This window comes from Vanessa tameamea, chromosome 23 (genome assembly GCF_037043105.1).
Source record: "Vanessa tameamea isolate UH-Manoa-2023 chromosome 23, ilVanTame1 primary haplotype, whole genome shotgun sequence".
NCBI classification, from domain to species: Eukaryota; Metazoa; Arthropoda; class Insecta; order Lepidoptera; family Nymphalidae; genus Vanessa; species Vanessa tameamea.
In genome coordinates, this window is record NC_087331.1 from 5,221,990 (window position 1) to 5,290,626 (window position 68,637).

The 68,637-nt window shown below is 33.2% G+C and overlaps 2 protein-coding genes across 2 annotated transcripts; both read right to left on the reverse strand.

Moving 5' to 3' along the window:
* Window positions 1–15,039: 15,039 nt before the first annotated feature.
* LOC135193957 (uncharacterized) lies at window positions 15,040–50,237 on the reverse strand. The gene is made up of 7 exons (XM_064218575.1): window positions 50,119–50,237; window positions 49,510–49,741; window positions 48,083–48,225; window positions 46,591–46,732; window positions 43,960–44,086; window positions 41,693–41,833; window positions 15,040–15,162 (listed from the first exon to the last, which is right to left on the reverse strand). The coding sequence occupies exons 1-7, from the start codon at window positions 50,174–50,176 to the stop codon at window positions 15,040–15,042; spliced, it is 966 nt and encodes a 321-aa protein (XP_064074645.1). The 5' UTR covers window positions 50,177–50,237.
* Window positions 50,238–65,253: 15,016 nt separating this feature from the next.
* On the reverse strand, window positions 65,254–67,325 carry LOC135193958 (UDP-glycosyltransferase UGT5-like). Its single transcript, XM_064218576.1, has 4 exons — window positions 67,289–67,325; window positions 66,971–67,162; window positions 66,461–66,680; window positions 65,254–65,485 (listed from the first exon to the last, which is right to left on the reverse strand). The coding sequence occupies exons 1-4, from the start codon at window positions 67,323–67,325 to the stop codon at window positions 65,254–65,256; spliced, it is 681 nt and encodes a 226-aa protein (XP_064074646.1).
* Between the last annotated feature and the right edge of the window lie 1,312 nt (window positions 67,326–68,637).

Here is a 68,637-nt window from a genome sequence, read left to right on the forward strand (position 1 = left end):
ATGTAAGGAGAATTTCATACAAAATTAATGTAAATTACTTGACACAGTTTTGATTTTTTTTTATTAAAAAGTAAGGGTTTATCATTAAATAGTAATAGCCGAAATTGTACACATATAATAAAATATACTTAGTTAGTGTATTAATGATCTTTGCAATTATAAAACAAATATATGTTACTTATAAGTCAATTAAAAAATAGATCATTATGATTTTTTGAATACACTGTAGTACAATTTTCTGCTCAGTTTATCTAACAACCTGATAATTTGTTTTACGCGGTATTGCATAAGTGGTAGGCCCAGAAGAGAGAAGCAAAAAGTTTATGAAATTTAGGAATACCTGAAAAAGTATATCTTTTTTTATTAATTATTATTTTGTATGTAGGCGATCGAGCAAATAGGTTACCTGGTAAGTGATCACCACCGCCCGTAGACATTGGCACCGTTAGAAATATTACCTATTCCATACATTGCCCATGCGCCACAAATCTTTGGAATTAAGATTAGTCACCTTTTTCACCTATTTAATTAGTCACCTATTTAAACTTCACTCGCCCTTTAAGCCGCAACACAGACCATCCTAGAGCACAGCCTCAAGACATCTATACATAAACGCGACATCAGAGTCGCCGAGGCTGTGCTCTCTCTGATCAAGCACGGAGCAGGGCCCGCTGGATTGTAGTAATTAGGATTAAAAAAAAAAAAAAAACTACTATATACAGTATTTTTATATATTATCATATATTATTATGGATTATTTATATGTTATTTAAAAAAAAAAAAAAAAGAAAGTGTCAGTGTGGGCCACGTCTTCCAAGAAGACGACAAGCTCGAAGTCCAGCGAAGATCTGCTGATGTTCAGTAAAAATGTACAAAAACGCCAAAATTTATGAAAATAAAATGTAAAAAAGAGCTAGTGGATGTTGTAAATTAAATAAAAAAAAAAAAAGCCGCAACACAATGACACTAGAAATTACTGTTTGATGGTAGAATATCTGATGCGTCCTTGGTAACTACCCACATGGGCTTGCACAGAGCCCGAACACAAAGTACATTATTAACGATGATTAGGAATTTCGGTCAAAAAAATCTAAAAAAAAAAGATGGAATTTTCGGACAAATTCCTTTCTTTGTTTCATCAACACATTTCCTCTCGCTAGATTTACGCAAGTGGCATTCTCAATGTCTATAGAATACTAACACAAAGAATATAAAAATATTTAAGTACTATATTCTTTAAGAGCTCACGTAATCATAATATTGGTCTACTTCGTTGGGATCGATTTGTTTATTAATAACTATATCTATATATCCAACAACGAATGTGAAAAATAAATGTCATTCTGAAGTTCAGAAGTAGCGAAAGAAAAACATTACGCCTTTAATGAAGGTCGTGATGATATTATTAAGTTCTGTTTTTCTTCTTTTGTCTCCACAACTAATATAGTTCAATGTCATGTAATTTTCGCTTGACTTTGACTTCATTCGAATATCAAATTACTATTGACAGAAATAGACGAGAATAATCGTTACGTGTTGATTTTACATTCATATAAAATACTAGCCGTTGCCCGCGGCTTTGCGTGCGTGGAAATTGATTATATTACATAATAATTTAAAATATTACGTTAATTTAAGACCTCATTTGTGGTTTTACTTTCGTAGGTTAGATACACCAGACTGCTTACAGAGCTCACTCTCGAAGAGACTATTTAGAACTGTCTGTGCAAAAAACAGTCTTCTCTTATATCTACTCCGGCCATTTTAGAACTTTGACCTTGTGCTTTATTAATTGTCATGATGAAGCATACTTTAAGCGCGAACTGTACTCTCTTGAAATTAAAGGGGTATTCTGATGGTATCAAAGATATTCGTGGAATATACACTGTTTTTCGTTTAGTACATCCAGTGATAACTGTAACCTATGACATTACGATAGAGAACCCTTACTATTAGTCTGGTGCCGTTGCATAATTTTTGAGGTCCTAAATTCCTTAGTAACATTATTGGTGCGCCAATCTCCTAATATAAAAAATGACGGGCTTCATACGACCTGTATACGAAATTTCAACCCCTATTTCAACCCTTATGGATAGAATATCCAGAAACTCTTAAATACATATCTACTAATTTCTTATCAGTAGCCCAAAAATAAAGATTAATGCTTATAACTTCAAAAATTATGGATTTCCAGACTAACCTACAGAAGAAATATCAACCCCTAGGAGTGGAATGTGCAGGAACACTTAAATACATATCTACTCATTTCTAATTAGTATCCCAAAAACAAAGTTTCGTTTTTCTAACATAAAATCTAACGGACTTCCATACAAATTTTCAACCCTTATTTTACCCTTTTAGGGGTAGAACATGCAGAAACGCTTCAATACGTATCTACACATTTTCAACCATTATCCTAAAAATTAAGTTTCGTGTTTCTAACTTAAAAAATAAAGTACTTCCATACTAACTTTCAACCCTTATTTCACCCCCTTTGGGGTACAATATCCAGAAGCGCTTAAATACTTAACAACTAATTTTTTTATCAAGATCTCAAAAATAAAGTTTCATGTTTCTACCTTTAAAAATAACTGACTTCCATACTAACTTTCAACCGTTATTTTATCCCTTTAGGGGTAGAATATCCAGAAATTCTTAAATATGAATTTTTAATCAGTATTTCAAAAGTAAAGCTTCATGTTTCTACCTTAAAAAATGACGGACTTCTATACTAACTTTTAATCCTTATTTCACCCCCTTAGGGGTAGAATATGTAGAAAGGCTTAAATATATATCTACTGATTTCTAATCAGTATCCCAAAAATAATGTTTCATGTTTCTAGCTTAAAAAATGTCGAACTTCCAGACTAAACTAAATACGAAATGGCTACATTTATTTCACTCCTTCGGGCTAAAATATCCAGAAACGCTTAAATACGTATCTACTTATTTTTAATCAGTATCCTAAAAATAAAGTTTCATGTTTCCAAAATAAAAAAATGATGGTATTCTCTACAAACTTTCAATCCTTAGATCTCCCCTTTAGGGGTAAAATATCCAGAAGCGGTTAAATACGTATCTACTCATTTTTAAACAGTATCTCAAAAATGTAGTTGCATGTTTCTAATTTAAAAAATGACGGACTTCTGTACAAACGTGCAGTCCCTATTTCACCCCTTTAGAGGTTGAAATTCAAAAATTCATTTCTTAGTGGGTGTCTACTTAATAAAAATAATATAAATAACAAGTTTGGACTAGTAACAGTCGCTTGCTTTATTAAAATATTATCTGCTTAGTTAGGTACTTAAAACAATGTAGGTAGGCCCTTATAAAAACTATGCTTACATTTTTGCTCTTTACTATCAAAAGCAAATAAATTTTCGTAAAAGCAGATAATTAGGACCCCCATTAAAATCTTATGGAGCCCCATTTTTTATTCACGCTTACGTAGACCCTCAGCAAGTCTCCCGTGGATCCCTGGGGGTCCAACTGGACCACTTTGAGAATCACTGCACTAGACTAATATAAGAATTGTAGTAACAAACACGAATGTGTTGTAATAACGGCAATATAATATTAAAAAAATTTTAAAATCCGGTATTTATCTTTGCTATCTTACAAAACTATATAAGAAATAAGTGTTGCTTATACAAAAAACTTATACAGGTTGTTTATTTTATATCCACGCTGAAGGATAGTTTTGGGATATGCCATAAATGCTTGCAAACGATATTTTCCACCAAATATGGCCAGATGGCTATCGTAAATATATAAGTAATAGGACAACAGGGCAGTTTACTTAATACCTTTTGGTATTCGTTTGATAAAATAAACGTATTTTGCATGTCTTTGCTCTTTCAAATACATATGTTTCTAAGAGCTGGTGTTCCACGGTGATAAAAAGATCAACTGATATTGAGTCATCTTTGACGATGAATTTAGGCACGTGCATGTGTATACTTCATAATGATCGGTCGAATAGTTAATACGTTATAGCGTAACTCATCATCCTCCTGCCCTTATCTCAATTTTACTTGGGGTCGGCGCAGCATGTCTTCTTCTTCCATACTTCTCTGTCGGACGTCATCCCACAAGTAACATTCTTTCTAGCCATATCGTCTTTCACACAATCCATCCATCGTTTCTTGGGTCGTCCCCTACCTCTATATCCATCTACATCCTTTCTCACAACATGGTTCTCATTCCTCCGCATAACATGCCCATACCAAGACAGCCGGTTTCCAGATAGCTTCTCGGTTACCGGTGCCACTTTCAAACTTCCCCTTATGTACTCATTCCTTACTCTATCCATTCGCGTAACACTACACATTATACGTTATAGCGTAACTAACAAACAATAATACACAGCCGTCCTTTTGAATTTTTAATATTAGTTTGGATTACTTACAATCTTGTACCAATTAAAAGGTGTAGGATATATTTGTCCCTTGTGTTGTTGATATATCAAACGACAAAATAAATAACTACCGGACCTTTACTACTAGCAAAGTATTTACATTAGCAGCCTGTAAATTTCCCACTGCTGGGCTAAGGCCTCCTCTTCCTTTGAGGAGAAGGTTAGGAGCTTATTCCACTACGCTGCTCCAATGCGGGTTGGTAGTATACACATGTGGAAGAATTTCATTTACACATTAGCACATGAAAATTTAGTGGTGCTTGCATGGGTTTGAACCCGAAATCATCGGTTAAGATGCACGCGTTCTAACCACTGAGCCATCTCGGCTCAGTTGTTATTTTGAGTTAAATCACCGTTCACAATCTTTCGACAGTTCACAATCTCGCGAGGTAGATTATAATCTAACGGTATTTACAATTTTACGGTGACACATATTATGAGTAAAATTCTTAAAGTATAGTGTCTTCTGAGCTAATCTTTGAAAAAAGCCGCAGAGATCATTTCATCTAGTTGTTTTGATGGTGGTAGGTAAATGTAACTCGCCATATTGTTGTGATTTAATTCTTGCTTTTTCGAGTCGTTGGATGAAACCAATAGCTCTAAAATTATAACACCATTTAAATAAAAGAGAAATATGTGATACTGATCGAGTTTTAATTGAAGCGATTTCTTAGAATATGCTGTATTTTAAAATTTATTACACGTCACGGCTACTGGACTAAGGTTTGTAACTATTCTTTTGTGGAGACGGTTTGGAGTTTATGCCAGTACGCCTTGGTTTGATGAATATGACAGAATTTGATTAAGTTTATGTATTAAAAAAATATATTTAAGACAAATACGTCATACGTCACTGGAGTCATTTAATTAAAATTATATGTAAAACAAATATTTTATTTTAATTAAAATCGAAAATAATACAAAAAGAAAAAAAAAAACGTTCCCTTTAAATTAAATATCATAAAACTTTTTATTCGTTTTTACCTTACGAAATAAAACCGTCCTTCAAAGTTCAAGACAATGGGTCTCTACTGTAGACCGTATTTACACTAAATTAGTAGTCAGGCAGCTTCTCGAGGGGAAAGCGGCCGCAGTTGGTAGGTTTACCCTGATGCGAACCCCGGAAAATATTAACGGAACCCTGCCAAGGTGGTAGGGATTGAGACGAGTCTCTATCCTCCACTGAAGACAGCTACACCCAATAAGTATGCCACATTAAGCACATTATGTCAGAACGATTCCGTAGCCCCTCCAAGCCGTGCAGAAAATGTCCATCGTCGAGGATTTAGTGGGTAAAAATTCCACTTAACTAAGATCCCTTTAAAGAACTTTCCAGAGTTTCTTTTCGCTATATAAAAAAATAAATAAAGTGCAACTGCGTGTTTTAACTTTTTGTTAATAAAAATGGGCTATAAACAACTTAAATAGTAGAATTTATCAAACGTTATGGCCGAGATGGCCCAGTGGTTAGAACGCGTGCATCTTAACCGATGATTGTAGGTTCAATTCAAACCCAGGCAAGCTCCACTGAATTTTCATATGCTTAATTTGTGTTTATAATTCATTTCGTGCTCGGCGGTGAAGGAAAACATCGTGAGGAAACCTGCATGTGTCTAATATCAACGAAATTCTGCCACATGTGTATCCACCAACCCGCATTGGAGCTGCGTGGTGGAATATGCCCCAAGCCTTATCCTCAAAGGGAGAGGAGGCCTTAGCCCAGCAGTGGGAAAATTACAGGCTGTTAATGTTATGTATGTTATGCAATCAATGTTAGATATTTAATAAAACAACAGTCATTATTACACATCAATCCTTTTATAAAGATATATTTTTAGGAGTGGCGTTGTTCTCGTAATCATTTTTCCCCGTAAACTCACAAGGGTCGGCGTATAAAAACCATTCAAAAATAACATTGACATTAGTCAGTCCTCGTTCCGCTTTTACATCGATTCTCTTAAAACAGTTCTATTTTATATTTCTCCGTTTTTATCTCTGAAATCTTTCTAGAAATATTCAACTGAGACTTATCAGCTGTAATTTTAGTTGACGATCTATACAGAAATATATTTTAGAAACGTCTGAGAGAATCTTTAAGTATCGACTGTCCAAATCAGTAGCAAGTCGTACTACAGGAGTTTTTTACACTAAAATTCAAGTATATAATAAACACAATAAAATTCCATCTGTAAGGTGTTTTTAAACAGATGATTCGTAAAATGTTTATTGGAGGACAAAAGCCAAATAAACAACATTTTACATCGAATTAACGCGATACCGTTGGTCAATTTGATCAGAACTTAAATAGTCTAAGACATTAATTATGTATTTGCGAAAAAATGGCGTTTTTTAACGTTGACGATGCTATTATTTAAACTTCGGAAGTAAAATTAAAGTACGTATAAGTATTTGACGACCTGTAGTTGTAGTAGTTGTTTACAATATAGGTGAGTTATTAGTCAATCGCACGGAATATGTTAATCTAAGTTTTGTCTTTGCATTCTTTATTTGATTGAAATAGGCAGAGGTTGATAAAAAAATGTCCAATAATATTTAGCGGTGTATAGAATTTTACAAGAAATCTTCATTAACTTACAATTAATTACCTTAAAAAACATAATTTTTACCATAGGTGACAACATATGGCCACTAAGCACGGCTAAGCTCCTATTTTAAGGACAAAATTATAATATTTATGTAGCTTACCTTATACGTGGTTCTAATGTTGCTTTTTAATGAGCTGGTTTGTCATATACCTTAACGCTGCGGTTATACCGCTATGGTTATATACGAATATAGGTTCGTGTTCCGCCCTCGTGCGCCTCACTACCCGCTGTCGTCGAGGCTGCGGCCTAAGTCTCGAGAGCTACGTTACACGTTATGTCACTTTGTGAAACTACCCAGACACTATGAATGTTTCATCTCTGTGATGTTAACTGTAATGGGTTCATGTTTATATATATAATATATTTTTTTAATCAATTTAAATTAAGAATACTGTAATTGAAAATTATGTTGTAAAGTTTTTTTTTTAATTGACTCAAAGAAAGCAAACTAGAGGATCGTTCATTTTATATTTAGTGACAACCTTCGCAGAGACGGCTCTTCTAGAATCTTCAAACATCCTTGTTAATCCTCTGCCAAACTAGAAATTTAAAAACAAGGGTTTCTACTCAATTACAAGTAACTTATGACTAATAATAGTGCTATAAATTTCTAATATTTATATTAAAATTGAGTCCATCCGAAAGGAAAAATAAATTGATTTAGGAGTTCGTTTATATATCTAAACTAGTAAACTTTAGTGCAGGATCTGGTGGCTGGATTTGGTTTATTTACCAATCCACCTACCACGACATAAAAAAACAATATATATTTAATATTATAATATATATGTATACATATATATATACATATGAATATTAACATCATTCGGTCATATACGTATACTTAAACAACACGTGGTCATTTGTAGAATAACTATTTTAAATTTTTATTTGCGTATAGTTTTATAAATAGTTGTTTAAAATACGCGTGACATACGTACGACTTGACATGACTTTACATGACTAACAATAAGGGTACCTTGTTTGACTACAAAACTCAGTACGTAAATAAATGAAATCAGAGTCAACAGTAAATAGATAAAGGTAAGTCACGTGACAAGAACAGAAACCCCGTTCATTTGAAAAGGGTCAGAGACAATACATGCGATTAATCGCTTTGATACTAAATACACTATTTTTAGGAATTAGAAGCGGTTTTATTAAAAAAAAATATATTTCACTAAAAAAAAAACATACAAAAGATAGAAATTAAAATCACATTTTAAATAATTAACTTGATTAGTACTAAATATTACAAGATTTCAAAATTAACAATAAGCAAATCGTATAAATGACAAAAAAAAAAAAAATAACAAATCGGAATTTTAAAGTTATAACAAAGTAAACAAACAACACGTTCGTTCAGCACAACGACCCAAAACAAAAGTGAACCTGAGTAGACCACGCTGCCCGTTTTTATAGGGTATCGGCAGTTTTTTTTTTTTTTTTTGTTAATTAATGCAGTTGTCATCTAATACGGCCTCTCCTGACATCCTGACGTCCCCGTCAGGCTCCCTATCCTCTGAAGGTGTGGGAACCAATCTCGGCGGAGATCTCGTTTGTTCAGTGTGGGAAGAGGATTGTCCAGACTCATCCAATTGTCGATTTGTATTTAAACTGTCGTCTTCGGTTGAGTCTGAAACACACATAATTTTCTCATTTTACAAACACAGAAAACATAAAAAAGTCTGTAATTAAAGAACATTTCGGCTTATGGACAATGCACTGTTCATAAGTCAAAAGTTCAACCCCAACAAGTAAGAAAACAGTAAAGCTAAGAATAGAAATATGCACTGAGCACTTACAAGGCAACGGCACAGTTTAAACTACCCAAGCCTCTCAGTGACTCCTCGGTATGGATCCCTACCGAAAAGCTTTCACATTGGGGGAAAAAGAGGTTGTACTCCCCCAATGACTCTCCGTGTAACGGAAAGATTTCACACCAGGGGAAAAGAGTATAAGATACTCCCCTGATGACTTTTCGCGAAAAGCTTTCACAAGGTACCTCTAAGGTACATAAGACAAGGTATCTCAAAAAGAACAGATACATAAAAGTAAGTGCACACCTTCAAAAAATGCAGCGCATGTCTCAGGGGTCCATTCGCCCTTCCAAGGGACCATATATTGTGCTGCCGCAAATGTTGTTTTTCCATACGATCCAGCAAGTAATTTAAGTTCATATCGGTCATTACACAACACGTCGACAACCTTATAAGGACCCCGCATACCAGGGTCTAACTTGCCCTGGGACTGAGTATATTTAATGACGAAAACGAGATCTTCTTTCTGAAATACACGCGGAGGCCTTCGATCTTTATTAATGACAGCATCTTGTTGTGATTGATTTTTCTGTAGCCGTTCGGCCGTCCTCTGCCTAAGTATTTCTCGCCTTGATTCCCGGTTAGAGGATTCTGGATTCATAGCGATCTCTCGCACTAGTGTCCGAATTGCAGGAGTCGCACTTTCATGGCCAATCAGGAGAGAAAGAGCAGACGTCTGGGTAGTCTTCTGCTTTGTTAAATTCAAAATAAGCTGCAACTGCCACAGTTCTTCGGCCCACTCAGTTTTTCTGTAATTGGCTGCAATACGGAGCATGTTAAGAACGGTACGAATGTAACGTTCTACTTGCCCGTTAGCGTGGTGCATTTCTGGAGTTATACGATGAAGTCTTACACCCAGAAGCTGCATCCAAGATTTGAAATTCGCGGACTCGAACATACGTCCCCTGTCCGATACTACTAAGCTCGGTGTACCAAACAAAGACATGACACTTTTGAATACACGTTTCAATTCATCTACATCTTGCCGTACAATAGGTGTCAACAGACAATACTTAGTAAATGCATCGACCACAAGCATGACAAACTTATAGCCCTTTGACACTGGAAGAGGTCCCAAAACATCAACATGTAAGGTCTCGAAAGGGATATTAGATTTATCCCAAGATGTAATAGGTTGTAAGGGCGCACGTGGTACACGCTTGTGGGCTATGCATGTCAAACAATGAGACGTATACTTATTTACAAATCTTCTAAGGCCAGGAAACCAAAAATGTCTTAATATAAGATCGATTACCTTGTCTGCACTAATATGACTATGTTCATCGTGGAAGATGCGCAGGAGACTCAATCGATGACCCTTCGGTATATAACAAAGGAGCCTTGGCTCTTCTCCCACTGGAATAAAACGGTAATATAATAAATCATTATGTTTTTCATACCTTGTTGGGTCTAGTTGTCCTTGTTCTAGAGCCTGGATCATAGTTTGAGTCTCCTCATCACCTGCTTGAGCAATCTGAGCCCAATTACGTGGGCGTTCAATGTTATTAACAACGCAAGGATTACGACTTAAGTAATCCGCGTGTGGCATCATGGTGCCCTTTCGATAAGACATAGTGAAATTAAAATCTTGGAGGTAAATCCACCATCTTGCCACACGCGGTAACAAATCTCTTTTGTTTTGAGTCGCTTTCAAGGCATTACAATCTGTGATGACCTGAAATTGTATTCCTATCAAATAATGTCTAAAATTTTTAAGAGCCTTTACGACAGCAAGAGTTTCTAATTCATAAGAATGGTATTTCGGCTCAGCACCCCTGGTAACTTGACTATAATAAGCTACAACACGCCGATTACCATCCTTATGAATCTGTTGCAAAATAGCACCGTACCCATGACTACTTGCATCGGTATGTACTTCAGTAGGCAAACTGGGATCAAAAATAGCAAGTACCGGTGCTTTAATTAGGATATCAATTATATCTTGGCGTACTTTTTCTTGCTCTTCACCCCAATGAAATTCAGCTTGTTTACAAATTAATTTCACGATACAGGTAGTTCTAGTAGAATAGTTGGGAATATATTTACGAAAGTAACCCGCAAGCCCCAAAAATTGCCTTACTTGCTTAACGTTTTGCGGTGGTGTTGAATTGGCAAGAGCAACAACCTTACCAGGGGCAGGACGAACCTCGCCATTAGCGATAACACGCCCTAGATACTCAATTTTGGTGCATAAGAATGAGCATTTTTTTAAATTTAGCGAAAATCCGGCTTCGGTTAATGTTCGCAACACTTCTCGCAAAGTATATAAACCTTCTTGAATAGAGGAGGATAGAATTAAGCAATCATCGATATACACCAAAACCTTTCCCTTATGGATCAACTTTTGTAAAGTTTTACTAATTATTCTTTGAAAAACGATAGGAGCATTGGCTAAGCCATAGGGCATTTTTAGGTACTCGTAATGGCCCTCCGCGGTTACAAACCCCGTCAAAGGAATCGAAGCTTCATCGAGTTGGATCTGGTGGAAACCAGTTGCCATATCAAGGCTCGTAAAGTACTTACTTTTACCAAGGCGGTCGATATGGTCATCGATCAATGGTAGCGGGTACCGATCCTTAACCGTAATTCGATTCAAGGCACGAAAATCGACACACATGCGGTCGGAGCCATCTTTCTTCTTAACCAACAAAATAGGGCTTGAATAAGGTGACTCCGATTCGCGTATAATGCCCTTGGCTAAAAGGTCTTGGATAATGGAACGTACCTTTAGTTTTTCGTCGTAGGACATCTTATAAGATCGATAATTTATCGGTGTATCGTTAGTAACACGAATGTGCATAGTACCTGTTGTTACTGTGGAAGTAGCCGTACCAGTAATCATATACTTTGAATACTGGTCTAAAATTGCATTAAGTTCAACGAGATCTGAACCACTTAAAGATGTTTTTATCATGCTTTTCTCACCTGGGTCTACAGACGAAACTTGTAAACACTTAGGGTTACGTACAATACGCTGCGTATTCTTTGTCCTTATGTAGGTTACACCATCTCTATTCAATACGTCAGTACCTATTATGACGGGAGCATTCATGCATTCTTTAGGAACAACCAGAAAGTCTACATCCAGAGATATATCCTCAAGTTCAACGACAAGCGAGACATAAGAATCGATATTTGTAATTGACTCACCTACTCCCTTGATTTGTCGGCTTATAGGTTTCTTCGAACACGGGAGGTGGCTTACTACAGCTGTAGATATAAGAGAAACATCTATAGCTCCGCTGTCGATTAGTATGTCAACTGGTATACCGTCAATTACACCTACAACGATGTCATTTCTTTCTTTTGCCTGTAAACTTGAACAAAAGTTGACCTTATTCTTATTCAAATCAGATCGGCGCTTTGCAAAACAATCATTAATATGATGTCCTGGCTTTTTACAGTAAGCACATACTGTCACGTTGTCCATCTTACCCGATATTCTATTTGACGGTGCTATACGACCCGTATCAGATGGACCAGTCAACCTTGGTTTCTTGGGGCAATCTACTTGCTTGTGGCCAGATTCACCGCACGAAAAGCATGTTGTTTTATAACCACACCCTAGTAATGGTCGTTTATTACCTTGACTTTTGTTTGAAGTACTCGGCAGCGCTAGACGTCGTGTTACTTGAACATCAGGCTTAATAAAGGTCGAAAGATAATCTACCAACGTATCTGGAGATAGATTTGCGTTTGTTGCCGTCGCCTTAACATACGGGTCTTTTATCCCTCGCAGAACTATGGCAGTAGTAAGTTCCTCACTAAGGCCTCTAACGATACGTAGACGTAACAATGTTTTTCGTGCATATTCGGCGTAGGTACGGAAACTGTCTGAATCGGTGGACATGGCTTTATATAAGATATTAGCTACGTCTACTTTTTTTGTACACAAACATTTAAAATCATTCTTAAAATTGGTCCAAGAACGGTCAGAGGAAACCCATTCATCGAGCCATGTTTTTGCATCACCCTTCAAACACTTTCCCACGCGAGCAAGACACTCACGATCATCCCAACGATTTGCAATTTTGGCTTTATCGACTTCGTCGAACCATGCATCGACATCGTGAATGTTTGGGTCGAAATTGGAAACATAGTAATTGTGGGTACTTACGGATTTAAGAGACTGGATAGCGTCCACTATTTGTTCAGTCCCATTTCCGAAACACGGCGTCATCGAAGTTGGCTGATTAGGCACAGGTGGGTCACATGCACGTGATTCCAGAGCGTCAAGGCGGGACATAATAGTATGCCAGGTTCCATTACTACTGTACTCACGGTTTCGGCGACGTTCGTAACTGTAGCTACGATCACGACAATCACGACGATCATAAGCGTAGTTGCGGCTGTGATCGCGGGTATGACTACGCTTACGGCTATGACTACGATACCGTTTCTCATTTCGGGGTGGTGTATATCCACGTGATGAACTACGTGAACTCCTTCTGGTCGATCTCCTGCGGTGTGAACGCTGAGCACTGGGACTATGATAGCGTCGTTCACGGGATGGGGTTCGCAACGATCGACCCATATTTAAATTTTATCGAAATTATTTACATGTACGACACTAACACAGTTCCAGACGAATAAGAGGGTACTTTGTCTCTAGTTTTTGTGCTTCACGAACGTATAAAAATAACAATATTCAGTATAGGAAAGTAATTTGAAAAATAACAAGTATGGGCGCGCAGCATCAAATCCCAATTCTGATTTTAGGAATTAGAAGCGGTTTTATTAAAAAAAAATATATTTCACTAAAAAAAAAAAACATACAAAAGATAGAAATTAAAATCACATTTTAAATAATTAACTTGATTAGTACTAAATATTACAAGATTTCAAAATTAACAATAAGCAAATCGTATAAATGACAAAAAAAAAAAAAATAACAAATCGGAATTTTAAAGTTATAACAAAGTAAACAAACAACACGTTCGTTCAGCACAACGACCCAAAACAAAAGTGAACCTGAGTAGACCACGCTGCCCGTTTTTATAGGGTATCGGCAGTTTTTTTTTTTTTTTTTGTTAATTAATGCAGTTGTCATCTAATACTATATTATCATTTCATTATAATTTTGTAAAGAAAACACGATGAACACGAATGAAAAGCACGTTTCAATTTCGAACCCACTTTTTTAATTATTCTACGAAAAATTTTATTACATTACATTATATTAGCAGCCTGTAAATTTTCCACTGCTGGGCTAAAGGCCCCCTCTCCCTTTGAGGAGAAGGTTTGGAGCATATTCCACCACGCTGCTCCGATGTGGGTTGGTGGAATACACATGTGGCAGAATTAGCACGCGTTCTAACGATTCGGCCATCTAGGCTCTTTGAAAAAAATTTATATCTAAGACTGTACTGTCATTGACCGAAATTGATGGGCAATTCTCGCCTCTGTTTAGCGAATACGAAATGGATCATTTCGATAGCGAATATACCATTTCAATTAATGTCTATTAAGCATATTATGGCAAATCATGATGACGGATTTTAAGAAATATTAGGAGCGTATTTAATATGGGCTTAAGAAAGAGAATGTACGATTAGATGAAAACGATGATAAAGAAATAGGGACGAAGGTAGATCCATGAAGTATTTCTTTTAAGGTCTAAGCTGGTCCAAAATACTTGAAAGATACATAATCCTCAATAGTTTAGCGTCTACTGCTAATTTACATGTTGTTGCTTTTAATGCGAGCGAAAATTGATTTCTTGTTTCATTTTTCGTCTGAAATATAAGTTGTAGCAAAAACATTGTGTTCTAAAGTACATTTTAAATATAATACCTATGTATTGGAGCAGAGGGGTGAAATTAGCTCGAACTGAGGGACATTAATTAGAGGCTCTCTTTACGTATCATATTTTTAAGGATGAGATGATCATTCATTTATATATAGAAGTCTATTTTATTAAAAAGTAATATGAAGTAGGCAGAATTTTGTTTTTTATTTTTTAAGACGCATGAAATTTATAAAGCAAAATTTCTTATCTATTTGATTTTCTATTGGTAAATTTTATTCTATTTCAGTAACAATAAGACTCTTACAGTTACAAACTGATATAACTGCGGACAAATCCGCGAGCATAGCTAGTTAATAATAATTACAAATAATCTAATCTAAGGTTAGACCTTTTTTCTTTCGATTAACCGCTTCTTCTGTCGGGTCTCACCGATACTTCAAACATATATTATTCGTTTCTAAAATCAGTCGTTGCAGCACGCTCGAGACGGTAACCCTTGATCTTCAGACACTTGAAGAACACAGCCAAGGGATAGGTTATATTATTTGTAGGGTTAACAAAGTAGGCCACCTGGTGATAATTGGTCATCACTACGGATAGAAATTAGCGCTGCAAAATATTATCCAATCTTTACATCGCAAATGTTCCACCAAGCTGAGGAACAAAGATGTTATGTCACTCGTGCCTGTAGTTACACTGGCCCACTCACTCTTCAAACTGAAACGCAACTATACTAAGTTTGGTCTTTGGTAGAATATCTGATGAGTGGATAGTACCTATCCAGACTTGCATAAAACGCTACCACCATTTTTTTACAATTAATACAAAATATTCAAAGGAATTGTTATCGACTTGCCAGTGTGTCTTAATACAATGTATTATTCATCAATAAAACTTTCTTAGATTTGTATAAAGTCGTGTGAGTAGTCACTTAAGTCGGTTGCTAAGCGACTGAAGTCCTCATCCATCGTATCTTTGCGCAAAGTCAAACCAAATTGTTTCCTTAAGGATCCCGGATTGAATTATGAAGGCTTAAGCTAAAGGTGGTTTTCCAAATTCAAATATTAGCAAGAAAGTTGAAGACAGGCAAAACTAAGATGAAAACGTTAAATTATAATTTGAAATATTTATCCAAGTTTTTTCCAATGGCAGTAGTAGTTTAGATAAGTAAACCATAGACTATATCCTAGACAATTAGCTTATAGCTCTCTCTTATTATGACACACACACATAGATTCTTCTACTACTAATATTCATTTTAATTTTACTTTCAATGTTCAAATTTATAATTAATTTATATCATAGTATAAAGAGAATTAATGTTACTTTCCGAACGTCATACATCAAGCTGCTTTTAAATTGAGTCGATAATTTCATTTATTCGGTTAATAATAGATAATTTAAATCACCGAATAATGACGTCATATCAATTCAAGGTCAACGTTGTTTGTTTCTCGTTGCTCCTGTTGCCATTGAATTAGTCTATAGGTAGAATTTTATAATTTGTTACATCAAATACTTTGATTACGTATTTGTGTTTTTTTCACTAATGCCATGCCATGCCAATGCCCTCTACTTGATCATCGTACACTAGCAAACGAAACGTAGTAAAAGTAAAATTTATTATTAAATTCTTACTTAAATATGCCGATTCATAAATTTGAATAATTTGTAAAAAAAAACGATTAATAAAAAACAACATATTATTCAATACACGATTATGTGGATGATAAAAGAGCGTGGAGCTAGTACTTGTTGATTTCCAGGCAGGACATATTATATATGTTCATATACAATTGTATTTAAATAAGATAACTTCGTATTTGAAATGTTAGAAAAGAGTTACTACTGAGTTTCTTGTTGGTTCTTCTCGGTAGAATCTACATTCCAAACTGGTGGTAGCTTCACTTAATATAATTTTATAAAACGACGATTCAAAATTGTTTGTAAAAGCCTACTTGAATAAGGTATATTCCATGGTTAAGAATTTTCATGGTTAATCTGTAAGGAATTTCATGAGATGAAGCTCCGCGGTGAAGAAAGACATCGTGTTCACCTGCAAGCATCCAATGAAACTCTGCCATATGTATATTTATAAACTCGCATTGGAGCAGTATCGAGAAATACTGCTAAGATTTATCCCATAAAGGAGAGCAGGCTTTAGCCCAGGTGGGCATTTATATAATAACATATTTTTAAATAACAACTAGACCACTTAACTGGGTATCGCGTTTACACTTTGTGATATTAAATATTATTGGCAATAGGTAAAGTTTTAAATATCTTTGATTTAAATAAAATCATAAAATATGCAATTTCAACTAATTTGAATACAGTATCATATTTTGTGTTGCTCTATATAGAACAAATATCGTATGAACAATAACCTTAACAAGAAACTAGATGATACATAAATGATAAAATAACGTATAATATTAGCTGATCTTTAAGTGGAAACGATAGTCCGTGGTGTTTTGATACATCTTATTGCATTTTAATAATTAGTCAAAACATTTATTCAATATAGAAGCATTATACATCTTGATCGACTGGCAAAAACTTTTAATTACTACGCGTTCGGTTATGCAAGAAAAATTTAGCCGCATTTATTATTTTTTGTTCAACAATATTCGTATTCAATTAAGTATTATTTTAATCGGCGTGGTGCGATTTTTTCACTCTCAACGATAAAAAATTCTTATTTCAAATGAATATATAGCCTTAATCAAAATTGATTTGGACTTATATTGAACTTATATATGTATGTATGTCGAATTGTAATTAATAAGGAAATCATAAGCGTCCACTATACTTTATCACCAAAAGTGAAATACAAGTGCCACCAGGTGGCTGTGAAGAGGTCAGTGGTGGGTTGTCAACGTGCTCTCTTTTCAGTTGCGTTCAGTGAACGTTGACCGCGTAACGTACCAACTGAATAGGAACTTTTCATCTTTCAACGCTTAGTGTTTAGTGATATATTGAGTTTTGTGACTATAAAGATTTTGCCGATATTCTTTCTCAATTTGCATACGAATTTAGGAACAAAAACGGTTTCCTAGGCACACGAGTTTAACCCCTTCCAAATTCTTTTTAATTTAGGCTGCCACTAAGTATTTTTCGATAGAAAAATATCTCCTAGTCCGAATTAGGGATTGAACCTTAGGATCACTGGCCATATAAAAGCCACTAGATCAACAACGCAATTAAAAAAGTCACAGTTACGAAACAAAATAAAATAATTTACTAATCATAAAGAATTTTCCGGCTAGTTTCTGGCCACCGTTCCCTAAGCAGATTGTAAATGTTGCTCGAATTGCCATTTATATGAAATGTATAGTTTAAAATATAGAAGAAAATTTACTACGCAACTCTCGGTAATATAATTATCCCACCTTCTACGTGGAACACAAGGTGTCGATTCTCCGCCGGGAAGAATTAGGAAACGCGTATCCCTAAAGTGGGCTCAGGATACGCATGTCCTAACTGCATGCCCAATATTCATCTTTAGCATCTTTACTTACCCTCCCATCCAATAACTCTGACAAGGTCAACAGAATATAACAATAACTTTTTTTGGGTGCTACCAGGGTTTGAACCCAATTTTAAGCATATAAGGTAAGTACTAGGACGAGGCCAGGTTGGTTAAAATTCCCTAACGTTCGTAAGTGCGTAAGTAATATCTTTAAGTTTCGATTTAAAATCTTTAAAGGCTTTAAATCGAAGCCTAAATAAATTACTAGATTAGCACACTGTTAGCTTGTATTGAGGCGAAGGACGACTTAGCGTAATTAGATTAAATCTTATTCAATTTACTAATTCGATTAAGTCGTTCTATTGGTGTAAAATTTTGTATGACCTTGATTTGCTCATTGTTGTTATCATATACATATAAGTATAATAATGTATATGATATAAATATAGATCGTCGTATTCATCTTTAACTACTGAGTTTCCTTGCCGGTTCTTCTCGGTAGACTTCTGTAGAGACTCGGTAGAGTTATTCCCAAAGCGGTAGTTTTACATTTAATTCAACACTGTCATATGACCATGTTCTTGTCAACAATACTTGAATAAAGCTTGTTTTAATTTTGAGCAGTTTTTTATGCAATGTAATATAGTACGTTGGGCTTATTGATAGGAAGTATCTTAGACAACCTTTACCAAAAGAAGGAAGTGCCAGGAATAAGGATAGTGGAAAATATATTACATAAATAAACATAAAAACATAATCAGCCTGTAAATTTCCCACTACTGGGCTAAGGCCTCCTCTCCCGTTGAGGAGAAGGTATGGAGCATATTCCACCACGCTGCTCCAATGCGGGTTGGTGGAATACACATGTGGCAGAATTTCGTTGAAATTAGACACATGTAGGTTTCCTCACGATGTTTTCCTTCACCGCCGAGCACGAGATGAATTATAAACACAAATTAAGCACATGAAAGTTCAGTGGTGCCTGCCTGGGTTTGAACCCGAAATCATCGGTTAAGATGCACGCGTTCTAACCACTGGGCCATCTCGGCTCATTATTAAAATCAAATTTGCAGTCATGTAAATAAATATAGGTACCAGCTTCACAGCGCGATTTTACTCTTGTTAAACGCTCCTGCTCCGCCCCCGTGAACCGTAGCATAATGGCCTATGTCTGTCTCAAGAATTTTGTTATGTAATGCAGAAATATAATATATTTCTTAATACGAGATAATCTCTAGAATTACCAGTAGGATTCTAGAGATTATCTCGTTTAAAAAAAGAAACAAATAAATTATTTAAATATTCAAGTAGCTATTAAATTTAATAATAAATATCCACATATCTATAATACAACAATACAGCAATAAAATTCAAAATGGACGAAAAGGTTTGTAAAGGTCTGTAAAAAAATAAAATAAACATAATAATAAAAAAAAGAAAAAAAAGATATAAGATAGATTATTTGAGACGTTTTTGATTTTATATTTATTACATTTTAGATATTTATTTTTGATTTTATGATGCTGTCTGTACCTTTGGTGTATGTTAATATTCGCTTTTTAAACATTTTTTCTATTTATTTATTTTTTTATTTTATCTGTGAGTACAAAGCTATACCATGAAAATTTAATTATGTACGAGTAAGTTACAATTTGCCGTGCAGTTGAGGCCTTTTATATTTAACAATCTGGGTTTGACTTGACCCTTGTTAAGCTTGGATTAAACGTGCTCGTTTTATTTAGTTTGTCATATTAGTTTATGGTTATTGTTCTACTTCTGAGGATTGTAGCGTGGACTTTTTAATTTAGCTGAAAACTCGCTTCAATGAATGGGCTATCAAATCCGAAAATATTTTTTAATTGAACATGTGGTCTATGAAGTTCGCTTTCAACCATAGAGAAGTGTCTAGATTTTATTTGTGTAAACTACTTCTTGCGATTTCACTCGCATTAAGACTAATCGGATCTGAAACAAACGTTTTATTCATTTGTATAACGTTAAGCTATTTTTTTATTTAATCGCAGTTCATACTGAATGTACTGGAATTCCTCAATTCATGATAGTTGGACAACATCAAATACATTACTCTGATCCCAATGTAAGTAGCTAAAGCACTAGTGTTATGGAAAATCAGAAGTAACGACGGTACCACATAATAATCCTTAACAATAATAATCCTTAACAATAATAATCCTTCATAGCACTCGTGTTAATTTTTTTTTTTATGTCATTAGTAGATGGACTGGCAAATAGGCCACCTGATGGTAAATGGTCACCACTAAACATTAGTACTGTAAGAAATATTAATCAGTCCTTATAATACTAATGCGCCACCGACATTGGGAACTAAGGTTTTATGTTACACTAGCTTACTCAACTTTAAAGTCGGAACACAACGATACTACAACACAACACCAAGTAACTCACGGTAGTATATTTATTTTAAATGAGGATGACCAGTTATTTTTAACGTCCAATCGCCAAAACGCTTGCCTGTTATTTCTCGATGATAAACTCAGATTAAATTTCAATCTTATTTTAATAAGTTTTCGGAAATTGGATCAAGGGTTGCGTGACGTCGCTTTAAGTTTAGTTTTCTATAAAAGTTTGGTTATTAACTTTCTAATTATAATTGATTTTGGCTATAAACCTATCTCGTATAAAATATGTAAGTCAGATGGACCGTATTGTTGTTAATCACGTGACATAATAAGTATACGCGGGCAGATTTGAGTCATGGAGATACGAAAGTCAATTGCAATTAGTTACAATTGAGTAAACATGTTTTTTTTTGGCGTAGCTTAGCGGACGAACATATAGGCCACCTGGTGGTAAGTGGTCACCACCGTCGATTAGACAATGGCGCTGTAAGAAATATTAACCACTCCTCACATCGCCAATGCGCCACCAACCTTGTGAACTAAGATGTTATGTCCCTTGTGCCTGTGGTTACACTGACTCACTCACCCTTCAAACCGGAACACAACAATTTGGAGAATTCTTTACATATTTTACATTTTTGTACCTCCAAGCCGGCTCATTCTAGTCATACGTCAATATATAACAATAGGTATATATTTTTTATTAATAGCCAGTACTGGTAATGATCAGTTGCATTCCCCTTTTATAACTCTCATGAGATCCATCAGCTCGGCTATCTTGGTACAAAGACACTTGGGCTCCGTACCGTATATGCATATAATGCGTTTTGATATATTTTTTTGAGATAAATAAACTTTTACCTGTTGGAATGATTATATGAACATCCAGATATATTCAAAGTGTTCTGGATGTCGACATGCTGGCTTTGGGCCCAGTAGTCACCCGCAGAGTATATCAACGTTCAGTGTGTGCGTAAACACAGGTGCAGTCTCTATCTCTTAGTCTTGTAATCGTTTTCCTCAAGAGGAGAGTCCTTAACCCGGCAGTTAGAAATTTACAGGCTGTACATGTGATAAAAAAATCTATAATTTGTAGGTCGCCAATTAACAAAGCCATTGTATAGAACGATATAACTCTGAGTCATGGCTCTGACAGACTATGAGACACAGCTTGAAGTTTTATCCTCGCTTAATAAAAGTTCAAAAAAAAAATGCACTCGATGCTGATGAGAAAACAGCTTAATTAGTAGGGTGAGAGATCTGACTGGTGTCGGAGCACGAAATCTCATTAAAACGCCCGTTGGGTCGGTGTGAATAAACACGATAAACAATTAGTAAAACCAGATTACAGACGTTTCAATTAAAACTAGATTTCACAATCCAATTGTAACATTGACGAGTCCGATAAAGTCAAAAGAGGAGTAGTATTGAGCAGTAGTTAATGATGATATTCGTAGAATGAAAAAGAAATTAGACCGATGCATAAAAGAAATATGCTAATAAGCAAACCAATATTTAAAAAAAAGTAGGAAATTCTAGTTGTTATTGTAGTGGCAGTTCATGACATATCTATGACGGAAGGAGCTTGTCCCGGCTTGTTTTTAAAAAACATGACATCAGCATTGCCGACTTCACGATGTCAGGGTTTGGATTTCTATCCATCCTCGAAGGTATGAAATTAAACTCAGGAAATATTATTCTCTGATTTATTCCAAACTGAGGAGGTCCGATCGCTCCGACGGCTCGAACAGGCCTCCCGATACCGGCGGGTGTTCGGTCTTTTATAACAAAAATGGGTGGGGGAACTATTTACTCAATATAACACCCATTTATGGACGCTAAACTATTTCAGACTAATTTAAAATCTCAAAATTGACTAAATATTATTAATTTAATAATTAAACGAGTTTCAACTATTAAAATAATCATTTCCGGGCACGTGTTTTTCTAAATATGTGGTTTCCCGCCGACATACATATCTCTTGAAACTGAAATATTTGTTTTCGTCTTCAATATATTCAGACTGACAACGTGCAAGACAATCGACTAGAAAAGCTATATTCAACAATCTCTTTGTAATTATTTAAACAAAACAGTATAAATGTAAAAGAGATTTGGACATATTTTTTGTTTATTTTTTATTTTATTTTCATACGAACATTTAAACATGTAGGTAAATTATTGGAATATTCTTAAAAAAAAAGTCATGAATGCATAACTGTATCTTAAGCATGAATATAATTATATGTTAAGTATTGTAGTTTTGTATGTTTTACATAACCCATAACTTTAGTAAAGTCACTCCAACCTCTATATGACTTTAACACACTAGAGAAAGTCTGCGTTAATTACCAGTAACTTAGAATTAGTCTAAGCGCGTATAAAATATTACGGTTTCTCTTTAGATCTAAATACAATAAAGGTATTTAGGTTAGAAGATTAGTAGATTGAAATTCCAATGATATAATTTCAATTAATTTATTTAAATTTGTGTTTATAATTCATCTCGTGCTCGGCGGTGAAGGAAAACATCGTGAGGAAACCTGCACGTGTCTAATTTCAAAGAAATTCTGCCACATGTGTATTCCACCAACCCGCATTGGAGCAGCGTGGTGGAACATGCTCCAAACCTTCTCCTCAAAGTGAGAGGCCTTAGCCCAGCAGTGGGAAATTTACAGGCTGTTAATGTAATGTAATCGCATTAGCGATGTAAGAAATGGTTAAAATTGTTTACGATGCCGATGGTTATAGGCAGTGGTGACCACTCACCATCAAGTGGATCAGTTCCTCATCCACCTGCCAATGTTATCAAACAATCTGCAAGTGGTTCTGATTTAGCTTACAAGGTTTGACATAAACCAACTGACAGACAAACATCGCAACTAAAATTGAAAAAGCGCGTAGAAGTATTTCTACTTTTTCAGGCAACAAAAATGAAAACTGTATTTGGTTGATACAACTGTGTAACTGAAATGCTGGAAATGAGTATCTACTGAGATTCTTGTCAGTTCTCGGTAGTATCAACATTCCGAATCGGCGTCAGATTTTCGTATATACTAATATTACAAAGATGTAAAATTTGTTTGTTTGTGTATAGTGATTAATCTCAGAGAGTATTGTTCCAATTCTTAATATTTTTTGACATGTCATAACGTCAAATTTCTTTTGTATCTTACATATTCATAAGCCTTTGTTTGTTAGTATGCTTTAGTTTAATATAACCCTACAAAATGGTTATTTAAAATTATTTCATAAAAGCCTACTCGAATGAAATATATATTTATTTTTATTAAAATTCAAATAAACAAGCTTATGTGAATATTACAAATTGTTTAATATATTCGTGCAAGATTTGAACAGTCGTGTTGTGTCGTGTCGTGTCGTAATTATTATGATATAACTATTCCCATTAAATAACTTTGTACATATCTCATAGTATAATGATCTCCATGTTGCTTGAAGAGTTTGTAATGTAAATTATAATGAAGATACAACATATTATAAAGATATAAATAGCAATTTATGCATCTCAACATCAATTCATAAATATCATCATCTCAAATGCAAATAATGGTAATTCTGATCACGTCGTGTAATCATGCCGTGGAAAGGCGGAATACGTCAGTGAGTAGGAGGAATCCGGTATAAACGTACGACTTGTCCGTTAGGTAAATTGTCATGAATAACACGATAAAATTGATCGGATGTAAAACCAAAACACGGTCCTTTAACCAATTTCGGTCACGGCAGCTATCCTCGAGGGAGACAAGCGACCTGCGCGGGATATATTACTATAGTTTACGGGTGTCTTTTGCCTTTCTCATAATCCGATAGAACGGCAAAGTCGACACAACTGATAGGAGTCTAGGTGAAGGACCAACGGTTTATGTGCTTTCCGAGGTACGGGAGTCATAACTCTGCCAATTTTCATAAAAAAAACAAATGATACATTTTTGATAGATTGAACTCGGGACTTTGGAATTGCATCTATAGTCACTAAACCAGTGAGGTAGGAAGCGAACACAATATTGTACTCAACAACAACAACATAAAACGTGCGAGATTATTTGATCAAACTATTATTGTTAAATGTGACTGTGGCAGAACTGTTAGTTAATTACGTTTTAATCGTTTCAATTTTAGTTTCTATTAATTGTCTGAATCGTAATTTGTATAATTAAGGAAGGGTACATTCATTAACATGTTTAATGAAACTATGTTTCTACTAGAATATTTGTTCTCTATTTCGTATTTCGAACACATTTTCTCGACTTCAGACGGTTTAAGCGTTGAAAGCTTCGCCAGCAAAGCGTCTACTTGATTTATGTCTCTAAATAGATTTAAAATAAATATTGCCACAAAAGTATTCTGCAGGTTAAAGCAAACTTGGTTGGGAGAGTGAATAGTTCAAGACAGGGTCGGGTTCAAGGGAGAACTGTAGGAAGTATATGGGTTGAAGCCAGGCAAGTACCATCCTTTTACGTGCTTTATTTGTGTATAGTGTTCAGCGATAAAGAAAGACATCGTGAGGATATCTGCAAGTGTCCAATAAAAATATGTCACATGCATTTACACCAATCGTTTAAGATCAATATGACTCGTAAGACAGTTTACTTTTAACAAATTTAATATACAATGACTATTCATTTAACATTAGTATATATAAAACACAATAAACAGACGATACACACTATATCAAGAGATGATATTTAAAATCTCTAAACGTTTTCCGCATCAAGAAATATATATGAAGGATTACGACGCAATAGAAAGGGACGTCGTTAGTACATCGAAGGGATCATTCGAACCTCTTTTTATAATATTGAATCTGAGTTCATCAATCATGGACAGTTTAAATTGCCTTAGCAATATCTACCGAGCGATTGTAACCTCTGTAGCTGTGCGATAAGATTTAAAATCCATTGCATTTAAAATCAAAATAAGAATAAAAATCGGTGCGTTTCAGTGATTTATTTAATATTTACTGGTGGTAGAGTCATAAGGTACCGTGTAGGTTGGAAATAATTTATGTTTATCGAATTCTTATTGCAGAATTATTGTATTGTTTTAGATATGATATTTAAATCGACTATCCTGTATTTGCATTATTAAAACTTGTAGGTTAGTAGTTAATTCAATACTTAATTAAACATTCGAATGAAATATATAAAATAAAGGAATTTCATATATGTTTTAATATAATTTACACAGATTTTCCTCCTCGTAATAATTACCTAATTAATGTTATGTTATGAAACGATGAATTTGATGTCAAAAAATTACTTATTAAATCCAGCTAACGTTCTTGGGTAGTATGAAACGACCTTATTGTTTCAATATAATAATTGAAAAATAATATCTCGATACGACGTATATTTTTAAAAATCAATAATAATTAATGTTACTGTTTGTCTGTAATAAAGGATAAAACACGAAGGAGGTTGATTGGCATTTTTTCTTAATTGTTCTTAATTAGACACTGGCGCATCCATCGGTTGGTCTTATTCTTCTATTGTAAGATCAAAATGCTAGAGCCAACGTGTATAGTGCAAATATTGGTTACCAATGTATCACTTATTTTGCTCTAATCATTTTAGTCCTTCAATTACCAAATACGATTTAATACAAGCGGTTCAACGAAAAACCAATAATCTAATTAGTCTGAATGGTTTGTATCTGAATATATTTGGTTAAATATCTGTAGAAAGTTTCGAAAAACTTAATTATTTAGTTTGAAAAGTTTTATAAATAAATTCAGTGGCAATTAATTTAACAGGACAGGTATATTAAATTATTATTCGTTTCAATTAATAATTTATTATTTTATAAAATTATTTAAAACATTATATAAAATAATTAAATAATTCAAAAAAATACTCGGAGCATTCCCTTGAACGATTCGGTAGAAGGCTGAAGGCGCAGGCTGGTGATGGCTCGATCGTCAACACTTCGAGCTGTTCTAATTTGAATATGAAAACGGATGAAGCTGATATTGGGGAGCTCCCATCCAGATGAGAGCAGCATTCCATGTGGTGCCGAATTCGCGCCTTCTATGTTATAGGCGATGAGGCCTTGTATATTGTATACAATTATTGTGACCGTGTTGCGGCATTTTAAATTGTGGTCAGCAAAATATCTGACTCTAATTTTTTTGTTTAATTTTATATATAAAGACTTTTTGTCTAAAGGAATAAGTCTGACGCCATGAGATCTGACGATATGGACGATCAGTAATTAAAATCTCGAAATATCGAGATCACTTGGTCCAAAAATTGTGTCTTAAAATCTCTATCGACGCCTGAGCTGTGTCAGTGTGTGCTCCATCCTGCTGTTGAGATATATTTGGCATAATAATAATAAGTGGCAATATGTACGTTATTCAGTCTCTTTGTAGCTTGTTGTAAATTAATTATTTGTATGTCTACAGCACGAATGTCGCAGCCCGAAGACCTTCAAGGTCATTGGCGAAAATTGATCACACGAAAGATGTCTGTTTCATACACGCCATGAATATATAACCCAGGCAAATAGGTTGAGCGCCTCGTCCGTCTAATGGTTATTTAACTTAGAGGGCCACAGATCCTGAATTATTGAATTCAAAAACAGCGTCGGCCATTCAAAGGCCTACGTCTTTTATATGCGTAATAATAATAATATTGTATAAAATTTTTTAGTATAAGAAAACATATGTTCTGCTCTCATATGTACGTGTACTCGTATGTCTAGTAAAACAAATTTTCCTCGTATATTTCTCAATTAAACTTTTCTAAGGAGTTTTACAATAGTTGAACTTTTTTTTAAAATTAATTAATGTAATTGAAAGTAAAAATCCGACGACTAACAAAATTACAAATAAAGTGAACAACAAAAGAAAATCCCCGACAAAGACAAAACTATTGACTGACAAAAAAGTCTCGCTGTATCTTTAAAAGTATTCGAGTATTCTTTCCGTATTATCACTTTAATTAGGAAAGAAAGTTAATAAGCTACTTTTTAAATTTAACTGCCTTTCATTATCAATATTTTACAATAACATTTCGTGCAATAGAACCTTATTAGTGTTACTTTTTTTTCACTTTTCTAATCAGATCATTGTATCTACGGCTCATCTAAAATTCAATCTTATTCGATCGGAAATATTTGTGTGCGTGTTTCTAATTATTCGTATGTATATTTTTTAATGATGTGTAGAATCATTGATGTGTCAGAGCTGGTCTTTGAGATGTATAAATATATTACATATCAATATATACATATATATATATATATATATAATTGTAGTTTCTTAAAAAAAAATTAATTAAATGACTGCAAATAAATGAAAAGTAATTGGATTAGGAGCTGTTAGCTGTTAGATATCCCATAGCTGGGCAACGCTACTTCTTGAGGAGAAGGTTGTTCTGTTATGCCACAACGCTGTTCCAGTACTGTTTGGACAAAAATGTTTAAATGGATACCACGTGGTTACCTGGCGCAAATCCATGATATATGAAATAATTGTCAAGGTGTTATGCGTCTACAATAAAGTATATATTAATAGATCTAGTGCTTGAAATTACATTTCGTTATGGAGCTGACAGTTTCATAACAAGATGAAGAAACTAGTACTCCTACGCGATCTAGCGAAGTGACAGAAAGCGCGATGTTGGATCGTCTTTATTGCTATGACCAAATTTTTACGAGAAAATAAACAATTTTTTTTAGGATCGAAGTTTTTTTACGCGGCTTACATTAGAGCGAAATTTTGACATCCATCCGCAGATATTTTTAACTTTGCCGATTCATAAATTCTAATAATTTGTATAAAATAAATAAAAAAAAAACATATTATTCAATACAGGATTATTATATACATACCATACATATATAATTATATTTAACTGATATAAGTTTTTATTTTAAATGTTAGAAAAGAGAAACTACTGAGTTTCTTGCTGGTTCTTCTCGGTAAAAACTAATATAGTATAACCTAATATAGTTTTGTAAAATGACGATTAAAAGTGATTCTAAAGGTCTACTTAGATAAAGTATATTTTAATTGACTGAATATAATATTAGTTAAAAAAATATTTATTTAATTTTTTTTAACACCGGTTTTTAAATAAGATTTCTCAGTCATTTCTCTCGATTACACTTATGTACAAGTCATGAACATGATTTACTCGTCTGTGTAAACCACGCTTTAACGTCGTGTTAGTGAATTCTAATAACTAATGTATTTAAGACGAGTGTTATGAAATTGTGGTATTTAATATTTTATTATTAAATTTATATATTGAATAATACATATTTATTTTAAATTTCCAATACATACTGATCTACGTTATAAAAGTTTATTGGCATAATTACACATAAACTGATTCTTTAGGTCATTAGACGTTGAGCCATTTTAGTGCCTAGAAGATGTTTTTGTTGATACCAATGTCCTTCTATCCGGAAACAAATCCAAAGCTGTCTAATTAAAATTGATTATTAGGTTTATTTCATCGAGATTTATTCCATAGCAACCATAACCTGGTGGCAAACGAGTAAGAGGATCACCTAACGGAAATTGACTACCACCGCCCATGGACATCTGAAGCACCGGGGGGCTTGCATGTGTGCTGCCGGCCTCTAAGAAATATATACGCTCTTTTCTTGGAGTTTCCCAAGTGTAAGGTTGTACAAGGAAACATTTTTTTAAAAGTTGCGTTGTCGTGGACTTTTGGGCATCTAGGTGGGGCGGGCGAAATTTGTAATTTTGAAGTGATGTCCGAAGGTGAAATTCAGCGGCCAGGATTAATCGAAGCAATTCGGTAGAAGATGCAGAGTGATCTAAACTATATATACAAAGACAAAGAATCAAACAGAAAAGCGACTGGAAATAAGAAAATTAGAATATTCTGGAAAATATTACGAATAAACAATCATATTAAGTTGATATTAAAGTAATTAGATCATAATATGGACATAAAAACAAATCTTGTTCTTTGGGATTATTTGTCAAATGTCTAAATGTCACTTTGATCTTCTACGAGGTACTTCCAAAAATATATATTACACAATTCCATTCGAAGAATTTCTTCTTTCAAAAACTGATTATACATTTAATCATAAATATAATTAATTACAAACTTAATGAAAGTATAGAAGCACTTGGACGTTTATTCAAAATGTCAAGATTTCGTCATTTGTGTTGCTCGATTAATATTATATTTCTTAATTTATATGTCAAAGGATTTGTTATCGGGATTACTTTGACTGGGTTCCATATTCCATATTCTCAGAAACCAAAATAATAACTCAGCCGAATAACCTTATTATCTTTACGATATATCAAATGAAAAAACTCGAAAATTAGCAGTTTTTTTTTTATTTTGGTAGGCAGATGGGCAAATTGGCCACTCGGTGGTATGTGGATACAACCCCTCATAGATATTGGTGCTGTAAGCCTCCCTTGGGTCTGCAGGACACTGGCTCACTCACCCGTTAAACCGTAACACAACAATAGCAGTTATTACTGTTCGGCAATAAAATATCTGATCAGTGTTTGGTACCTACCCAGACGGGCTTGTATGAAGCCCTACCAACAAGTCCGGTAGGGCTCTGTGCAAGTAATATCAAGTCATTATTAAATCGTTAATAAATTCTGTATTCATCTTATTTGAAACTGCTCCATTGACATTATATCATCACTTAAATATACTATTCGTCGATTGCATCGAAGTTTTTAGTCACGTGGCCTATAAGAAATAAATAAATCAAAAAATATTTCTAAATACTCTATTTTTTTAATGATATACGGAACCAGATTAGCAAATGGGCGACCTGAAGATGGTCACCGCTGCCCATAGAAATTAGCATTGTAAGAAATGTATATATAAATTTAGGTTTAAATATTATTTATTCTCAAAAAGACAATTACATCACATACATTAGAACACAATTGAATAAAATACAAACAATTTACAGACATTCGTTGTCGTACTAACATTTTTCAATGGAGAAAATAACACACAAATCATCAAATCATCAAACACAAAGCAATCCATTCTACATACTCAGAGAGATATTTTTGTAATAATATAACGGGACAGTCGCTTTTCGAATATATCGAACGAGATAATATTTTTAAGGTATGGGTATCTTGTTATAACCGTATATTTTCTATGTTAACTACATTCTGTCTATTTTACATCAGGTTCAAAAATTTTTATAAATTAGAACAAACTGTTTACTTTAGATATATATTTGTAAATTGATGCTAAGATTTTTTTTTCATATGATATACAAGGCAAATACTTCTTATAAAAGTTTTATCAAATTACCCATTTTTTTTTTTACTAAAACAATATTTACAATTTTAAACGAAATTAGGATTAACAATGACATAACCATTTAGTACAAGAGTTGCTTCAAAAGGTGTCCTAAACAAACCGTATCGAATAGGACATTGGGTTGAGCATTAAATAATACGCCAAATTAAAAGTAAATATCGATTATCTTGGGTTAAATATTTGATTAACGTATCCCCATAGAATAATTAAAAAGTAAACTGAGTTTTAATTACGATGGTTGATCAATCGGGTAGTTACGGTTTACCTATATAAGCAACGCATATAAAATTCATATTAATATTTATTTTTTAAATCTGAATTGTATATAGCAATAGGCGACCGATATAGCTCCTTGACTTGATTGACGACCTCCGTGGTCGAGTAGTGTGTACTCCGGTTTTCATGGGTACGCCACTCCGAGGTCCCGGGTTCGATTCCCGGCCGAGTCGATGTAGAAAAATTTCATTAGTTTTCTATGTTGTCTTGGGTCTGGGTGTTTGTGGTACCGTCGTTACTTCTGATTTTCCATAACACAAGTGCTTTAGCTACTTACATTGGGATCAGAGTAATGTATGTGATGTTGTCAAATATTTATTTATATTTATATTTATGTACAGTTGACAAAAAAATAAAATATAGCAATAGGCGACCAACGAGCATTCAGTACTTAGTTAGATTAGTATAACTTTGACAAGCAGATTAAAAATTTAAAAGTGCCATTCTAAAAGGGGGTTTATTTAAATTTGTTAATAGTTGCATGAATAAATAAACACGTTAACAACTATATACGAAACGAGGTTTATTACAACGACGTGTTTTGTGATATTATTTTATCGATTTCGATCGCCGTAGCCAATTTTACCTACAATTACTTTAGGGAAGTTGATTTAATACATAAGTCTTTTTGGTATTGTTAGATCTGCATCAAAATATATATCATATGTTTTTCAGAGTACAAAAGAACCATCTAATATTAACACGTAGGTGTCTTAAGAGCCGACAATGGCAATTGCTGCTAAGCGCTTCCATTAATCGAGCACGTATATTACGGTGAGGAACACTTCACAAGCAAAAGCATTCCACCATAAAAGTCTGCTGTTAATATTAGGCTCTTTATACTGCACTGATTTAGAATGAACGAAATGAACGCAAGTACTGCGAACTAAAGCCACGATGATCGCGTTTCCGGTTTCAAACCTGCAATATTTTTTTTAAATTTGAATAGTTTATTATATAACATTGGCTTTATATAGCGTTAATACATAACAAGAATATTAAATTGAATGTCTAAAATCGGCTAAAAATAAAATGCAAATTATAATATTTACTTAAAAATTTCTTCGAAAGGCGCATCACTTTCGGGTATAAGGTTTATGTGTATCGGTTTACTAGTAAAAAAGTATATCTATTACTTTATTAATTAGTGGAGATTGCATAACTAATATTACGAATAGTATTAATTAATTTTAGCATTGATTTATAAATTATATACATTTTAGCATCAGCATTAGCAGCCTGTAAATTTCCCACTGCTGGGCTAAAGGCCTCCTCTCCCTTTGAGGAGAAGGTTTGGAGCATATTCATAATGTTGGCGGAATACACATGTGGCAGAATTTCGTTGAAATTAGACACATGCAGGTTTCCTCACGATGTTTTCCTTCACCGCCGAGCACGAGATGAATTATAAACACAAATTAAGCACATGAAAATTCAGTGGTGCCTGCCTGGGTTTGAACCCGAAATCATCGGTTAAGATGCACGCGTTCTAACCACTGGGCCATCTCGACATAATAAGACATAATTAAAAAAAAAAGTAATAACAATATTATAATTCATTTTGAAGTCTGTGACCATTCTAAAACTACAAGCTATCATAATAAAAATCATCCACATTTAATTGATTGACAAAAACTAACATGTCAGTATTATTTTCAAATACTTCTTATTTACACAAAAATCTTATAAATTAATATCCTTATGATATCCAAAATAGCTAAGTAGCTCTCACGCGCGAAACTAAAGCGAATGGAATATTAAAAGCGAATACAAATAATTGGCAGTGTGCAAAAATAATTATTATTTTTTTCATAATTTGTTAATACGTCAATAATAAATAATTAAATAAATTTCGACGTATTAGCAAAAATACGCGTCGTTTCGCACTACGTGGAATTTGAATTCGCTTTAGTTGCTTCACTATAATGTTGCTAGCGCTCCATTTGCTTTGAAAATGGCGCTTCAAAGGGGAAATGCTGCTAGCTTTCTTGCGACCATTCCACGTCGTCATGATTTGTACAGTAACGGTTTTTAATTTTTAATCGTATAAATTGAAGTCTCGATGTAAATAAAATTGATATGATCTAACTTCAAATATATTTGCATTATATACTAAAATTGCAATGTATTCGATCCAAACAAGAACTATAGCAACTAATTTCGAATTTAACGTTTACAGTTGACGAGTTGAATATCGTTACTTCGAAAACTTGTTAAATTTGCATCAACTGTAGGATGTAAATAGTTGTATTTGAAACTATATTTGAGAGAAGCGATTTGAAACAGCCGATATGACCTAGTATAACATATCAATTGTAACCGGTAATAGTCGGTTCACGTTTATTTATAGATGTTTGGGTGGATGGTAATAAATCGTGGAGTTAGAATATGTTTATTTTCAGGATATACTATGTATATCGATTCAATTGTCGGTTTTTCTTTCTTTTCTCCCCCCCCCCACGTGAAGTGTTGCCCCCACGTGAAGTGAGGAGATATGTGGGACACGCTAGTGCCTAGTGCGCCGTAATACACTGGAATACCCACTAAAAATGCAACGGTACCCTCTCCGTCTTCTCGGCGGGTGCCACAGGATCGCTTTCGCATGCTACCGTGACGCCCTGGCGGTCGGCCCGCCGGCGTTCCCGAGGTTAAAAATGTCAAATTTTCTACTTTAACTATCACGTGATTTAATTGGTGTTAAAGAGTTTCTAGTGAGACTCTTGCAAGATCTCAGTAAGATTTCGAAAAGTGGTTAACGTTGAATATTATCTTGTAAAAGTACGCTTTAAAGAGGCTGGTATTTTGTTTAATTTGTGTTTATAATAATTCATCTCGTACTTACATTTATCCCCAAGAAGTATACTTTCATATATCGGATGATATTTTGGAATATGTGTCCAATATAAAAACCTACAGTGAAGCTGTGTGGTAGAATGAGCTGAACATCCAGCAGTACGATCGATCTGCTTGATATTCTGTTACAAAATTAACAAGAAAAGAGAAATAAAGAAATAAATTAAACTTTACCTATGTGAAAACATAAGGAAGAATAGGTAAAGCCTTTACAATATTATTGTGAACTATTCTATTGGCGCTTACGTTATTATTGTACGGAGTGATTAACATGTTTCAGAACTACGGTTTGCATAATCTTAGTGCCAACACATTGACGTCATACCGTACTAAGGTAATGTTAGGTAGAAACTTGTAAAAACAAGCTATTTAAATTGTTAGTATGTAACATGTATGAGTCAAATCTTACAAATAAGTTTTAATTTAGTTATTAGTATTACATTATGGTTGATATGTATTCAGCTTTAAAGCACAACAAGCGTTCAGGTAGAAGCAGTGTTCAGCCAATAGCGGCTTTCCTTAAGAAAAATATTTAAAACGCCTTTTGGTCACCTAACCGAGGGTACAAGACTTGAAGTTTTCTGAATCCCCTACACCCTAAATTAAGATGGGCCTCGATGTATAGAAAAAGACATAATTTTTGCTACGAATAAAGACAATGTATAAACAAAAATACAACAGTAACGTAATCTTCTGTAGAACTGTACGAGTTTTGTGGTAGGGATTTATGCTAGCTTGTGAGTAGATACCATGCATTTATATATACTGCTGCTAAACAGCTCTAATAAATGTTTTTGTATTACGGTTTGAAGGGTGAAAGAGCCAGCCAACAAGCACAGGCACAATTTCTTAGTTCATAAAGTTGGTGGTGCATTGGCCATGTAAGGAATGGTAATTATTTCTATTAGAGATAATGATTATTACCTGTGGTGACCACAAACCAACAGATTGGTCTCCGTTGGGCTCAACAAATAAATTAATACAAAATTACAAAATGTTGTTATTTTAATACATTAATGAAATAGAAAGCCTACTATTATTCGTATTGTGTTTTTTTACGTGACTGCTTTTTGCGTGTTCTAACGTGAGATACAGCGAATGCTACTTATAAACATGAAGTAAGATAATTCGTCAAGCCATCTGGTTTCGCTGACAAATAACAAACTTACAGGAAACTGCCAGAAACATGTCAATTCAACTAAGACTTACGTAATGACGGAAATTTATCCTGAACTTTGTTATTAGTCTGTTCAGAACATAACAAGATTAATTTAAACTTATCTACCTTGAAGGTCTCGTGACTTGATTAGGAACCTGATGAGTCTTTCCGAGGTCCTGAGGTCGACATTCTTATTATTATAACAATATAGTATATAATCCCCACATAATGCATCACATGGTAGAGTAGACGTGGATGGCATGAGAGGGCATCATGGCGTATGACGTCACAGCATACGAGGCTTACGTCCAAAGCGTACTTTAAGTAATATACCCAACGAAAACAAAAATAATCAAGAATTTCTAGTAAAATATTAAAAATACCAATTGAGATTGCAATAGTATACTTAAGCATCCAAACCAAGGCATGCTTTACAATAGAGAACCTACTTGGGTATGTGAAACCGTGATGACATACAATTGCAAACATCAAATACAAATAGTAGAACTAAATTCCTAGATTCGATTGTTAACATCGAACAAGTGTTTGGTGGAATACGATTCGTGTTTATTGACAAATACTGAACAAAGATTTCAGTATAAAGCAGTTGTGTGACAAAGCATGTTAGTTGAACTGAATTTAATAACAATTCCTAGGGGTTAGGTCTCATGCAGACATGGAATAAACTCAGAGTATAACTGACTAAGTGGTATTTGAGAGCCAGAATTGTAAACTGGGTGGAATTAATGTTGTGGATTTAAATCCGAGTAAGTAGAAACAAGTTTTCCACGTTCTTAATTTATGTGTAGAATTAATTTCAGGTTCAATGTTATTGGAACAAATTTAGCCTCACGAGTCCATCAAAGTGGGATGAACTCGGATCTAAAAATAAATAGATGAGGAGGATTTTTAAAAGGTAAAATTTGTTTTATCAAGGAGGCCTCATTTTGTCGTTTTATATACAACTAAAGCTTAGTTAAGTACTCTTCGTATCACATTTTAATCACTTGTTTTATAAAGTAGACATAACGGTTATTATGTCACGTTAAATAAACAAATGAATTATATTTTTATATCTAATCGTTACAATTCATAAGAAGTTTTATTACGACGTGACTAGCTCATAAATTTAATAGTCAAGCTATGAGCTAGCAGAAAATATAATCTGTAAAAGTGAGCCGAAGGTTCCCTTGATCTTGTGTTTCTTCTTATTTTTTATATTAGTCCAATCACCATTATTAAAATGAACCAATGTCACAAGTAAAACAAAAAACATTTTGACTCAACCTATTATTTTTTGCGTGATGCTCAAATGAACAGACAATTTACAGTTTTATAAAATAAAACTAGAAGAGCATTTCTTTAAACCGTGAAACACTACTAAAATAGCTTGAAAAAATAAAATAATTATTCATTTGTACCTTTCAAGAACAAAGTCGAAGGAATGTTTAATTTTAATCTTGAACAATGCGCAAACTTCTACAAAGAATGTAGTGTAATGCATTTGGTTGAACTAGAGTTCATTCATACTGTTTTCTCAAGACCTTTTTTTTGGGTTAAGTTACAATGTAGTTGAATTGAAATGGTTGAACTATGGTCACCATAAATTCTCTTTTTTCTCAAGATTTTTCTTGCTTTTTTAGTTTAAGGTTTTTTTTTTTTTTTAATATTGGACAACATCACATACATTACTCTGATCCCAATGTAAGTAGCTAAAGCACTTGTGTTATGGAAAATCAGAAGTAACGACGGTACCACAAACACCCAGACCCAAGACAACATAGAAAATTAATGAACTTTTTCTACATCGACTCGGCCGGGAATCGAACCCGGGACCTCAGAGTAGCGTACCCATGAAAACCGGTGTACACACTACTCGACCACGGAGATCGTCGATTGAATGAAGGCTAATGTATTTAATTAAAATATGCTCGGTATCCATATTACTTGTTATTTTTTTATGGTCATTTGAGACAACGATTTTCTTAGGAACTGGAAGGTAACGTCTTTTAATTTTAATCAATAACACATAACTGTCTTATATATAAACAAATAAAAAACATAGAGCTATCACGGACGCCCCTAAATTGTGAAACTTCGAAATTGACGGTCATTGAGTTAATTATGGAAAAATATAGAGAATATTTTCTATTTTCTAAGAAAGTATAAAGTATGCGCGCCACTCATACAAGTTGAAAATCGCAGCGCAGAAAAGACATGACGGCATAAGAAAGCGTTATATAATTTTCCATAACAGTTTACGAGTCGGACTTTTATCGATATTCAATAGACAATTGGATCACTAAAATTGTTTTGTGCATATTCGTAACTAATTGCTCCAATGTGCTTACAAAACATCTTAGCTGATGTTGTTATATTTTCACCTTAATGTAAAAAGTAAATTTATGATTAGTACGGTCTGATGTTAATCAATAAAGATATTTGATATTGAATGAATGTATGAAAAACTTTTGAAATTTTACAAGATTTATTTAAAGCAAACCGATTTCGAATGTAGTTTATACCAATAATTCAAAATCAATTTTAAAACTAATTTAATTATTTTATTATCAAGACTGAAAGTTTCTCCAGCATCGTCGCCCCTTACATCATATTTTGTAACTTAATACAAACTAATGCGAAATTGATAACATCCGTTCTTCGTATAATGTATATTGAAACCTATCTCCGATATTTTGGTCACGAACCTTTAGACGGAGGTAATTTCACCCATAAATAATATTTCTGAAATTTAATATCGTTCAAAATATTTGATATTTTAAAATTTTATCATCAGAATTTTATATTGCGTGATACTTTTTTATGATTAATCGTCGTCGTTAAGTTATGATATCAAGTTTCTTAATATAATTTTAGTCGATATGAATGGTAAAGAAAAGGAGGAAAACGCCATGCCGGCTATTTTTTTAGCAGAAGGTTATTAATTGGGTTGTATTTGTTTTATATTTGGTAACTCAGACGTCCTTTATATGTGAATTGACTTGGAAATTTTTTCCCTTTCCGTTTGATCCCATTTAAATTTGAAGGATATATTAGAAATCCGTTATTTTCTTGTTAAAATGTTATATAATATTTTCGTACTCTACACCCTATCTTCGCCGACTGTAAACCGATTTTGAAGATTCCAATTTTAATTTTCGGAAAATATTTTATTAAGATTGGAAAAAAGAGGGTTCGTTACTTTGTTGTGTCCTGCTATGCCAATTATGATTTCATTGTAAAGATTATTTAGTTAATGAATAGTCTATAATTTATTGGTTGTCTGTAATCTTGGCTGTATAGTGTATCGACAAGTGTAATCAAAAAAGTTTGCGTCACTATTTTCTCTAAAAACGGCGTTGTGTAATTTGTACGACACATTTGTTACTAGGGCTGTTTTTATCGTTCGAAAACGTCACGTCGATGATTCTCAACTAGTATCAGGATTGATGCGGTTTTTTTCTCAATATAAAAAAAACGATGTTGGTATAGAATTATTCGAGATTAATAGATTTCGACACCGGTTGACCTAACATTTTTCATGACGACGGTTTTTGTACAAAATACATATTCTTGTTCACGCCACTAGATGGCGCGCAGCATATAAACTTCTACGTATTTATCGGACAATATTTTAGTGCAAGTTGCATCGAGGTATTACAACGCATACTGAGCATTATATATTATTATAATATAATATTGAACATAGCTTCAAGATATATGAAGGTTATATGAAGACACGCAGCAAGGCAGAGTTACAGACGAGAATTCACCCGACGTACATCGTAATTTATTTATTATTGTCTAGTAAAAATTATGTTACAAAATATTACAATGTTACTGACTTATTTTTTAGGTATCAATCTATAATAAATTTGACAAGGTACTTTAAAATTTCACTTGCAAGTTAGCTACTAAAACTATTTTCGCTTTTTGTATAAAATAACTAAAATCGCGTACGTTAAAAAAACACTGTTTGTGCGCCCATTCAAAAATGATTTGTTTAACTGCCAAGTTCTTTATTGACGTTGACAATGTTATAAATTCAATATTAACGACCTCGAACGCTTTTGAGGTTTTAACAAATGGTGTTTTAAAAATATTAACCTTAAAATTGTTTTATGTCAGCGATGGCGAATATTCAATGATAATTTGTAATCGGAATAATAATGGAGATATTTCTTTGAAGACCCTTTATATATCTTTAAAGAGCTCGGGGACCCTATTCTCCTCTCTCAGCAATAGAATATAATATTCTATAATAATTCCTCACGGCACTACGTGTCGAGTTTTAGCCTTAGCCTGTTCCGTAATTATTGTGAACTTTTGGTTAATTATATCTATTTAATATATCTATTAGGTAATCTTCTTTAATTGATCTGGCTGTGATAATAATTAAGGTACGACCTCCGTGGTCGAGTAGTGTGTACACCGATTTTCATGGGTAGGCCACTTCGAGGTCCCGGGTTCGATCCCCGGCTGAGTCGATGTAGAACAAGTTCATTAGTTTTCTATGTTGTTTTAGGTCTAGGTGTTTGTGGTACCGTCGTTACTTCTGATTTTCCATAACACAAGTGCTTTAGCTACTTACATTGGGATCAGAGTAATGTATGTGATGTTGTCCAATTATTTTATATATTTATATATAAACTTCTTGGTAGGGCTTTGTGCAAGCCTGTCTGTGTAGGTACCACCCACTCATCGAATATTCTACCGCCCAACAGTAGTACTCAGTATTGTTGTATTCCGGTTTGAAGGGTGAGTGAGTCAGTGTAACTACAGGCACAAGGGACATAACATCTTAGTTTCCAAGGTTGGTGGCGCATTGATGTTGTAATAAACGCCATTGTCTATGGGCGGTGGTGACCACTTACCATCAGCCCATTTGATCGTCCGCCTACCGATATCATAAAAAAATATAATCTCTAAAAATCGAATTTCGAAATTCAAAAAATAATCTTTCTTCATCTTATTTCCTATGAAATGTTTAAAAGTCTACTCAGTAATATTTCATTACGATACGAACTAAAAATTCTAACCTGGATCATGGATTAAGCCAGCTCCCCCAACCACTAGTTTTATCGTTTACGTAAGGTGATATCAGAAATATATACTTTGCAGAACGTGAGTGAATATACATAATAATACCAAAACCCGATGCAGAATATTCAATATAGTTGGATCGTCTTACTAATAAATTCTTTTGCCATTTTTTGTTACATTTTTTCTTTAAACGTGGCACTTTGAGTTAAAGAAAAAAATTAAAAAAGGTCAATAAACTCCGGATTCCACCTGTAAAACTCGGTCTAGGCGTAACCTGCTTAGGACTGATCGAATTTTGTTACAAACGACTCATATGTGATTTAACATATTCAGGATGTCCTGAGTAATGACTATGTATTTTATATATGTTTGCATACTAAAATAATCCTTTGATATACTTGTATATATGTTATGTAAGTCGGAACTAAGCCACAAACAGCAGTTAAGCCTTTCCCTGTTTCTAAACAGAAATTAAAGTCGCATTTTCCGGACTAAGTAAACTTTTCCATAGTGGTAAGTTACCACGAGTAGGGTGACAATGATTTATAATAAATAAGGCAGAGATCAAAGTGACATTGATTACAAAACATTAGATCATCATTGTCATAATTTTAATTGATAATTAATTGATAATTTAGCATTGGAGCCGAGTTAGAGCAATTTTAAGGTTATTTTTTATTTAAAATTACGATAACTTTTTTTTTCAATTGTTTGTAGGTAGGTATCCTGGCCAATTGATCAATCAAATATTCCTGAAAGAAATATTAACTGTCCCTTAAATCGTCAGCGTGCGACTAAACTAAGAGGAAGATTAAGTAAGAGTGTCCTTTGCCTGTACACTGCTACCCTCAACTTGCAAACCGGAACACAATTATATTAAATATTGATGTTTAGCGGTAGAATAAGTGATGACTTAAAAAAAATCTGACTTGGACAAAACCTTCAATCCTTAATTAATAAGGATATAGGATAAACCGTCTTAATATTTCCAGAGACAAAATACATCACTATGTAACATATATACATGTAATTTAAAATTTGTCAAGTTACATAGAATATCATTACATTTTTTTCCGTTATTTCTGAGAATAAAATAACTGTTCAAGGAAATTGGCACACTAATTGGCATTCTACAGAAATGCTTGCCTAGATTTCTTTTCTTTTTGTTGGGATTTAGTCTTTAGGAATTTCGCCTCTATCTACACGGTTAAACTATCAGAGTTCATTTTTCCGCCGGACTCTGGCTGGATGTGTTATTATCTCATTTAGGTAGGCGAATTTAAAAACGGGACACCTGGTGGTACACCACTAGACATAAGACATTAGTCCTGTAAGAAATAATACTTATTCGTCATATGACTGATACGTCATCAACTTCGGGAACTAAGATATTATGCTTCATATGCCTGTAGTTCCACTGACTCAGTAATCCTTCAAACCGGGACAATACTTAGTCTACCACATGTTTATCTACCTGGAGTTACATGGTGGAATGCGTTTCAAAACATCTTAACACTTTTGTTTAACAGTGGGACACTTAACGGTCATTACAAACGTCGTAAACAATTAACACATTTTAATTTTTATTTAATAAAAAAACAAAAAAAAATGTCTCTAATCTTTGACGTAGCTTGTACCCTCTACTGTGGGCTTCGGTGCTCATCAGCCGTTTCAACATAGCACTGGTTGGTCGAGGGTCTCCGCCTGGGCAGTTTGCGTACATCATGTTACGATCGCAGTCCTAAGGATTAGAACATTTTAGGTTTAAGCTTAGAACATAAGTGATGAGATGTATTTGAATAGTCTTTTTAACTTGGATAGTTTTGAAATAGTATTTAGCGGAGGTAAACGTACAGTAGTTGTTGTAATTTCGTCATAGTAGCTTCACTTTATGCCCAAATGTGTTTTAACCTTAAAGCTAGAATGTATTTACGTAAAATAACTAATGACTATATGTCTTTTTTTCAATCGTTACTGTGTTTGGTTGGTATATTTGATAGAATTTAATTACTTTTTAATGGTATTATTCTTTTTGAGAAGTACCTAACAAGAGTCCTTTATGGAAAAGGAAAGGACACATAATTGGAGTGGTGAACAATCTACTTGACGTCACGTCACTTAGAGAACAATCATTATGATATAGGTGTAACAAAGGCGCAGTAATATAAGTATTCCTGTGTCCAAATGGAATTCATATCCTTTTGTCTGTAATTAAACTAATTCAATCACCCTTCTTCACTAAATACTATAATGCAACGTTTTAGGATAGTTGAGAAAGGCAGACAAGGATTTTTTTTTCTTCTGACTTCTGACTTCTGCCCTTCTAAGATCAATAAAAAATGATAACGTCACCACCATGCAGGAAACCTTAACAGAATCATCAAGTCGTAGGAAAAAGCAGTCGAACTTACTCAAGTTAGGTTTTTTTAGAGTTACTTTCAGTACTAGGGTTCAATACGTATTAAAAGCCGATGAGACTTAGTGTTTAGAACGAGTCTATCTTAAACGAAGATTGTGCTTTATAATCCAGATAAGAACTTCTGAATTATCTTTGCTTAATTTATGTTTATAATTAATCTCGTGCTCAACTGTGGAGGAAAACATCGTGAAGAATGTTCACCACCAATCGCTTTTAAATACCATAAAGGAGGTTTTTATTTTAATCCTGCAAAATATAAATTGATAAAATTTTCGTTCACGTCCTTACTTTTGCTATTAATAAGCAAGACCACTGCAAAAGTTTTAATAGTTTCAGCTTTTTCAGGTTTACCTTTAATTCTATAAAAATAAGTTTTAAATGGACATTGACTATAAAATCAGAAAGGCTCTATGAAAACACGGTGAGCGAAGTACAGGCAAAAACCAATAATGTCATAATTTCGAAATATGATTTTTTTTTCAATTTTTTTTTGTATTCTAAGAACTGTTATTTAAATTAAAAACAATTTAAAATTCTGAGTATAATGAAAATACATTTGAAAAAATATATGCTTGTATTGTGGCATTTCTCTTTTTATCCAAAATTATTTTAGAGTTATGGTCTTATTGGATAATCTTTTTTTAACAAGCATAGCTTCTCATTTTTGTGTAGACGTAGTTTTAATTGCTGGCAGTTAAAATTTTTACAAATGTGAACGTTTTTGAGGTCCATTTTTTTCAGTGTCATTGCTGTGTATTTCTTTGTATAAATATTAGTACGCACTCTCAATCTTCCGGATAAATTATATAAGCAGTATTGACAGTACACCTAACAATGTTATTATTAAATTCCTATCACCAGTGATATAAAAACGATCCACAATGTATTTTATTTCTATGAGTATCCTATGAAATGTGGGACTACTCGTAAGTAGCCGATATTATTATCATTATGATGTCTTCCTGGCAGTTTTCAGTCATGTTGGGCAATCTCAAGGGCGATCCGTCAATTATGCAGGATATATTAAAGCATACAATTGTGTACCCAAACACAGGCGCTCCAATTGTCAAATTCTCAAATCCGACACTACCCGAAAGATTTCTAGCGCAGGGCAAATGGTTTTATGTGCTATCCGAGGTACGGGAGTGTACACATTTGCAACTTCCAGAATATTGGATGTTATCGAGCATTTTTCGACAATACCCAATAACTTATTTTTCCGGCACGACCTGGTGTTTAAGCCCAGAACCTCGGTTGTATGGCCTTATATTTAGCCACTAGACCAACAAGGGAGCCATAATATTATAGAAGGCACGTGAATAAAATTTTTTATCTTATGTTATATCATAATAGGAAAATCTATGATCTTTGTACTGTGGTACAAAGAGAATCGTGAAAGTTAGAAACACGGCCACAATGACAGAAACTAAGTTTGGTATAAATAATACCTGATAAACTCCTCCCTCGGAAACAATGACTGAGAACTTCTGAAGCGTAGCCGCTTGTTCTTGCGTACATTGAGTTGGCTTAACGAAAAGCGATTCGAGAGTGCAGCGTCGGAATCGAGATCTTGCGCTAGAATAAACAAGTGCAAATTATAATTCATGTGTTGTGTATTATCATGAATACAGACATTGTAAGGTTCCCCTATATTTGATCACCGGAAGTACCACCAAGTGCCTCCAGACGACGCTGTACAGTCTGGGTGGCGAATGGTCGGCGTGCTACTAAACTGCAGTTACTTAATTGACCGTAAAAACTACTTTCCTAGGAACTGTTCAGTTTTGAGTGTCTTATTGTGATTTGTGACTTTGGTTATTATTTGAAAAGATTTTGTCAAAACTTCTCCTTATGCATGATACCGTCATCGTCTGAAGATGTTGGTTTTAATCTTTTTTTAACCAAATATCCTACATATGTATTTTAAAGCAATTATGTTCTTACCATTTTTATTGCATAGGTAGGCGGACGGGGAAATGGTTCACCTCCCAATAAACATTGACGGAATACGATATTTTTACCATTCCTTACATTTTCCTGTACTTATACTGGAAGGGTGAATGGGCCTTCAAACTGGACGGGCAAGCACCACTGAATTTTCAAGTGCTTAATTTGTGTTTATAATTCATCTCGTGCTCGGTGGTGAAGGAAAACATCGTGAAGAAACCTGCATGTGTCTATTTTCAACGAAATTCAGCTACATGTGTATCCACCGACCTGTATTGGAGCAACATATGTTCCAAAATCTTCTCCTCAAAGGGAGAGGAGGCCTTAGCCCAGCAGTGGTAAATTAACAGGCTGTTGTGGTAGAATATGTGATGAGTGAGTAGTAGTGACTAGACGTTTTTGTACAAAGCCCTTCCACTTAGTACCGCAAGTACTTTCGAATTAAAATGATGTTTGAAGTTTACTTTTTGACTATCAACATGGGATGCAGAGGCGAGATGGCCCAGTTAGTATTATTGGGTCATAACGTTTTTTAAAGAATTTTGTAACATGTAAATTATTTACGACTTGAATGATGGTTTTTTTTTATAAAATGTATCTAGTATGTGCGAAATTCATGCAAAGCTACCTTTTCCATTGCTCTCCCTAAATTTGAAATTTCTGAAATTCCTTTCTTAGTGAGCGTCTACGTCGCGAAAGGAAATGATAAATTTTACGTCAATTGAACTTATAGTTTCGGAGATTTCGTGATGAGCGGTATTTCGCTTATATAACATATTATACTAAGGTTTAATTAAAATGATAAAAAATATAACATGCACAAATTTAAAATTCCACTGTTTTGAAATTCAACAAGCTCTACTGAAATTTAACATCAACCCAAAGGCCTCATGTTTTATTCAATGCCGCTATTGGTTTTTACTACAGAGAATTTTGTAGTTTGTCAATACTGTTAGCTTGGACATCGAGAATTTTGACACTGCCGCGAATTTACAGTTGATAAAAGAGATTATATATACTTCATTAACAGTTTACGTTCATATACCTGAATAAAGTAAATGAAAGTAATATGTATTAATGACTATTTTTTTTAATGAAGAATTGGTGACGTAGTCGGCCACCTAATAGTTATATGGGTATATGTATGACACTGTAAATTTGTTACCGACGCCCTTTAAATCAAATCAATATGAAAATACTGATATAATAAATAATAACATATGTTGCAAATACACCAACAGATGCGAACGAAGGTTTTGTTCGTTGATGATGTTTGGTATCGTTGTTGCTGTTCTGAACTGTTGGTGGTTAATAGATAACTGATTGCAGGGAAAATAATCTTTACAAACTCAATGAGCTATTACCAAATTTATCAAAATTAAACATTTAAAGGAACAAAAAATCTTGTGTTCTAAAAAAAATGGATTTATATAAAACAGGAAATTTGATATCAAGTAATTAAAAAAAAATGTAGTACTATTTTGTACCGACGAAATTGTTAAGTTAAAAAATATTTTATTCAGCCTATTGTGCAAGCTTTCCATATCAACGTCAATAACGTAACCAAACTGTATTGAATTTGATTGAAATTCGCATCTTTCTATTCAAGTTAATATCATAATCGAAATCAAATCTATTTTCTTTACTCAGACCATATATCAGATCCAGGCAAGGAACAAATTTATATTTGCAAAGCCATTCCCGTTAAAAAAAATGGGAAGAAAATCTAGATGATATCAAATAATATGACATCATTATCCCTAACCCTTTTAACCGGAAATACAACATGACAAAGGTGTGTTCTGATGTAGAACGAGGACCTTATTTGCTTTTTAAGGATCGGGAGTTTAATTACTGACAAATTGACTGTTATCGAGAATTTAGTGAAGCAGAAAGACGAATAACTTTTGGCTTGACCTGGGCTTAAGCCTAGAATCTTAGGATTCGCAGCAATATGAATTAGTCAATAATGCATACCTTGACTAACGAGGCTGAGAAAAGAATTATTTCCTTAAAAGGATACGATGCCAGCCAATGTAACTCAAATGACTCAACAACAAAACTCAGAAATAATCATACGAGTACAGTTGCCCATCAAAACCAAGATTAAGATATTGATTACAAAATCTTACCAGCACAGCCTAAAATGTACTTCATAGTGAGTCCATTCTTGGCTAGTATTCTTGTGCTCCTCAACCGAATCCTTGAAGTTAATGTAGCAGGTTTCCCATGAATCTGTTGAACTTTCAACACAGAGCGCAATCTCATCGTATCCTGAAATATTTTATTATTATATGAATATAAAAATAAATGAATTGACAAATATAGCACAGGTTTTACACAGGTATAGTTAACCGGACGTCATGTACTCGTACCATAGTAAATTGAAAATGTGTTGCATGACATATAATTTTTGACCTCAAAATAATTAATAGTCTACGTTATTAGTATTTTATAAGTCTATATTATAATATATTAAAGCGTCCCTAACTTGATGAGTATTAAGAAACTTGAAAGATAAATGTAAATTTTTTGTAGATCTAATTTAAAGTCATGGACTTAAGGCGAAAATAAATTCGAGCATGTGCGATTTTTGACTGTTAAACATGTGTTAAAAATAAATTCATCAGTGACATAAAATATATCTCAAGATAATTAAATTTATCAGTCTAGAATGTAAGAGCATCGAAGGTAAGGGTCTACGTATTCTTATTTCTATAATAGGTATCGAATTTTCATAACTTTCTTAAACGGATATTTATCAGTTTAAGTCATATTCAACTATAGTCCGTATTACAACTATTTTGGAAACGTTAAATTTGCAAAATTACATATATTTTAACCAAAAATTAACTAAACTGTCGGCTTTTCTGAATCAAGCATTTTTTTACTTCATTAAACGTTTCATTTTAAGAAAACAAGTACAATCAGGTAAATTGCCAATTAGCAACGAAAATACCTTTTTGCTGGCTTTTAATTTGACATTTTTTTTTTCGTAAATGTACAACTGCTGACTAGTGGATCGTGACGGAACCAATGCCTGTCAATCAAATAATTAAGGGAAACCGAAAAGAAATGCTGAATTGGCGGAAATCATTTTTAGCCGTGAAATTGTTTAATATGACTGAATAAAAGACACGGTTCACTTTTAAAATGCTTAAATCGAATTATTTTAAGCCGAACTGTAGCTAATTCTATATTCATTCAGGAAACAGTTTTACGATATACCTTTAAATAAATAGTATGAATATAGTTCAATGATGATTTAGCGTTCAATGTCTCCAAAACATTTTAACCACCGTTGTTTGTCTATTCCGACCCAAAATAATTCTAGAGACAGTTTAACTTCATTATTTAGACCAATAATACTATTACAAAAGACTTTATATAAATAATGGTAATAATTCTATAACAACGATCCTAAGGAGTTCGAAAAATTAAAAAGAAAAATAAGTCTAAATCTAAAAAACGATGCCTAAATGGATATAAGTTTAGTAGGTGCCGGTTCAACAGTATAAAGATGACTGATAAACAATAGAATTAAGACCAAGTAATTACCAAGTAGACCAAGTAAAAAAACGAATCCTTTTCATAATATAATACTAGTATATCATTGAAACCTACTTATGAGAAACCATTCGTCATCGCAAATATTGTTGACGACGTGAATGTGACCTTTGATACTTTCTTCGTTAAAACGACTGTCAGTAGCATCTTTACAATCCGTGTTCCAATTGATAGCGCAATTCGTAAGGTGTCTTATAGCCCTGGGGAAATAAATATAAATATTACATATAAAATAATATTGTAAATAGACGCTTGTTATTTAGTACACGATATTTGTGTCGTGTGACGTATACATTGCCAAAAGTATTCTCTAAGATAACAAAAATGATTCAATAATTTACTTAGCAAAAAACTGCTCTGTAATAATTTTAGTTCTTATGTTTGTATAAAACATCTTCGGGTTGGTTTTTGCGCTTGTTATTGCTGTTTTAATCTCTGTTGTTGCTTAGTATTTCAAAAGGTAAAATAATCGTTTGTATTAATAATACTATTATTATAATTATATTATAATATTTTAGCGTTCATTGCGTAAATAATATGCTATTTGTACCTGATACTAGTGCTGGTCGGAAAAACATGTGTTCTTGAAAAATTTACGATAATGATGAATTAGATTGAAAATAATCAACCACAAATATAAATCAGTATGATAAAATATTTTGTTGCGAACTGATTAAAATTAAAATGGGTTTTGCAATTTACCTATTGATTGTAAAAGTCAAGCGTAACATAACAGTTTTGTTTTAATAACAATTCCAAGGAGATTTTAGAAGCCTCAGTATTTTTACATGAATAAAGTATTCATTATTTATTTATCTACCAACCCGTATGGTTCCGAAGAATAAGCTAAAAACCTCGTACGAAGAAAAGACCTTGGTCCAAAGTGTTACATTTACAAACTGTTGCTAAAGTATTATTTGTTTTTAATATCTCACATCAGCCATTTTTGGCTTAGAGAGAAAATCTTTTAACACAGTTATCTTATAGTATAAAACAAAGTCGCTGCCTGTCTGTCTCCCTGTGTATGTTTAGATATTTAAAAGTACGCAATATATTTTGATGCGGTTTTTCTTAAATATATAAAGTTATTTAAGAGGAAGGTTTATAAGTAACATACATGCATATTTTCGAAGCGAGTTTAAGCAATACAGCATTCATCCTTATCCAATTAAGTATCTTAAATACATTGTGTATTTAATAAAGATCAACATAATCGTTCAAAACATGTAACTTCAATTATTATTTTCGAAGATATTAAAGATTTAAAATGCAGGGACACAGTGGTTTTAGTCTAATAATTGAAAAATTGTAAACGTTGTATCATCAGCAGTATCCGTGCGAAGCCGGGGCGGGTCGCTATTTATATTATAATATCGAAATGTAATTGGTAAAATACCTGTAAACTTTCGTTGCGAAGCATGAACAGTGTACATTTAATCTCGTATAGTATATTAATGGTCATAGAAAAATATATAATTACTAACCGGCACCAATCATTAACTTTCGCAGGGTAAGGTGGAGACATTCTACTTGAATTATAAATCAGTGCCGCCTCAGCTGTACAGTTGACGGCATATTGTGTAAAGTCATCACAGTTTAAATTATAAGGAATATTTCCTGAATCTTTAAATGGAATTGTAACAGGTTCAGGTTCATAATCTTGTGATTCTCTTACGGATCTATTTATCGATTTATTTTTATAATTTAAATCTAAAACTGAAATATTACCCGATTAATTCACTAGTTTAGTTTTATCGAATTAAAAATTCTTGTAGGAGCCGACTTGCTTTATATTGAACTCATATTGCTGCGATACCCAAGATTCCTAGTCCCATGAAGGTCAATAAACGTTGGTTGGTTTTTTAGTCAAAAAATTATAACAACCTTGACTTAGGAATTTATCAATGTTACATATCCATGCCTAGCAACTGTCCCTCAATGGGATAATGAGACGCATAGAGAATTCACCTGTGGTTAGGCTCACAACTGTACTCAATATTATCGGCGTCAAATTGAGACAAACTATGTGCATTGAGCGATATTCGATCAGCATAATAAAAAGTTTTCAATAAAATACATGGAAGAACACTTACACACCGCGCTTATATGATCAAAAAGTATAACGAAAATTGGTATTTTCATCGTATACATTTGGAAGCATTTTACGTATAATATACAATATCTCTACAATTAGATTTGGGATCGTCAATATGATAGATGTCACTTCTCTATGAATGCCAGACAGAGCTTTGTATAATAATTTTGACACATAATTTCATCGCATCCATTTAATAAAATACTCGTGAAGGATATAATAAATGGACAATATTTATATTGTGAGGTAATAATGTTATTTTAATTTATTATCATTGAGATACAGTACAGTGTTAAACACTGCACCACTTCTGAATCGTTTAATTGGTAATAACCCAGGTGAGCATATTGTTGTATTTATTCTGTAATAATATAATTTAACTTATATGTTTTATGGAATTCATTTTAATCAGTGTTTAGAAATAAGTGTAATTACCTGTTATTATATTAAATAATACTTTGTTTACTTATAAATTGATTAAACTATTTATTTTGCTTTCCGTTCTCTCACATATATTTTATCGAGTAATAAAATATCGATATCGAGTTTTAATCGATGTTTTTATGAATTATATTTATATTTATTAATATTGATATTATTGATTACAAATGAAAAAATGCCCGGACAACAATACATTGACTTATTCGAGTCAGATATTTAAAAAAACAGTTGTTACAAATGTTGGACAACTTCACATACATTACTCTGATTCCAATGTAAGTAGCTAAAGCACTTGTGTTATGTAAAACACCCAGACGCAAGATAACATAAAAAACTAATGAACTTTTTCTACATCGACTCGGCCAGGAATCGAACCTGGGACCTCGGAGCGGCGTACTCATGAAAATCGGTGTACCCACTACTCGACCACGGAGGTCGTCAAAATCTTTGCTATTTAATTAATTATCAAGAACATACATCAGCTTGCTCTCATGTCATTAGTGCATGGAAAAATAAAATGGTGGCCGTCTGGCTGACGTCATCCCGTCTCAGGAATTCTTTGGGTCTATGCCCAGCCACTATATGGGTGATTTAGACGTTTACGTGCTCTACCGGATGCGTGTAATAAAAATACCCTTACTAGGCCTTAGACCATCCACGCGTTGAGATGGTTGTTATGGGATTGCTCGAAGAAAATAAAAATGATTACTAACAGTATTTAAAAACATTATCTACGAATATCGAAATATCGAGCTCCACCAAATAAAAAAAAAACATGGTAAATATCCCGTTTTAAATACTGTTAGTAATAAAAATAACCATGTTAATTTAAAATCTAACAAAAATGATGATCAATAAATGTTAATGTATAAATATAAACAAAATAGAGAAGGATTTGAAACAATTCAGAACAATTCAGAACAAAGCATAATAATTCTCGCCAAAGATTAAAGCTTATTAATTATATTATCTTCATATAATTTTTTTACATTTTAGCGTCTACATTACCATTACCAGGGAGACTTTAATATTTATTAATAAATATATCAACCAAGACGCGTCCTTTAACAAATAATAATTTGAATCTTGAAGCATTGGCCAATTGTTTAAGAGGTTACAATAAACTTAATTTATTCCAAAGACAATTAAATAGCACGTGGTTTATCCAACCATTGAGCCGAGATGGCCCAGTATTTAGAACGCGTGCATCTTAACCGATGATTTCGGGTTAAAAACCAGGCAGGCACTACTGAATTTTCATGTGCTTAATTTGTGTTTATAATTCATCTCGTGCTCGGCGGTGAAGGAAAACATCGTGAGGAAACCAGCATGTGTCTAATTTCAACGAAATTCTGCCACATGTGTATTCCACCAATCCGCATTGGAGCAGCGTGGCGGAATATGCTCCAAACCTTCTCCTCAAAGGGAGAAGAGGCCTTTAGCCCGGCAGTGGGAAATTTACAGGCTGCTAATGTATGTTATCCAACTGCCTGTGATTCATTTTAACATAAGTGAAATACCAGCAAACATCGAGGATCAACTGCTAAGATTAACATTTTAAAACTATAACGTTAAAGTATTGCACTTTACCATAAAATGACAATGTTTACATGCAAGGAAACGTTGCATTACTTCGAAATCTTATAGAGGATCACCGTCGGCGTGACATCGGGTAAGCAAAGCACGTTTTACAGGAGAGTGGAGTTAAACCTATACGAGCTTCTAGCGACATTTTACCGCACAACTTTCGAGCTGACTTATACTGAGATTATTCCTAGTAAATTTGATTATTATTGTTTTTTTTTTTCTAATCTATATTTCACTTGTAGTAAGAAGAGTGAGCAAAGGCTTTTCCGATAGTTACTACAACGTTTATTATGTCAAATTTGATAAGAACAATACAACTGAAGGGACAGAAAGCAAAAATGTACTTAGGAGTAAAACACATAAAGACGTAGAGTTTCATTAGGAAATTTTTAAAAATATAATTAAACTTTGGAAATAAATATGTACATTTGAATTTGGAATTGGCAAACGCTTTTGAAACTTTTTTCGATAAAATATCCACCGAAATAACTTCCCACTTAAAATAATCTCCTTCAAAAGCCAATAAATTACGAACAAATTATGTTCCTAAATGTAATTTTGAATTTTCATTTTAACGAGTTACTGCATTAGATATAAAGATATTTAAAAGTCTTAATAATAAAAGAACAAATGACTTATAGGATCTTTCAGTGCACCTGAAATCAATAGTATAATTTATGATATCGCTCCGTACATAGTTTTAATTTTTAACAAGATTTTGGAAATGGGTTCATTTCCAGATTTATTAAAATGTAGTATGACCATTTTTAAAAGTGAAAACAAAAGTGATTTGTGTAATTATCCTATTGCTAAACTTCTGCCGTTGAGCAAAATATTTGAATAAAATATTTATAGGTGATTTAACATATGGTTATAACTTCAGGCTTACATTGACATACTATTTTTACAGTGAAGACAAGACTTTACTAAGAGTGGCTCAACAACTGATGCTGAAATGGCACTTCTTAGACATATATGCGATACAGGGGAAAAATTGCAGAATGCTATTGGCGTGTTCTGTGATTTTCCTAAAGCATTTGATAATGTAGAGAACGAAATGCTTTTATACAAGCTAAAACATTACGGTCTTAATGGTATAGCTCTAAATCTCATTGCTCATCAAATAACTCAACTGGTGTTTACTAATAGCATAAACTGTACTGGGTCTGTAATAAGATTGGTTGTTTTTGTAGGGATACATTTTGGGTCATTTTTTATTTGTGTTATATATAAACGATCTTCCTTTTTGTCACAGTATTCGTAATATTGTACTTTTTTCTGATGATTACTCATTACTTTTTAAAGTTGACAGGAATCAACCTAATTATGACGATGTAAATGATGCTTTATCACTGATATGAATTTGGCTTACAAAAAAAAATTTAGTTCTAAATGCCAAAAGGACTAAACGCGTACTATTTTTCTCATCTGGCTATGCACCATAAGAAAGCAAAATTAAAAGTTGACTTTAAAGAATAGTATAAATAATGTATTTCTAGGAATCATTTAAGACTCAAATGGATGAAGGGGATTAATCATTTATCGTCCCTGACAGGGAAATTCAGCCCCGTAGGATACGTAGTTAGAAATGTTAGACAACTAACTGATGGCGATACTGGTCGATTAGTACACTTTAGTTACTTTTATAGTGTTATGTCTTACGGCATTTTACGTTTGACATAAGCTTTAAATTTTAATAACCCAAATAAAATAATTGTGGAATCTTAGTGTAGAAACGAATACCGTGTCTCAAAAAGGATATATTAACTCTGCAAAGTCGGAAGCTACGTGTTATATGAATATATATAATATTGTTGTAAGCATACTCTGAAGCAACTGTAAGTATAGGTTCTTTATAAACATTCCGAAGGATGTCTCTTGAGACACCAAGATTGTAAATAGACCCAATAGCTCTTTTTTGCAGGATGAAAACAGTTTCAATAACTGTTAAGCTAATTCAGTGTGAAGTAATAATTAAATGAATTACAAACTATATAAATAAGTTGATTACTCAGACATACTGGTTCCTTTACGAAGGATCTCAATAAATGTAACGGATTTATATTGAACCAAAATCCTTATACAGTGTTTAAACCAAAATCGTAAAAATTAGTTATAACAAACAGTAAAAAGTAATACATTCTACATGAATATTAAAAATATCACTATTTTGATACACACAATGAGACTTTAATTTACTTGGTCGTAGGGCTTTGTGCAAGCCCGTCTAGGTGGGTAACTCACTCAGTGAAACATTTACCTCGAGGGAAGCAAGTTGTTGTCAAGCTGGTTTAAATTGACAAATCATTCAGATGAAACTCGATAGAGTTTACCTTTAAACTATGCCAGACATAGTATCTTAATTCCTAATGTTGGTGGCGCATTGACGATAGGAATGGTTTATATTTCTGATTACGCTTATCATCTGGTGGACCATTTACCGGTCCATCTGCCATCTAAGCTGTTACATCAAAAAAGAAAAGACATTCTTATTTCTTATTAAAATAGAGTGGTAGACGATTGAGAAATCTTTTCACTTATGAAATAACAGAAGCCTTATTTGAAAAGGCTATCGTAAAGTAACAAACGATTAATGATCTGTATTCGAACCACGTATCTTAATAAACTGCGAAGATCTCGTGACTCGAGGCAAGAATATTTTAACAAATAGACGATATAAATGTTTCCAAATTATTTATTGCTATTGATTTAGTTTCTTGTACGTATTGTTTCCATAGAATTCCGTAATTCACAATATGTATGTAAATATATAAAACATACAATAAATAGTTCACAATAACTTTTAGGGTCCCATTCCTCAAAAGCAAATTACCTAAAACCCTTATAAGATCTCTTCATTGTCCGTCTGTCCGACTGTTTGTATCTGCTGTGTGAATTAATACCAAATACTGAAGTTTGCGGTCCTTGGAGCGCCTTTGGAAAAAATCAAACCCCTAAATCTATACAATCCACCGATATGACCGTTTATGTCGCACTTACCATGCGTTTGCAAAAGGGATTAAAACCTATAGGGTACTTCCTCGTGACTTAGAGATGTTAAATTTATAAAGAAACAATATCTAGTATACAAAAAAATCGTAATACCGTAATCTTTAAGTATTATATGGTAGTACAGAACTCTCAGTCCGTAAGTACGACTATGACTTGGCTTACTTTTATTAGGTAGGCAGAACAATTAAACGACTTTGGATATATCTTCTACGCAAAAATCCCTCGTTAAATACATGTTATATTCTCAACAAAAAACAAATCACTCAAAGAAATATATATATGCGTATCCTTTAGCAAATCTTACTTTATTTTTTACACATTCTATCTCAAATATTCCGCACGCTTTCGTCAGCAAACTCACTTAAATCCGAAACCGGGTTCGGTAAATTTACGTCCATCACGGCGACAGAATTGATTTGATGGTGAAAATATATCACAACCAACGCTGAGGGGTGTATACGTCACTAAACGATCAAATCCCCAATTGATACGAGTTCTTTTATTTTATTGAGAATTAATACTTACTAAAATTTACATTTAAATTTTATTTTACCTTATTATAGTTTTACTGGTAGTCGCTCAATGGTCGAAACTCGACATTCATTGTGTAAGCAAATAATAAAAATGACTAATGAAATAATAGAATAATAATTACTAATTGCTCCGATCTTCGAGCCAATAATAATTTATGTCTACTGATAATGAACGTTAATTTTCTTAAACGACTTATGACCTAACCTAAGATCGTATTAGCTATGGAAAAAGGATTAGTAGTTGGCGGGCTTTCAAAAATATATAATGGCGTATGTTTTGATATAGCACATCACAAAGATAAATATAAATCATAAGTTGTTGAAAAAATGATTGAGTGTAATTTTCTTGGTAATATAATTAAAGTAATTCAAACTATAGAAAAGAGTTTTCTTACAATTGTTAACAAAAATATAAAATAGCTTAGCTGAACGACCTTTGTCCTTGTCATTATTATATATAAAAAAAAAACAAATGTCAAAATAAACGTCATTGATTTTTAGCTTTGACATGTCGTTTTTTTCATTGGCAGTGCTAACATACACTATGAATGTGTCTTTTATTTTGTTTATGAAAATATATTTAGTCTATTCTAATTGAATAAGGAAAAAAGATAACCTTAGATTTTCGTATTCCATACGATTTGTTAATTACTCAGCTATATTGTGCACTACGAGTACTGACAGTTCTTGATTAATATGTCATTATTTATACTCACTTAGAGGCTTCTATATACTTTAATTTTATATCCAAAGCGCCGATAACAGTATTGTCTTACTTTAAAAAGCCAGTTTTTTGAAAATCCATAATGCATTTCATAGATTATTTAAGCTCTCGACCAATGAGATCGCGTCAAATCGATGACAAGTGTTTTTTATTTAGCTTTTGTCCTATTGTGTATATAATGTTTTTGCGTCTAAAACGAAACGTAAGTTCCTACTGTTTCTTGAATGTTTTAATGTATTTGAAATAAATTAAATTATTAAAAACAAGCATATTCTTATAACTTTTGTAAAACTATGTACAAAGTATTTGCTTTACGTGTTAACAATATAATAGATAACGCGAATAATTTACGTGCACGTTACAGAAATGTAAAAAATATTATTAAAAGTTCCAATATATATTTCGTTAAAAATTTTCAACTACAAATTGCGATTCAACGGGTAAATGCTGCAAGTTTTATTGCCATCATTCCACACGGTCATGATTTGGACAATAGCTATTTTTGATTTTGACGTTCATGTATTTAATACATAACGTATATACGTTTCATAAAAAAAATATATTAAACGATACAATAATATACGAAAAATTCGTGTTTTTTAAACTAGGATCTTCATTATATTAATCGGATAAATAGCGATTATAATGAAAAATTGTGGAGGTGAACGCCAGCGAAGATTAGGAACGCATATAAAACAAAAATACATGCATTCTTATTTATTAAAATTACAATTTACATTTATTACGGTTCACACTGAACTGTTTTATATAATAACGAATAATGTTTTTATTTCAGTTATTTAATTTCAGTGTTTATTTGGTACAACATGTTATATTACTAAAGATTACTTGATTTCTGAGTACTGGCATTTGAATTTCAAAGTAATTTTTTGCAGTTATTGGAACACGTGAATTTTGATCAAACAGGGTTGAAATTTAATTTGGTCAATTAGTGTTTGTAAAGCCCCCGTGCTGGGCGGTGATGGAAAGGTAATGAGAAAAATTTATGCACGTGTTGATTGAAAAATTTATGACGAAACTGTCATATGTGTATCCACTAATACGGTTTAGAGCGACGTGGTTGAATAAGCTGCAACTCTTCTACTCATAAAGAGGAGAAGGGACTACTACTAGTTTACTTACCGACTACTAAATTATTAATAACCCGTCTTGACTAAAACATGATTACCATATTAAATAATAAAATGATTTGTCTTGCTAACGTCTAATGGAATTGTCTAATTGACGTTTACATTTGTCATTATTATGAAATATTCATTTGTAATCTCGAATGTACCGTCACTCTCATAATCTCCATCGCACGTGACATTGGCGAAATAATCTGTGCCTTCTCGGCTCAAATAAAAGCCAAAATAAAAATAAAATAAAAAAGAGAACATTTCATTGCAACACGAGTATATGCCATCTTCATACATTTATCCGTTGTTCGTAGTCAGCTGATCCGTAAGTTTTTTTTTTTTTTTGTGATATGTGGCAAAAGAGCAGGAGGCACACCCGATAAAAAGTGACTACCACCGCCCATGGACACCCGCGACACCGGGGTCTTGCAGGTGCGATGCCGTCCTTTGAGGAAGGAGTACGCTCTTTTCTTGAAGGGGAACCTTCAAAGTCGTATCGGTTCGAAAAAACCGAGAGCAGTAAGAAAGCCAATGTTAGCTACTGAATTTTCCCTCGAAGAGAATTCTACTATGCTTAAGCATAAGGAATTGCTTCTTGACTAATGTGCCCACATTAGAACTCTATCAATATTCATTTTGTCGAGAGGTTGCTTGTGTGACATGTTTGTATATCTATACTTCTATGCTAATGTTACAAATGCGAATGTAACTCCGCCTGTTAGCTCTTCACGCTCAAAACAGCTGAACCGATTTAGATGAAATTTGGTATGGAGATAGTTTGAGTCTCGTGGACATAAGCTACTCTATTTTATTCAGCCCTCGAAAATGGGAGCCGCAGAGTCAAATAGGAATATAAAATAAAGTGTTACGATAATTAAACTGAAATAATGTTTACATACTTATAAAAGGTATTTATTCATCTATCTACAACTATAAGTTTAAAAGAAATTCGCTTTAAAAATCTTTAAAAAATTGGCGACGACGGTCTAGGATCACTTCTGCAAGAGATATACCAAATTACGTAAAGGAAGCGAGTAAATGAAGCGAGAACGCGATTATTTTGCTCGGAGACTTTCGAAATTTATACAGTGGACGACTTGCCGAGAGACATTGTTACGAAACCAGCTTTAAATGATATTTTTTGAATTCGTATTTATATATCAAACTAGCTAGTTTGGGTAGCTACCCAATCCGGTTTTGCACGAGTAGAACAAGGTCTATAAAAATATATGTATTGAAGGACCAACATAAAACAAAATCTAGATTGTTTTACCAGAGTCCTTGCTGGGTATACACACAACTACTCACCAAAATTCACAATCGGAATAATGATTTAGGAACGCACAATAGGTAAACACAGAATATATTATTTAGATTTTATTTAAAAAAAAAATATTTTTGTTATATTTCTTATTCTGAAAAGGCCAGTTTGAAGTCCATTTAAAAGAATTGTCTAATAATTAGAAGTCTTCTGGAACGATTTCAGTCACACCCCAGTCAGCTTGTCTCGCTTAAGATCGACCATCTAAGGGGAAACTAAGTAACTATACCAAGCATAAGATAGGTCATAACTAGTATACTAGTAAATACTAACATAGTGTACTCAGAACAACTGCGATATTTGTATGATAGATCAAACAATCTACTTTTTTGTTGTACAGTCTGCTCAAAATCAAAATTTAAGAGGCAAAAGCAAAGTCGCGTTTTGATTGCTCTGCTATATAAAACTCGTAGGTTCGATATTACTTTAAACTGTTGTAATTTTCAAACTCATTCAAATCCAGCAGTGCGATTCTATAGGAATTAAATGATGACAACCGTTTTGTGTGTCCTACCAATTTTATAGTTTGTATCGCCACGCTATATGCTAAGCCGAGCCGAACCGAGTCGAACCGAGCACAGCCAAGTCAACTCAAGACAGCCAAGCCAAAGCCAAGCCAAAGCTATGTTAAGACAGTTAGTGCTGGAATTGTCTGCCAAACCCAACCGCCTGTGACTATTAGTGACGTCACTTACGATTATACAGTGTGAGGAATTAAATAGCCGAACCATTATTTTCGGAACGTCATCCACTAGTTTATGCAAGAGATACTGATGCCGATGGCAACCGTAGTAACGAAAAAGAAGAGGGATGTCGCGATAGCAACAGGTCGGGAAAGAATGTAACAGAGTTGTAAAAATATAAAAGATTAATAATAAAAAGTATGTAAAATATAGTAGTTGTTATTGCCTTTCGTTCAGTGGCGTAGCTAGGTGGGGAAGGGCCCCGGTGCATTGGAAATGTTGCGGGCCTTCACTCCCTCTTTTCACCCCCCTCTTTAATTTATATTGCCCTTCAAAATTATAAATAGGAAAAAACAGGGTCGAGGTTATCTAGCTTCAGGAGCTGGCAAGTTGGCTGACCCGCTCTTTTCAAAGCTTAGGTAACAGGACCCCCTGAGCTCCGGGGCCGTGGTGCACTGCACCACCTGGCCCAACGATAGCTACGCCATTTACGCCATACACGAAAGCATCGTTTCATATTATTAAAATCAATGTAGCATATCACATTGCGACATTTCACGCTCGTGTTTTGGGGTGAGTTTCGAGTTTATTCTTACAGAACACTCCTACTGCTTCAAGTAAAGTTTGAAGTATTAAGATTCGTTTTCTAAACCTTACTGATAAAGTAACCTGATACATTTTTAAATATAAATTATTATTTTGCATAATTATTTTCTCTTAATCAAAAGAAATAAGCGTTTAATCAAAACAAATAAACATACCTTTATATTTAATATTTTGATATAAATGGATGATTCAGTTTTATATTTAACAAATGAATTCAGATATTTATGTCACATTAAATTGACAACAAATATGATATTTTCGATATGTAAACGAATACTCATCTGTTATTCTATTAAATAAATATGAAATAAATGAACGTGACTATAAAAATTGTCTTAATACCTAACAATAGTGAAAATTCTTCCAACTCATTTTCACGTTCGTTAAAATGTTTAAATTTGAATGATGTGTGCGAGATAAGGGATTTCTTTTGATTTTCAGTCGTTGGAGCCGCAGACTTTACAATATGAATTCGAAATTCGTTTACTTAACAGGGTTAATTAGCGGCATTCCCTGAGCGATGTGATTTTTAGAACACAAAGAAGAACGAAATTTCGTGGAACGAGAATAGATAATTCATTGTTTTGATTTTCGTTTGCAATTTAAAAAAAAAATGGTTAATCAAGAACTTGGTATTCGTATTTCTGTTTTAAATTATGGTAAAATTCATGCTATTGATATCGTCATTGTTTCAGTTTTAGTGTGAAATATATTCTCATATGGAGTTTGGTACTACGACGAACAATTTGATAACTTGGTTTGCTTGAGTTTTGATTTATGGTTTTACAGTTTTTAACTATTCAATTGTGATTTTTGTATTGCAGGAAACAATAGTCTGTTACGCCCATTTACCAAGAACACGAATTAAGAAAAAAATAAATAAAAAATACATCAGTTCTTATTTTTTGTATATTGGGCAACATAATGTATGTACATTATTCTGATCCCAATGTAAGTAGCTAAAACACTTGTGTTATGGAAAATCAGACGTAACGACGGTACCACATTATTATAACTAGCTGTCAATCTCAGCTTTGTCTAGGTAAAATAAGATTTTTATCTTGAGATATTTTTTAACCAATGAGATGTAAGCATTCGCCCGTACTAATGTGTCATACTGATACAATAAATCCCGACAATTTTTATGCATTTCTTTAAATATCACGTATTTTTTTAAAATAGTAAAATATGTATATAAAACATACGCTTTTCGTTGCACGTTTTAAAGAACTACATGATTCCTTATGCAAAAAAATTGTGTAATTTTTGAGTGTTATAATTTTCGCCGTGTTCACTTCAAAAGCGCCTGAGCTAAAATTGGAATAGTACAATTTTATGCAATATTTAATGTTACATAGACTATTTTCGACCACAAACAATATTAAAGTTCCAAATCAATCGGATCATTTGTGTTTGTGTGAATTATCTTGTACACATATTAACCAAGATCCTTAAGGATGATATTTCTTTATGATTTAGGTTTGCGAACCATCACCGTCTACCGGCCATGAATCTTGGCCATTCCTCACATCGCCAATGCGCCACCAAACTTGGAGTCTAAATTGTGCCTATAATTACACTGACTTGATCATCCTTTAAACCGGAATACAACAACACTAAATATTAGAATTTAAGATGAATATATGCACCCATTCTTGCACAAAGCCCACCAAAGTAAGTATAAAGTATGATAAAGTAAAATTTCTCCGTAATTCAAATATTAATGTTCACAAATTCGTATTATTTTTAAAATTACATATGGAAATCAAGAAGGATATGAAACGACTTGTTCGTTTCACAATCTCGGACGTGCTACGAATGTTTATTTTGCATTGATATTTCTTACTAAACATACTTCTTTATGTTTTTATTCAAAGTTTTAGTCGACGACGTCATTTATAAATAAAATATTAATTACACCGTGGACTAAGTCGACTCTTATTGAAATTTCTTTTAACAAAATAATACGATAAGAATTTTATTTCGAGATGGAATGAAATGGTAAGAACTTACGATTCTTAGAGTAATAAAATAGTTTCTTTTTTTACTGTTGGACTTATTCTCATATATTTAGCTGCACAAAAATAAATTCAGTTTTTTTTTTTTAAATAGTTGGGTATCTTAAGACCTGGTATATAGCAGAATTTTCTTAATATTATAATTCGTTATATTATTTCAGGAATTTATTATGATTCGTATGTCATTTAATTGTGTACACAATTGAAAATAAAACACAGAAAATGTAAACGGAATAAATAATGTAATCACGATTTTATTATATCGATTCGCTGAACTATAGTAGTTGTGATTATACACACATAAGCAGTTACACGCACACAAGCTTAAAAATGTCAGAAACTGAAGTGCATTTGGAATAAGCGCCCTTGTTGTGAATTGTAACATTTATATGTATTGATATTATAAAGATCTAAAGTATGTTTGTATGTAGAGAGTAATCTCTGGAAAAAATCATTGCAGTCTATTTCTTTTTACGTTAGGAAGCTACAATATTCCTGATTGCTATAGGGTATAAATTATATTTGTCATATCAATTTCGTTATTGATAAACCGTACCTGTGCGAAGCCGTGATTGTTTATTAGAATATACATAGGTAATGAACGAATAGGAATGCTTTGAGTCCTGCTCTGATATCTGCTGGATGTTTCAAACTCAAATATCCGAAAATTTATCAAAAACGCTGTCATTATGTCACAAAGATATCGTTTGGTTTTTTCTTAAAATTACAGACGGATAAAGCAAGGTCAGACATGTCGAAAATAATATGTTCTAATATTTTAATACAATTATTTTACGTTTTTCATTACAAACATACGACTATTAAATGTGTATACTAAAGGGAAGGTCTGTATGACAAGAGTAAAATTTGACAAGTATATTAAACTAGTATTCGCCCGCGGCTTCGCTCGCGTTTTAGAGGTTGGTTGTCATATGTTAGGCAAAAGAAGTAGCCTATGTCCTTCCTTCGAGTTCAAATTTGCTTTATACCGATTTTCGTCAAATTCGATTCATCGGTTTGGCAGTGAAAGATAAAAAGACAGACAGAGTTACTTTTCTACATATTGTATATAGAAACTTTTTCTCATGTGTGAGTGTTTGTAACTCATCACACTGGCGTATAAATAAAGTAATTTTTAGCATTGCTAGAAAAAAGTTAAATCTCGTAAAACAAACTGCCTTATAAATAATCGAATTTTTTTCTTGGAAACGATATAAACTTTACTTAATTTATATATTGTACTCCATTATGATACCATAATAAAGTTATGAGTCGAGTAAATGATTCAACATCATGCGTAAATACAAAGTAAAACCAATGAATGGCCGCTATTAAAAATATTAAATGTTAGGTCTTGGTTCGTGCAAAATTTTGTGTCCTCTCGAGGACGCTTGATGTACCCTTATAACCTTCGAAACGAAGGAGGCTATAAATTGTATCGCGTTACATGCACATTATACTATGATATATTTTGGTAAACTCTTTTATATTGAATAAGTTTATACCTCGAATATTCAATAAAATATTTTTTAACTAAAACTCTTGAAATAATATACAATAAACTTTTTATAAATAATGAAATATTCTCATCTATCTCTTAGGAGGTTTCTATTAATAAATACTTTTTAAAACTGTGTTTTAATTTTTTTTATAATCTTATAGTCTCTATCTCTTTCTTTTTATTGCTTTTTTTATATATATTTTATAATTTCACTAATGTTCCCTTCTTCAATATTTGTGTTAGAGTCATATTGGAAACGAGTTTTGGTTTGGTTGACACAAAAAAAAAGTTTTCGTTGTCCCAATCAGCATCTTAATGATGACACGACATGATGTATTGTTACATATATAATATATATAACAATACAATATTTACCCTTTGAGCATTTAATTCGATTCGCTTCATTTGTTTTTTGTTAATGAACGTAACACATCTATACTAATATCATGAATGCGAATGTTACTTTGTCTGCCTGTATGTCTGTTACGCTTTCTCGACTAAACAACTGAAAGAAATTTTATGAAATTCATTAGGAAGGACATAGGGTACTTTTTAATACCTAAAACCTACGACCGGTTTCCTAACTCTCTAGCGAACGAGTACATTATATAAAAATGATGTACATACATGACGTCACAATAAATAAAACCCAACCACAGAGGTAGCATACTGTTCTTATTTATCTCATACAACAATATGTAAGCAATAATTCACATGAATTGTGCTTTACTTCGTAAACGATAACACTCCAAGAAAACGTAACTGAAGTTCCAAATCATGATTTATACGTTTCAAAGTTATTTTATTCGAGAGTTTTTATATCGTATATGTGGTTCTGTCCCTATAAAGGAGAAAGATATAACTTGATATTGTTCAAATTTTATTTTAAATTGTATAAATAAAAAGTATTGCTTGATATAAAAAATCAATTTTTTTTTTAAATCAAATTAAAATTTTTCAAGCATAAGAGGAGATAGTAAATTATTTTCATCGTATTATATTTTATAATCTGTCGACAGCAAAAAATGTGATTGATTCAAACTGATTGATAGAAAAATATTCAGTGGATAATTTAATAGAAAAGAAACGAATAGATGTAGCCACATCTGACGACTCACCTTGGTAATAGGCAACACTAACCTGACGGCGAACCGTAGCACGCACGCTCATTGGTCAAATCAAATAGCGCGCGCTTCCACCTTTCCGTTACACACTTCCGTCCCTTCACAAAATCACAACCAAAAATACCTCATCAAAACCCTAAAATCCGTATTTATAATGTTAACTTTTTTATAATTTTGTGAAAATTACAGTTACAAAGAGTGTGTGGTCGCTAAAAAGGAGTGTATGCAGTGCAAGTCAAAGTTAACTTTATAGGAATTGTGAATAATATATTTATAAAGATTGAATACGTTTTATTAAAACTATAAAAAAAAAATACACATTTGAAAGTATATGAGCTTCATAACTGTAGATGTGGTAGGCATACGAATTTTCTATATTATTTTAAAAATAAATTATGACGTTTTTATTTTTATATAATTCGTTAATTTTTTCCTTAATAATTATCATAGCATGTAGATGGATAGAGACATTATTAGTAATATACTAAATAATGCAATTAGTACTATTAATACTAATTCTAAATATTCAGCCCAAGATATGTTAGCGCCAGCTGCCCGCAAATGTTTAGCTCCACCGTGACGTAACACGTGTTCCGTCCACCAGACCGCGCGTTCCAACGGTGACTGCGGTTTATCTTCCATAAGTATTCGTAACCGCACTATATTGTCTCGGTAGCTGTTAAAGATAATTGTAATGTTTATATAATTTTTACACCCTAAAAATAAATCATCAGTTGAAAGAAAAAACGGCTAAAGCACCAAAATGATCATTTCGGAAGTGAAATTTATAGTAAAAATTACAGACGTCATTTCCGAATAGCACCATTTTGACGCTTCAGCTCTTCTGCTTTTTCACTGTCGAATTACTAAAAAAATTGGGTATCGATATCTTATAGCTAAATTATAATTTGAGATTAAATGTAATTGTATGAATAAAACATAAAATCATGTATGTGTGCATTTATATATAAACATTTTATGTTATATCAAATAATAAGTGTGATTATTTCTATTGAAATTATTCTAGTAAAATAAAACTAATAAATTGCAAAAGTTCCTTGTCCAATACATACAGTTGATCGTTCGAAAATCGAAATTCGACTTTGCAAATAAATCAATTTGAGTCTTATGTTAAAACAACCTTGAATTAATAATCCTTATTGTTACTCGATACGAGCTTATGTAAATGATATCAAAACGTGTTGTTAGAATTCAGTGATTTTTATTTGTATATCGTTGATCATGTTATTTCATTTGCGAAAGTATAATCTACATTCAGTACCTATGGTAGAATAAACAGTTCAATACCAGATTCAGGTGCTTGTGAAAGCCTATTCAAATGAAGTAAATTTTAATTGTAAGTATGATTGTGATCGTGATTTCGATTTGTAACAGCAGATCAGTTCTACTAAAGGTCAGAATCCACTGAAAGTGAATCAATTTTTTGTCAATAGGTCGTTACTAATTGCCCCGATTTAGAAGTTTGATTGTTGTGACCGTGTTATACTTTAAGGCCTCGGAAATCACGTAACACCATTGGTATTTAATTGAATAACTACTCTCAGATGATAAGCGTAAAGGAATCAATGATGTACCTGTGTTTCAAAAAACACTTGGACGAGATATATAAAAATAATTATTAAATAAATACCTGTTATCTGTGGTGATTTTTTCGATTGCGCTCCTAAATTCATTTTCACTCAACGAAGCTAGGTCTAAGCGAATTCCTATTTTATGAAGAACGTATTTTTCAGCATTATACCATTGATCTCCCAACATCGGTATACCGATGAGAGGTACTCCTGCACTTATAGCTTCATCTGTAGACTGTAGTCCTCCTTGATTTATAAATAGCTTTAAATTTGGATGACCTGTAATAAATTACATAGATGTTATTGAGTAATTAAAGTATGGATTTTTTTATGATTATTGTTTTTTTTTTAATCCAGGAATTAGAACTGGGATAAAAGATATTCGAAAAACGATTCCATCATACAAATTATCTTTCAACAAATTAAAGAATAGTAACAAAAATGTTTCCAAAGTTTAAGTATGCAGATATTCAATGAAAATGTGTGACGACCGAATATAACATTTTATTATATTTTGTTAAGGATATAATCTGTTATCATATTACTTAAGAACATATTCAAACACTTACGAAGGACATCGGACTGTGGGAGCCATTTGAATATTTTAATGTTTTCCGACTTGCCGGGCAACACGTCCTTATCACACTTCAACAAAACATCATATGGTAGATGAGAGAAAACATTTACAAACATCTGTATTTTCTCAGGAGGCAAAAGAGAGGGACTAACATTTGTTCCAAAACTAACTAAAGCTGTAAGTCCTGTACGACATATTAGTATCAACATCGATTGAATCCATTATTATGTTGCTATATTTCAATTATTGCTGTCGTTTATTACGCCCTAGTAGTTGTTGGTAGCCATCCGCAATCGTAGGTACCACCTACTTATCATATTTGGTTTGTTTTGCGGAGTCCAGTCCATTGTAATAATCCGGAATACCTATATTGCATTGACAAATTCGTGTTTTAATAAAATAATATCTTCCTGTTCTAAATTTCAATTTTATCCAATTTTCATAAGAGTATTTTATAATATTTTGAAGGTAAATGTCATTCGTGATAAATCTATTTATTATTTAACTGAAAGGGACTGTCATTAAACTATTAATTAATATTTTGTTGTAGCAATATTTTTGTAGCCGAGATGGCCCAGTGGTTAGAACGCGTGCATCTTAACCGATGATTTCGGGTTCAAACCCAGACAGGCACCACTGAATTTTCATGTGCTTAATTTGTGTTTATAATTCATCTCGTGTTCGGCGGTGAAGGAAAACATCGTGAGGAAACCTACATGTGTCTAATTTCAACGAAATTCTGCCACATGTGTATTCCGCCAACCCGCATTGGAGCAGCGTGGTGGAATATGCTCCAAACCTTCTCCTCAAAGGGAGAGGAGGCCTTTAGCCCAGCAGTGGGAAATTTACAAGCTGCTAATGTATGTATGTAATGTAAAAAAATGTACTCATAATAAATATTTCATCATAATGTATTTATAAATAGCTCATTTTAAACCCTAATTATAATATTATGAATACATATATTTTGTAATATTATAAACGAGTATGTTTGTTTGTTACGCTTTCACGTCTTGTTTAAATGATTATAGTTAAATTTTGCTCCTGCTCCTCGCCTCCACACGTGGACGTCGCCGCAGTATGAAGCAAGTATAATATATATCCCTAACTTTTGCTTACTGCTTCCTTTACATCAACTCGATAATTGCTAGTGTCCGACTGAAATTCAGCATCGGGTTCGACTTCTCCCACCTCACGCCACAAAAGCCACCTTCACCTAAAATAGGCGGAAGTTTTGCCGGAAGCCGAAGATTTGAATGTGCGCGGAAATTGAATTATTACGCCAGAGTTAAATGGCAGAGGCGATGCGCGGGACGCCATTTCCAGTATTAAATAAAAAAAGGTACCCGATTATCTGCTCAATTAAATTGGATTACGGATTCGAGAAGGTTAAGTGCAAATAGTCTGTAGCAAATTTCACTTATTCTGATCTAATTATAATCATAACACTGATTTTTGTTTGTAATTCATACTTTTATTAATAAATATATATATATTGACATGAAAAATTAACATAGTCACAAAACATCCAGTGGCCCCGCACTAAACGAGCCTGTCTTGCTACCGGTTACAATTTCGTAGGTTTAAACAAGAGCTCGGGTGATATACAATCCCATAAAGAATTATATAATCATATTTCGTTATACAAAATACAGCAAT

Excerpts from the sequence above, each read along its gene's own strand:
- LOC135193957 (XM_064218575.1), bottom strand. The coding sequence starts at position 50,176 with ATGTATACGATGAAAATACCAATTTTCGTTATACTTTTTGATCATATA. Across the intron at positions 49,742-50,118 it reads TGATCATATAAGCGCGGTGT|TTTTAGATTTAAATTATAAA; the intron begins GTAAGTGTTCTT and ends GTAATATTTCAG. Across the intron at positions 48,226-49,509 it reads AAAGTTAATGATTGGTGCCG|GGCTATAAGACACCTTACGA; the intron begins GTTAGTAATTAT and ends TTATTTCCCCAG.
- LOC135193958 (XM_064218576.1), bottom strand. The coding sequence starts at position 67,325 with ATGGACTGGACTCCGCAAAACAAACCAAATATGATAA. Across the intron at positions 66,681-66,970 it reads CCCACAGTCCGATGTCCTTC|GTCATCCAAATTTAAAGCTA; the intron begins GTAAGTGTTTGA and ends AATTTATTACAG. Across the intron at positions 65,486-66,460 it reads AAAATCACCACAGATAACAG|CTACCGAGACAATATAGTGC; the intron begins GTATTTATTTAA and ends TATCTTTAACAG.